The sequence below is a fragment of the Carcharhinus amblyrhynchos genome, chromosome 13 (genome assembly GCF_965287045.1).
Source record: "Carcharhinus amblyrhynchos chromosome 13, sCarAmb.v2.hapA, whole genome shotgun sequence".
Taxonomy (NCBI): Eukaryota; Metazoa; Chordata; class Chondrichthyes; order Carcharhiniformes; family Carcharhinidae; genus Carcharhinus; species Carcharhinus amblyrhynchos.
Window position 1 is genome coordinate 14958981 of NC_137336.1, and position 60948 is coordinate 15019928.

Below are 60948 nucleotides of genomic sequence, written 5' to 3' on the forward strand. Positions count from 1 at the left end.
TTAATGTCCAGTCTGGAAGTTAGTGAGTGGACGAGTAAATGGATGAATGGACTAATGACTGAGTGAGTGAATGAGTGGGATGGGTTCATGGGTAGGTACATGGGTAAGGTGGTTGATGGGTAGTGATATATATTAGCACTGTTATAAATGGTTACAGGTAGCTTTAAGAGCTGATCACATGATGTGATGGTGCTGTCATTAGGGTGTTGCAGAGGCTGCTGTTTTACTTCTTGTTTGTATTCTGTACGAATATCTCCCAGGATAGATCTGTTGTTTGTTTGAAACTTCATGTGCAAACCACATTCTTTTCTTTCTGTTAAATCCCAAAACCCCAACATAATTAGGGACATCAGAGGTAGACAGGTGAGTGGCGATGTGGGTAAGGTAGGTATGTGGGTAAATGTATAGATAGGTGAGGTAGTAGTTGGGTGAGTTGGTAGACAGATCGGAGGAGTCAGCAGGGGTGGTAGCCAGGTTGGGTCGGTGGGTAGTCTGACCTGGTCGGGACTGTAGATAGATCAGGGGTCAGACAGGTCTGCTCTGGGAGATGGTTGGGTTGAAGAGGGTATCCAGGTTGCCAGTGGTCAGGGGGTGGTTGGGGAGGGGTAACTGGATGTTCAGTGAGGGGATCCGGAGGCTGAATGGAGGTTAGTTGTGTCGTTAACTAGAAATTAGACCGAGCTTTAATTCATTTAACATTTCCTGGGTAATTACCCAGGTAAGTACCTTAGAACTGACTGAGTCAAAGATATTTATGGAGGGTGCCAGGGAGCAGAGAAACTTCCCAGGCAATTCCTACAAAGGCCCATATGTCTAGACTTCCATGGGGTCCTGGCACACATCTTCATTTCCTTTGACCTTATGTGTTGTAGTAACGTGTCATAAAGACTTCATATTCTCCAGTTATATTGCCTGAACTAGTGTGACAGTAAGGCAATTGTAATTGGCTTTCATGTTTTTGGATTAGGGATGTCCAAAGTACTTTTCAGTCAAGAACATACTTCTGAAGTATTGTGATGATTGAAATGAAGGAATTGTGGCAGTCAGTACAAACATTCACTCCCTCCACCACTGATGTACAATGGCAACCATGTATACCATTTATAAGATGCACTGCAGCAACTCTCCAAGGCTCCTTGAGGAGCACCTTCCAAACTCATGATTGCTACCATCTAGAAGGACAAGGGTAGCAAATGCAGGGAACATCACCACTTGCAGTTTAACATAAGAACATAAGAAATAGGAGCAGGAGTAGGCCATCTGGCCCTTCGAGCCTGCCCCACCATTCAATAAGATCATGGCTGATCTGTCGTGGCTCAGTTCCACGTTCCCGCCCTCTCCCCATAACCCTTAATCCCCTCTCTTATCAAAAACCCATCAACCCACGTCTTAAAAATATTTAGCGAGGCAGCCTCCGCCACTTCAACGGGCAGAGAATTTCAGAGATTCACCACCCTTTGAGTGAAGAAGTTCTTCCTCAACTCCGTTCTAAACCGCCCCCCCCTTTATCTTGAGGCTGTGCCCCCTAGTCACCAAGCCACTCACTCACTATCCTGATTACCTTTCCTTCGCTGTCGCTGGGTCAAAATCCTCAAGCTCCCTTCCTAACAGCACTGTGGGTGTACCTACAACTCATGGACTGCAGCAAGTTCAAGAAGGCAGCTCCCTGCCACCCTCTGAAGGAATGGACAGTAAATGGTGGCCTCGCCAGTGATGCCCACATCCCATCAATGAATTAAAAAGAAACTCCCACAATGTGACGGATGGCCAGATAATTGATTTCAGCAATGTTAGTTGAAGGGTGAATGTTGGGCAGGGTACCAAAGATAACTTTCCTGCTCTTCTTCGAAATGTTGCCAAGGGATCTTTTCTGCCACCTGAATGGCAGCATTTGGCAGAGTGTGTCATCTGAAATATGATAGTGCAACTCTCCTTCGGTACTGCGGTGGAACGTCAGCCTTGATTTTCATAGAATCATAGTATAGAAGAAGGCCATTCGGCCCATCGAGTCTGCACTGACAACAATCCCACCCCACCCCGACAATCCCACACATTTGCTCCACCAATCCCACTAACCCACACATTCCAGGACATTAGGGGCAATTTAGCAACCTAACCCGCAGATCTATGGACTGAGGGAGGAAACTGGAGCACCCGGAGGCAATCCAAGCAGACAATGTGCCAACTCCACACAGACGGTGACCCAAGCCGGGTCCCTGGAGCTGTGAGGCAGCAGTGCTAACCACAATGCCACCTTGCTGTCTACTTAGAAATCATCCAATTACCTAATAACGTCTAGCAAGAATCAAGATGCGAATCAACAGTAAAAGAAGCTGCATTCACATAGCACCTTTCATGACCTCAAAAATGCTTCACAGCCAATGAAGAAGTTTTGAAGTGTGGTCAGTAAGTGGTAAATGACAAGTAGATCAACTGGGGTATAGAAAGCAAATGGTGCTAAAAATAACTAACTTGTGGTTCACTTCTATGCTTGAAACTAGCCTGCTGCAAACACAAAGGACTGAAGTAAATGTCACTACTGGCCCATAGGAAGTGCTGAGGCAGTTAAACACAGAATTTCATATCAGTGGAGGCAGTTTGGTCCATTGGTGCTGTTCTAGCTCTTATATCCGCTTAATCCCATTCTCCTGCCCTTTCCCTTGTTATTTTTTCTCATGTCACTCTGTCCTGACCACCTCTTACCTGAAATGAACCTCCTCTAACTCTTAACTAGGCTGAGCTGCATATAGAGTCATAGAGATTTATAGCATGGAAACAGGCCCTTTGGCCCAACTTGTCCAGACCACCCCTTTTTTAAACCCCTAAGCTAATTCCAATTGCCCGCATTTGGCCCATATCACCCTATGCCCATCGTACCCATGTAACTATCTAAAATGCTTTTTAAAAGACAAAATTGTACCCGCCTCTACTACTTCCTCTGGCAGCTTGTTCCAGACACTCACCACCCTCTGCATGAAAGGATTGCCCCTCTAGGCACTTTTCGTTCTCTCCCCCTTACCTTAAGCCTATGTCCTCTAGTTTTAGACTCCTCTACCTTTGGAAAAAGAAGGTGGTTTGGAGGTGACATAGAATCAAGATCAGCTAGAGCAAAATTAGAGCTGCAAATATCACCCGCCAAAAATGAGAGAAATCTGAGTCAAGTTCATGGAGAAAAGTTCAGGCAAAGGTCCAATGGGTTCCTGATGCAGCACCGCGTCAGTGAGCCATATAGATCAGGAGGGCCAAATGTAAATGCATCAGCTGAATTCAGTTATAATACTACTATGTCTGAGCCCTCTGGCCTAGGGTGGGAATATGCCACAAGGCTCCTGTTCCTGATCACTATCTGAGCATCTGTGCTGGTAAAGTTGTGTTGATTGTGGGCGAGCACTCAGATCAGCTTTTCATCTGACCCTATGGGCTGGATTTACGAAATGAAATGGGGAACCCGGCACCCGGATGATTTCCAGATCCCAGCCCTGCGGCACCACGGTGTCGCTTGCACAACACTGTTTTGGAATGTAAATCTCTAATTTGGGGAATGCAAGCTCACCGCCCATTTAATGATGGTATCTCCAGGATGCAGGCGCTGCATGCCATGCACGAGTGTCAAAGGGAGGCGGCAGCCATGATGGGGCCTACTCTGCTGCTGGGCACATTGCATAAACACTTACGTAAATAAGGCTCACAATTTGGCATCGGATCCTCGAGGAGTCCGACAACGGGTTAGCAGTGCTGCCTCACAGCGCCAGGTTCGATACCAGCCTTGTGTCACTGTCTGTGTGGAGTTTGCACATTCTCCCCGTGTCTGCGCGGGTTTCCTCCGGGTGCTCTGGTTTCTTCTCGCAGTCCAAAGCGGTGCGGGTTAGGCTGATTGGCCGCGCTCAATTGACCCTTAGGGTCAGGGGGACCAGCTAGGGCAAATATGTGGAGTGGCAGGGATGGGGCCTAGGTAAGGTTGTGGTCGGTGCAGACTCGATGGGCTGAATGACTTCTTTCTGCGCCGAAGGATTCTATGATTACTAAAAACGGGAGTGCATTTCTCCCGTTAATTTGCACTGGACGGTTTGAATTCATCAAATTCACATTTGAAAATCGCTTTCTCAGCCTCCCTGGCACATTGTGGGTCAGTAACTGGGGTAGGTGAGAGGGTCTCCCGCCACCCCGTACCGCCACCTTCCCTTTGAAAATCAGAACCTGTCCCGGAGGAAGCCGGATCCAGAGGTGCCTGGGAAGACAATTTTTAAATCTCGCTGACACCCCATTCCAGGCCCCATTGTCAATTGAAAACACAGCCCCAGAAGCAGACCATCAGCTTTCCTCTAATTCAGCAACATCTCTCCACTCCCCTCTAGTGGCCACCCTGCAAAACACCATGCAGTATTTTAGCCCAGCCATTTGTCGGAAAAATGAAGTGGGATTGTGTGCAATACAAACAAATAAATAATCAATCCTATCCACGTGATTCGGGCCCTTTGTACTGCTTCCAAATGTCTTTGCGCCGTCGGTTAGTTAATACTTGAAAGGGGAGTCACAGACAGACAGAGTGGTGAAGAAGGCATTCGGCATGCTTGGTTTCATCTGTCAGGATGTGGACGTGCCGGCGTTAGACTGGGGTAAACACAGTAAGAAGTCTCACAACACCAGGTTAAAGTCCAACAGATTTATTTGGTAGCAAACGCCACTAACTTTCGGGGCCCTACTCCTTCAGGTGAGTGTCTTTCACTCACCTGACGAAGGGGCAGAGCCTCAAAAGCCAGTGGCTTTTGCTACCAAATAAACCTGTTGGACTTTAACCTGGTGTTGTGAGACTTCTTACTGTGTTCATTGGTCAGAACATTGAATACAGGAATTGGACTGTCTTCTTGAAGTTGTACAAGACATTGGCAAGGCCACACTTGGAATACTGTGTGCAGTTCTGGTCACCCTATTACAGAAAGGATATTATTAAACTAGAAAGAGTGCAGAAAAGATTTACTAGGATGCTACCGGGACTTGATGGTTTGGGTTATAAGGAAAGGTTGGATAGACTGGGGCTTTTTCCTCTGGAGCGTAGGAGGCTGAGGGGTGGTCTTATAAAGGTCTATAAAATAATGAGGGGCACAGATCAGCTAGACAGTCAATATCTTTTCTCAAAAGTAGGGGAGTCTAAAACTAGAGGGCAGAGGTTTAAGGTGAGAGGGGAGAGATAGAAAAGTGTCCAGAGGGGCAATTTTTTCACACGGAGGGTGGTGAGTGTTTGGAACAAGCTGCCAGACGTTATAATAGAGGCGGGTACAATGTTGTCTTTTAAAAAGCATTTAGATTGTTACATGGGTATGATGGATATAGAGGGATATGGGCCAAATGCAGGCAATTTGGATTAGCTTCGGGGTTTAAAAGAAGAGTGGCATGGACAAGTTGGGCCAAAGGGCCTGTTTCCATGCTGTAAACCTCTATGACTTTATGGCTTATTTATTATATTCCAACTCAGGTTGTCAGCAGGTAAACATACAAGAGGAGCGGATTTTGTATAAATTGCAGGGTCGACGACTGAAGAAGGATGGTTTGTAGAATAGCTCTGAAACACTTTGATTCCAAACAATGCCTTTGAACCTGGGGCTGCAAGTTGGAGGATTGGTCAAAATCAGCTGGAGTATCTGGAGAATGCACCAGCAGCTTAAAATCCACACTTTCAGAGAGATATACAGCTTATAGGGAGAAAGTGCAAAGACACGTTACCAGGAAAACAGAAAATATGAAGGGAATTCCTTATGAGGAGCACTTAAGAATTCTTGGATTACAATTTTTGGAGAAGTGAAGACTGTTTTTTATTATTTGGGGGAAGTTTATCAATTGATTCATGCACTTTCTTAAAGCTTGAACAGTTTGTTACTGCAGATTACAGTATTTCGTGTAGTCATCAATAGAAACTTGTCCATGCCACCCTTTTTTTTAAACTCCTAAGCCAATCCCAATTGCCTGCATTTGGCCCGTATCCCTCTATGCCCATCTTATCCATGTAACTACTTAAATGCTTTTTAAAAGACAACATTGTAACCCGCCTCTACCTCTGACAGCTTATTCCAAACACTCACCACCCTCTGTGTGAAAAAATTGCCCCTCTGGACACTTTTGTATCTCTCCCCTCTCGCCTTAAACCTCTGCCCTCAAGTTTTAGACTCCCCCACTCTTGGAAAAAGATATTGACCATCTAGTTGATCTGTGCCCCTCGTTATTTTATAGACCTCTCTAAGGTCACCCCTCAGTTTCCAATGCTCCAGAGAAAAAAGTCCCAGTCTATCCAGCCTCTCCTTATAACCCAAACCATCAAGTCCCGGTAGCATCCTCGCAAATCTTTTCTGCACTCTTTCTAGTTCATATCTGACATTCACAAATTTTTGTTTTCATATCGAATCAATGATACTTGTGATGCTTTGTCCAATTTTGTTGTGAATGCTGAAAATGTAGTAACTTTCAGAAGATTTGTCAGGGACGCCTGATTTCTATGTATTTACTGCCTGACATTGTTCATAGAATGAAAGTTCATAGGATCCCTACAGTGCAGAGAAGGCTGTTCGGCCCATCAAGTCTGTACCGACCGCAATCCCACCCAGGCCCCATTCCTGTAACCCCACACATTTACCCTGCTAATCTCCCCGACACTAGGATCAACTTAGCATGGCCAATGAACCTAATTCACACATCTTTGGACAGTTTTTGTTTTTAAATGTGCTTTGCATTGTATGGCTTTGCACTGAATGGCAATAAAGATAAGTAAATAATGTTCTGCCATTTTGTCAAATAAATGGATAAAAACATATGATGGAAAGGAAGTTGTGTCTGCCCCAACATGACCCGAGCAGTGGAATTACCGTCTGGTTTAAAGATAATGAGGCTATTTTTAACTCTCAGCGATTGTTTCTAACTTTGTAATGTTGAATCAGGATGCCCTTTATAAAACTCTGGCCACATTTTGTCTCCATTGAAGTCAACGAAACAGAACATCAGCAGAGAAAAGTGTTCAATCTGTTATCTCCTGTTTCACGCTATTGCCCAAAGTCAAAGTGAACTCAATGTGTATGGCGCATTGTGTAAAAGTTCAGTACCATCAGAAGACGCAGAGTTACTTTGGTTAGATGCTGAACGGTATGTTAGTTGGATGGATCTGCTGCCTAATAATTGGGAGTTTCCGCCCTGTTGTAGAAATTTCTTTCTTTGGTTGCTGGGGTCATTGAATGCCGTGAAACCCTCATCAGCAATTGAGCGAATGTTGACAAGGTGTATTTTCTGATTAACGATGACAGTGAGAAAATTACTCACATGTGGAAAGTAAGCCACTTTGGGCCCCATCCCCAACCTTTGCTGATCCTGTACAAATTTCTTCATGTTATGCAGTACGCATCCTGGCGACTCCTTTGAATACAAGAGGCCTGTGCAGCTCCGTGACATTGTCCACTTGGCCCACTTGTCCACTGAGCCATAAGGAGACTCCTAATGACATATTTCCAATGTTCTTTATTTTATTTCCGGAAGCAACCCAGACTCATCAAGCCTGGAGACGGAGGCTCACAGCTCATAGATTACTATTACATTAGGTGACATCTAAATGACAGTATTTGAAAGAAACGGAAGACCAAGATTTTCAAATTGTAAAGTATAGACCTTGACCAGACGTGTAAATATATGATTGTCAGTGTACAGCAGTTTGCTAAAACCACAGAGGCTTCTTTGCTGTCAGTGCTGACACATGCTTACCAAATTACTTTACTGTGGTAGTGACAGGGCTGAAATTCCTGTCCTCCTTAAACAGTAATCCAGAAGGAAGTAATACCATGTCAGTTTACAGCTAATGACTCCCTTCCTGCACTCACTGTACCCTGGGGCCAGCAGGCTTCCTGAAGCACTTTGCAACAGCTTAACCCTTTCATTAACCTGTAGGTGGATGGGAACAAAGCAGCTTCCAGGACAGTGGGAAAGTTACACTACTATCTGCGAAATACTCTGCCAGCAAAGCCATGAATTAGACGTGCTCCAGACAAGATGCTTGAATCTTGTGGGGACCCATAGTAACCAGTCCTAGAGATGTGGTGATTAGGTGCATTGGCCATGCTAAATTCACCCTCAGAATAGGCACCAAAGTGTGGCGACTAGCGATTTTCACAGTAACTTCACTTTGATTTGAGTTGATTTATTATTGCCATACGTATTAACGTACAGTGAAAAGTATTGTTTCTTGCACGCTATACAGACAAAACATATCGTTCATAGAGAAGGAAACAAGAGAATGCAGAACGTAGTGTAACAGTCATAGCTAGAGTGTAGAGAAAGATCAACTTAATGCAAGGTAAGTCCATTCAAAAGTCTGACAGCAGCAGGGAAGAAGCTGTTCTTGAGTCGGTTGGTAAGTGATCTCAGACTTTTGTATCTTTTTCCCGAAGGAAGAAGGTGGGAGAGAGAATGTCCGGGGTACATGGGCTCCTTAGTTATGCTGGCTGCTTTGCAGAGGGAGCAGGAAGTGTAAACAGAGTCAATGGATAGGAGGCTGGCTTGCGTGATGGATAGGGCTACATTCACAATCTTTTGTAGTTCCAATGTTAATATATTCAGAGATTCATAGAATCACTCCAGGACAAAAGGAGGCCATTCAGCCCATCAAGTCTGTATTGACCACAATCCCACCTTATTCCATTTACCCTGCTAACCCCTCAGACACTAGGGTCAATTTGGCATGGCTAATCCATGTAACCCACACATCTTTGGATACTGGGAGTAAACTGGAACACCCTGAGGGAACTCATGTAGATATGGGGAGAACGTGCAAACTCGACACAGACAGTGACCCGAGACTGGAGTTGAACCTGGGACCCTGATGCCGTGAGGCAGCAGTGCTAACCACTGTGCCACCATGTCGCCCACTTACTTGTGACACTAATAAATAAACATTAAAGATATTAGAACATCTTCTTCTGTAAAGTTAGAATACCTGATCTTTTAGAATAATTATAATCAATAACAATTTTATTTGGTACCACTAACACAGAAAAATATCACCTTAGGACAAATATCTCGATAAGGAGGGGTGACTAAAATCATAGTCAAAGGGCTAAGTTAGGCCGCAAAAAGTAGGTGGAGAGGCAGTGGGGTTTAGAAAGGGAACTTGCCGAGCTTAGTTAGGGCCCAGATGACTGAAAACACTCAGAAGAACATCAGGGTTGAAAAAGAGGCCAGTATTTCAGGAATGCAAAGTTGTCAGAGAGCTGTAGGCTTGGAGAAGGTTACAGGAAGAGGCCACGCACACACTTAAAGATGGAGCAGGAATTGGGCTGGCTGCTTGAAGTGAATCAAATGCGAAATTCTCTCTCTTATCACCGCCCCCCCCCCCCCACCCCCCACCACCACCACCACCACCATCCCCACTCCCCTTTCTCTCCTCTCTCTTCAAGCTAGTGGACTTCATCCCGTTCGCCATCTGATCTTGGCAGTGTGAAGATGCAATTTTAAAGTTTAAAGTGTATCTATTAGTGTAACTTCTGGGCTCCAACCAGATACCACACCATCAGGGTGCTCTGGCGGCAGGAAGCAAGAAGCAGCAGATGGATGCCAAATTTTTGGTGGGTAGGACACCAAAGGAATGATCACTGAAGGCAAGACAAGCTGCAGGGAGGAGGGGATCCAAGGAAAGGGGATTGACGCCAATCTTTCCCTTGTTGAGTTTGTTTTTTAGTGTCACATGTACACTTACATTAATACTGCAATTAAGTTACTGTGAAAATCCCTTAGTCGCCACATTCCAGCGCCTGTTCGGGTACACTGAGGGAGAATTTAGCACAGCCAATGCACCTAACCGGCTTGTCTTTTGGGCTGTGCAATGAAATTGGAGTACGTGGAGGAAACCCACGCAGACATGGGGAGAACTTGCAGACTCTGCACAGTGACCAAGCCTGGAATCGGCAGCAGTGCTAAGCACAGTGCCACCGTGCTGCCCTGGAGAGCCTCGCTGCTTATCCTGACTCCAGGCTCTGCCTCCATCTTTTGTTATCCAATCTGCTTCTGACAGCAAGGCCAAAAAAGATCAGACCAGAGTTAAAATTGTAGAAGAGAGGCCTGATGATGTCATCAGACATTGTGAGATCCCACCCGAGGTAAGTCATCCGGTCAATTTTAACACCAGTGGTTCTGCGGGGTGGTTAGGGTTAAAATTGGCCCTGAGGTTTCATCTATCAGTATATTGGTTTTCAAACTGGGGTCCATGTGGAAGACCAGAAAAGGTAAACACCGGTTTTCTTGAATTAAAACACTTTCTCTGTGCTGCCCTTTCATTTTGCAAATATTGTATAGTATTACAATTTAATTGTGGGGGTCCATGTCTAATCCATTTGAAAAGGGGGTCCCTCAATCAAAATGGTTTAAGAACTACTGCACTAATATCATGAAAAGGAATTTCTAGGCTTTAAAAAGAATTACAATTTAATCAAAAATTGTGACCATGAAGTGAGAATGGAGCTATGAGCCATTTAGCGGTCTAGGTGAAAGAGTTAGAAGGGTTCAAAAAGTGATTGTAAAATCTTTTGCCCTCAATGTGATGATGTAATCCATACTGAGTCGTGCCATTGTGTCATCGGAATACTCGAAAGTTTCTTGTGTGTGAGACTGATTGTTGTGACATGAATGGTACTTTGCTTTTCACCTTTTCTGTAACCCCAAGCTTAAAGAGAGCGTCTCCTTTGAAAAAAGTGACAGCACACAGGAGGAAGAGGTCAGGCTGCACAAAGGGCCTACAGATGCATGGAGTCCCCTCTGTGTACAGCCACTTCCACAGAGCATCATGTAGCCTGAAGCTACTTACAGTATTATCAGGTCAAACAAATATTAGCTCCCACCCTCCCATGGAGCAGATTTGACCTTTTGTTTGTCTAACCACAGCTTAGAGTTTCGAGCCCAGCCTGAGTCAAAGGGCCCAATGGAAAGGGATTTGTACGTTTGAAAAGACGCCATTGTCCTCACAAAGACCACAGACATGAGTGAGTTTGAAGGCCTTTCTTATACTCGATTTACTTTGATGGCACGCTGTCTACTACTAGCGTGCGTCTCTTCCATCATTAATGCCATTCTTCGACCTCTGAACAATAGGGAAAATGCAGGGCAGGCCTACGTAGGATGTGTTTTTTTTCTTCAGTCAAGGGGTGTGGGCCTCAGTGGCAAGGCAACCATTTATTGCTCATCCCTAATTGCCCTTGAGAAGCATGTGGTGATCTGCCTTCTTGAATCACCGCAGTCCGAGTGGTGTAGGCACATCCACAGCGCTCTTAAATAGTAGTGAATCACTTTGAGTTGACATCCAGAAGTAGGCCATTTCGCCCATGAGATCTGTGCTCATGTTTGGATCTACATAAATGTCTTCTCACACAACTCCACCGAACCCCGTCAACGTATCCTTCCATTCCTTTTCTCCTCAAGTACTTACCTAGTTTCGTCACAAAGGCATCAATATAATTTACCACAGCAACTCCCTGTAGTGATGACAGGCTGGCATGGTGACACAGTGGTTAGCACTGCTGCTTCACAGCATCGGGGACCCAGGTTCGATTCCTGCCTTGGGTGACTGTGTGGGTTTTCTCAGGGCGCTTCGGTTTCCTCCAAAGATGTGCAGGTTAGGTGGATTAGCCGTGCTCACTTGCCCCTTAGTGTCCAGAGATATGCAGGTTAGGTGGTTTGGCTATGCTAAATTGCCCCTTAGTGTCCCAGGATGTGTAGGTTAGGGGGATTAACGGTGTAAATACATTGGGTTACAGGGATAAGGCCTGGGTAATATGCTCTGTCAAAGGGTTGGTACAGATTCTACGGGCTGAATGGCCTCCTCTGCACTCTGGGGATCCTATAATTCTATGATACATCAGGAATAGCCTAGGTGGGGAAATAGCAATAACATTTACCAGAGTCCAACGACTGAACAACAAAGCCTTCTGCTAATGACACACACTAAGCACATCAACTACTTGTCTTTTTAAAAGGATATGCTACAGGGGGAAGGTCACTGTCTAAGACCTTTCAGCCATAGTGCACTGAGGGGAGGGGAATTGTATGGAAGCCCCTCAAGCTACATTTGGGCAGCACAGTGGTTAGCATTGCTGCCTCACAGTTCCAGTGACCTGAGTTCGATTCCTAGCTTGGGTCACAGTTTGCGTGGAATTTGCACATTCTCCCCGTGTCTGCGTGGGTTTCCCCCGGATGCTCCCGCTTCCTCCCACAGTCCAAAGAGATATAGGTTAGGTGCATTGGCCATGCTAAATTATCCTGGGGTACATTGGTTAGAGGGATTAGCAGGGTAAATTTGTGGGGTTATGGAGATAAGGCTTAGGTGGGATTGTTGTTGGTGCAGACTTAATGGGCTGAATGGCCTCCTTCTGCACGATAGGGATTCTATGATTCTATGATACATGACTCACATTGAACGTATGTGGTGATTATTACATGTGTCACAATTGTATGGAAGCACCTCAGAGTGCAACCTGATCTGGGTCCTCAATTTAAACATGTTTGCACTTCTTACAAAGACCGTTTTGAAATGTCTGTAACATTATTTTGATTGAATTGAAGGACCTCAAAGTGCAACATGATCTAGGTCAAAAACTTGAATACAACTGCACTTTCTGTGAGGGACATTTGGAAATGCCTGCAATGCTTTTTCAGATACTTTACGAATAACTATATTTTTGCAATAAAAGTCTCTAAAAAATGATGCACTGTTTGGATCAGGGATCAAATCTGGATGAACGACAGACTGGAATATGTCTTTGAGATACTGGGGCAGAGAGAAGCTTGTGAAATGTAACCAGAGATTTCATGTTTGGGTGGCATGGGATATCAGACTCAACTACAATGCACACATAGGTTGAACATCCTGCTGATGTTTGCTTGGGTTGGAGGGGTTAACATTTGAGGAATAATCATTTGACAGGGTAATGGTGGCTATTGATGCCATGGAAACATTCCTGAGCAAGGCTGGTACAGTGGCACAGTGGATAGCATTGCTGCCTCACAGAGCCAGGGAGCCAGGTTGATTGGCCATGCTAAATTCTTAGTGTGACAGGGATTAGTGGGTAAATATGTGATGCTGCGGGGATAGGATAGGGTCTGGGTGGGGTTGTTGTCGATGCAGACTTCTTCACTGTAGGGACTCTATGATTCTAAGACTAACTTCGTCTAGTTAGGGAAGGGAAAAAAAGAGAAACAAGAAAAATATAATTCCTCACAAGGTTAGCACTCACAGCGCCAGGGACCTGGGTTCGATTCTGGCCTCTCTGGGTCTTCACCTTTTGATTTCTGTTCACTCCACATTAACATTCTAGAGGTACCAACTGGGAAATCAAATTGAAGTGAGGGCAAAATAGGGCTTGACCCTGATGTACCATCCCATAGCATTGTGGCAGAGAGGTACATCCCTACCTCTGGGCCGGAAGCTACGAGTTTAAGTTTCATTTCGGGATTTGGTCACCATGGAAGGTGGACCATAACGTGGCCAAACATGTTCATTATCAGTTTGCAAAATTGTAGAATCCCTATGGTATCGAAGGAGACCATTCAGCCCATCAAGCCTGTCACAACTACAATCCCACCCGGGCCCAATTCCCATAACTGCACTCATTTACCCTGCTAATCTCCTTGACGCTAGGATCAAGTTAGCGTGGAATTGCACCCAACCCGCACATTTTTGGAGTGTGGGAGGAAACTGGAGCACTCGGAGGAAACCCACACACAGACATGGGGAGAATGTGCAAGCTCCATACAGACAGTGACCCGAGGCCAGAATTGAACCCAGGTTCCTGGAGGTGTGAGGCAGCAGTGCTAACCACTGTGCCACCCAATCCTTCCAATATCCCCGATGGTAGGTGGTAAGAGAGGGAGAGTTGACTGGTCAGCCATGCTGCAGATGGTAATGGTCACCCACTGCCCAAGTTGCCAAGTGTAATCATGGACGGATCCAATGGAAGGCCATAGAGACTAACTCCCTCCTGAAGGAAGTGGAACAGCAACTTCCTGCACGCACCCTGATATCGTCCCGTACAGTGGGTCAGTTGGTCGCACTTTTGCTTCTGATTCAGAAAACTGCTGTTCAAATCCCATTCCAAAACCTGAGCACAAAATCTCCTGACTGACCCTCCAGTGCAGTACCGAGGCAGTGCTACAGTGTCAGAGGTGCAGTGGTGAACTGAGGTCCCTCCTGTCCGACCAGGTGGAAGTAAAATAAATCTCTTGATACTATTTCAAAGAAGAGCAGCAGTGTTCTCCCTCAATCAAACTCACAAAACTCTGACTGTCCGGTCATCTATCACAGTGCTGTTTGTGGGACTGTGTAACATTGACAGAGGTACTGGGTGGCATTTACTGATTCTGTGCCTAAGTGTCAACTTGGGCAGGAAAAGTGAGGGCAGCCTGCCAACTCCTCTGCCAGCTTTTCCTGCCATATTCAGAGAATCTTAGAATCATTACAGTGCAGGAGGAGGCCAGTTGGCCCATGTAGTCTGCACCGACCACAATCCCACACAAGCTCTACGGCCATAGCCCCTCATTAACTCTGCTAATCCCCCTGACATTAGGGTCAATTTGGCATGGCCAACCAACCTAACCCACACATCTTTGCGCTGTGGGAGGAAACCGGGGCACCTGGAGGGAACCCATGCAGACATGGGGAGAATGTGCAAACTCCACAGCTGAGGCCAGAATTGAACCCAGCTCCCTGGCACTGTGAGGCAGCAGTGTTAACCAGTGTCACACTGTGTTGCCCACTCAAACACTTGGTTAAAAAAAAATACAAGGGGCGTGTACCACGACATCTCACTGGTGAAGATGTGGAGATGCCGGCGTTGGACTGGGATAAAGTAAGAGTTCTCACACCACCAGGTTAAAGGTCTATTTGGCAGCAAAACCCATTAGCTTTCGGAGTGCTGCCCCTTCGTCAGGTCAGTGGGAGTTCTGTTCACAAACAGGGCATATAAAGACACAAACTCAATTTACAAAATAATGGTTGGAATGCGAGTCTTTATAGGTAATCAAGTCTTAAAGGTACAGACAATGTGAGCGGAGAGAGAGTTAAGGACAGGTTAAAGAGATGTGTATTGTCTCCAGACAGGACAGTTAGTGAGATTTTGCAAGCCCAGGCAAGTCATGGGGGTTACAGATAGTGTGACATGGACCCAAGATCCCGGTTGAGGCCATCCTCATGTGTGCAGAACTTGGCTATCAGTCTCTGCTCAGTGACTCTGCGCTGTCGTGTGTTGTGAAGGCCGCCTTGGAGAACACTTACTAGAAGATCAGAGACCGAATGCCCGTGACCGCTGAAGTGTTCCCCAACAGGAAGAGAACACTCTTGCCTGGTGATTGTCGAGCGGTGTTCATTCATTCAACCCGCCCTGCCAGCAACTTCAGCTTTTAAAAGTCACCCCAATGTGAAAATAATAAAAATAGAATCACCCCACAAGAACTCACCTTTCCTCCTTGATAATGGAATTCCACTGCCCATCTCTCCCACCACAGACACCCGCTCCCCTCTCCTGCAAATCCTGCATGGGACTGCTGTCCCCCCGCCCCCTGCTCCCAGTACTGTCCCCTGGTTGTGCCAGACAGTCATGATGTGGAGATGCCGGTGTTGGACTGGGGTCGCCAGGCTTCTTACTGTGCCAGACAGTGCCACTGTGTTCAGTAAACTGCCCAGACTTGACCCTCTCACTCCTGGGGGCTGTACACGCCTGTGCCATCTGTGGTTCTGTCTGCCAGGCGCACGCTATGGGAGAACATAAGAACATAAGAACATAAGAAATAGGAGCAGGAGTAGGCCATCTAGCCCTTCGAGCCTGCCCCGCCATTCAATAAGATCATGGCTGATCTGTCGTGGCTCAGTTCCACTTTCCCGCCCTCTCCCCATAACCCTTAATCCCCTCTTTTATCAAGAACCCATCAACCCGCTTCTTAAAAATATTTAGCGAGGCAGCCTCCACCACTTCAACGGGCAGAGAATTCCAGAGATTCACCACCCTTTGAGTGAAGAAGTTCCTCCTCAACTCCGTTCTAAACCGCCTCCCCTTTATCTTGAGGCTGTGCCCCCTAGTCCTACTGTCTTTTTTGAGCGGGAAGAGTCTCTCCACCTCTATCCTATCCATCCCATTCATCATCTTATACGTCTCAATGAGATCTCCCCTCATTCTTCTAAACTCTAACGAGTACAAGCCTAGTTTATTCAGCCTCTCCTCATAGCTCAACCCCCTCAACTCCGGTATCAGCCTAGTAAACCTCCTCTGCACTCCCTCCAGGGCCAAAATATCCTTGCGCAGGTGCGGCGCCCAAAACTGCACACAGTACTCCAGCTGCGGCCTCACCAATGCCCTATACAGCTGCAGCAAGACCTCCCTACTTTTATATTCAATCCCCCTCGCTATGAAGGCCAGCATGCCATTCGCCTTCCTGACCACCTGCTGCACCTGCAAGCTGGGTTTTTGCGACTCATGCACAAGGACCCCGAGGTCCCTCTGCACCGTCGCCTCCTGCAGTTTTTCGCCACGTAAGTAATAGTCCTTCCTACCATTCTTCCTACCAAAGTGGACCACCTCACACTTGCCAACATTAAATTCCATTTGCCATTTCCTGGCCCATTCGCCCAGCCTATCTAGATCCTTCTGCAGACTCTCCACACCCTCCGCACAATTTGCCTTTCCCCCAATCTTGGTGTCATCAGCAAATTTCGACACCCTGCACTCGGTTCCCTCCTCCAGATCATCTATATAAATGGTAAATAGCTGAGGCCCCAGCACCGACCCCTGGGGCACCCCACTAGTCACCAACCGCCAATCCGAATAGCACCCATTGACCCCCACTCTCTGCCTCCTATTTGACAACCAATCCTCTATCCACGCTAACACCCTACCCCCAACTCCATGTCCCCTGACCTTCTGCAATAACCTCTTGTGAGGTACCTTGTCAAACGCCTTCTGAAAATCCAGAAAGACCACATCCACCGGCTCTCCTCTATCCACTGCCCTAGACACATCCTCATAGAACTCCAGTAAATTTGTCAGACACGACTTCCCTTTAATGAAACCGTGTTGCGTCTGCCCTATCAAGCAATTCCCTTCAAGATGCCTCGCAATTTCCTCCTTAATGACGGATTCCAACATTTTACCTACCACAGACGTTAAACTAACCGGCCTATAATTCCCCGCCTTTTGCCTGGCACCCTTCTTAAACAACGGCGTAACATTAGCCGTTTTCCAATCTTGCGGCACTTCCCCGGAATCCAGCGACGTCTGGAAAATAACCACCAAGGCATCCACTATAACCTCCGCCATTTCTTTCAGAACCCTCGGATGCATTCCATCCGGTCCTGGGGACTTGTCCACAATCAGCCCCTCCAGTCTGTCGAGCACCACCTCTCTAGTAACAGTAATATCATTAAGACCCTCCAGTCCTACCACCTTTCCATCGCTAACACCCGGCAAATTATTCACGTCCTCCTCCGTGAAGACAGAAACAAAAAAGTTATTCAATACCTTAGCCATATCCCCATCCCCTACCACTAGCTCCCCTTTCTCATCCTCTAAAGGACCAACGTTCACCCTAGCCAGCCTCTTCCTTTTTATATATTTATAAAAACTCTTGCTATCCTTTTTTATATTAAGCGCTAGCCCAGCTTCATAGCTTCTCCTACCCTCCTTTATCAACTTCTTTGTCAATCTTTGTTGACATTTAAACCTTTCCCAATCCTCTTCTCGCCCACTGCTCTTAGCTACTCTAAATTCCTCCGCTTTTAATTTAACACTTTCCTTCACCTCCTTCGTTATCCATGGCTTATTACCTCTCCTCCTACGGTCCTTTTTGACCATCGGAATAAATTTCTGCTGAGCACCAAGAAAGATCTCCTTAAAGATCCTCCACTGCTCCTCAGCAGACCTACCTTCCAACGCGCTCCCCCAGTCCACATTCGCCAATTCTTCTCTCATCCTACCATACTCCCCTCTATTCAAACAAAGGACGCGTGTCCGGGAACCCACTTTCTCCTCCTCCATCTGCAACAGAAACTCCACCATGCAATGATCACTCTCTCCAAGAGGATCCTTCACCGCAAGGTCCCTAATTCTACCCGCCTCATTACAGACCTGTTGTGATTCACTCTGGGTGTGGACCATCAGGCAGAATGTCCTGATATGCAGAGTTTAATAGATGCAAAATGGTGATCACCAAATTAGAGATTCTTGTTACGTCATTGGGGTGGGGGGTTGTGGGGGGGTGCGTGGTGGGGGGGGGTGCGGTGGGGGGGGGGGCGATAGATAATGGCACGAAAGCCATTTTGGACTTCCCTCTCGACTCTCTGCCCCCTCCACTGTTCCTGTTCTCCCGCCTGAAAACAGGAGCAGAAAATCCACCCCCCCCCACAACTGTTTTGTAATGAGACATCAACTGGGACTCTGTCTCCCTTCTCTGGTCAATGTTGAAGACCCCGTACACTATTTGAAAGGAGAGCAGTGAATTATTGCCAGTGCCTTGGTTAACACTTACCCCTGACTCAATCTCATTGAAATAAATAATTTGGTCGTTATCACATTACTGTCTGTGGGAGCTGGCTGTGTGCAAACTGGTTGCCACACTTCCTACATTACATAACAGTGGCTACACTTACAGTACCATGGCTGTGAAAAATTATGGGATGTCCAGGGGCACTGAAACGGGCTAGATCAATGCAAGTTCCTGCTTTTCGCTACCGTTGATTCTGCCAACAGCATTGTTCATTGATAATAAATTCTGGCCCAGCCAGCAATGCCCATGTCCCACGAATGAATAAGTAAAATTGTTCCTATAACCTCGAAAAACGCCCAACGCAATTCGCAAAGGCATTCTCAAACAATCTATTTTTAGTCATTCTTTAATTTCGGAAAACTGTTCACAGAATCCATACGGTGCAGAAGGAGGCCATTCCGTCCATCGAGTCTACACCGACAACAATCCCACTCCAGGCCCTATCCCCACAGCCCCACACATTAACCCGCTAATCCCTCCAACCTACACATTCTGGGAACACTAAGGGGCAATTTAGCACGGCCAATCAACCTCACCCACGCATCTTTGTAGTGTGGGAGGAAACTGGAGCACCCGGAGGAAACCCACGCAGACACGGGGAGAACGTGCAAACTCCACACAGACAGTGATCCAAGTTGGGAACCCAACCCCGTTCCCTGGAACTGTGAGGCAGCAATGCTGGCCACTGTGTCACCATGTTTTAGATAGAGGGTTGGTGTAATAATGGTAGGAAGGGCTATCACTTACGTGGCGAAAAACTGCAGCAGGCGACGGTGCAGAGGGACCTGGGGGTCCTTGTGCATGAGTCGCAAAAACCCAGCCTGCAGGCGCAGCAGGTGGTCAGGAAGGTGAATGGGATGCTGGCCTTCATAGCGAGGGGGATTGAATATAAAAGTAGGGAGGTCTTGCTGCAGCCGTACAGGGCACTGGTGAGGCCGCAGCTGGAATACTGTGTGCAGTTTTGGTCGTCGCACTTACGCAAGGATATTTTGGCCTTGGAGGGGAGTGCAGAGGAGGTTTACTAGGCTGATACCGGAGTTGAGGGGGTTGAACTATGAGGAGAGGCTGAATAAACTAGGCTTGTACTCGTTAGAGTTTAGAAGAATGAAGGGAGATCTCATTGAGACGTATAAGATGATGAATGGGATGGATAGGATAGAGGTGGAGAGACTCTTCCCGCTCAGAAAGGACAGTAGGACTAGGGGGCACAGCCTCAAGATAAAGGGGGGGCGGTTTAGAACGGAGTTGAGGAGGAGTTTCTTCACTCAAAGGGTGATGAATCTCTGGAATTCTCTGCCCGTTGAAGTGGTGGAGGCTGCCTCGCTAAATATATTTAAGACGCGGGTTGATGGGTTTTTGATAAGTGAGGGGATTAAGGGTTATGGGGAGAGGGCGGGAAGGTAGAACTGAGCCACGACAGATCAGCCACAATCTTATTGAATGGCGGGGCAGGCTTGAGGGGCTAGATGGCCTACTCCTGCTCCTATTTCTTATGTTCTTATGTGAAACTGTGAAGTGTTGTTGGAATGAAGACTTCCTCCAGTGTGCACTTGTCCTATTGATCTGTGTGTGAGCGGCAGAGCTCAGCAATGGTGGTGGGGGGGAAACACCTGTAGCTATAATGATCACAAGCTGCCTTGTAGGTAACAAGGAAGAAAGGCAATGTTAGGGGCAATTTCCAGTGATTACCAGTTGCAGCCAGATGGCCCCATTTTAAACAGCAGCTTTTTTTCGAGCTCTATAGCTGGGCTTTACAATTGCGTAATTAACCAGCGATCTCTCAGTAACCGGGGCAAATATTTTATTTGCTAATGGATCGTCAGTAAATGACGGCTTTGCAATTAATTTTAAAGGCCTCAGGATTGAAGAGGAGATGTGTGGAGGTGGGTTGGCTTATAAAAATAAACCATCGAACGTCATGGGACGCATAACTCAAGTGTGTTGAAGTCACGAGTACTTTATTTTCCATAAATCACTGGGTCCCAATGTGATTTCTGTTTATAATGACAGTCTGAGTAAAAAAATACATTTTCAAGACAATTTCCTTTTTTTTGGGGGTAAAGTAAATGCTGTTACCTGATTGTTTTCTCTTCTGTAGCAGACGAAGGATGTAGAATTAATATGTTGGTGTAGTCCCAGGTGGCTTGATTTAACTGTTTCCAATCAGGACGGTATATGACTGACCCCAGCATCCTGAACGAGGGAAAGGAACAATCAGCTGGCTCTCCACCCTCAACCGCTGTAACATCCTGAGGATGTTAAATTTGATGATCAGCCAAGACCAAAATGAATGGCAGGGCAAGTTCGATGGGCCGAATGGCCTACTCTTCCCTCTATTTTTCTATGATCATGCACAGGATTGGCCATTGAGTGACTACACTGTCACAGGCATATAAACTGAAAGTCTCCTTCGGTGTTGCGTATTTTCAGGACCCTACCAACTGATTTTGTTTGCGATTCATTATTAAGTAGCTTGCTGATCCCTAAACCTTAGAGAGACTTATAAAATTCTAACAGGACTAGACAGGGTAGATGCAGGAAGGATGTTCCCGAAGGTGGGCGTGTCCAGAATCGGGGGTCACAGTCTGAGGATTCGGGGTAGGCCATTTAGATCGGAAATGAGGAGACATTTCTTCACCCAAAGTGTGGTGAGTCTGTGGAATTCATTACCACAGGAAGTAGTTGATGCCAAAACATTGAATGTATTCAAGAGTGGTTAGGTGTAGATGGAGCGAATGGGAGCAAAGGTTATGGGGAGAATGCAGGATTAGGCTATTGAGTTGGACAATCAGCCATGATTGTGATGAATGGCCGAGCAGGCTCGAAGGGCCAAATGGCCTCCTCCTGTTCCTATCTCCTATGTTTGAAAGAGTTGCAGTACCTGAAGGGTAATCCAGTGGCTGTAGAAAAACGTCTACTACTTACAGGGCGAAAAGCTGCAGCATGCTACGGTACAGAGGGACCTGGGGGTCCTTGTGCATGAGTCGCAAAAACCCAGCCTACAGGTGCAGCAGGTGGTCAGGAAGGCAAATGGGATGTTGGCCTTCATAGCAAGGGGGATTGAATATAAAAGTAGGGAGGTCTTGCTGCAACTGTACAGGGCACTGGTGAGGCCGCAGCTGGAGTACTGTGTGCAGTTTTGGTCGCTGCACTTGCGCAAGGATATTTTGGCCTTGGAGGGAGTACAGAGGAGGTTCACCAGGCTGATACCAGAGTTGAGGGGGTTGAGCTATGAAGAGAGGCTGAAGAGACTGGGCTTGTACTCGTTAGAGTTTAGAAGGATGAGGGGGGGATCTTATTGAGACATATAAGATGATGAAGGGGATGGATAGAGTAGAGGTGGAGAGGTTCTTCCCGCTCAGAAAGGACAGCAGGACTAGAGGACACAGCCTCAAGATAAGGGGGGGGCAGTTTAGAACAGAGTTGAGGAGGAACTTCTTCACTCAAAGGATGGTGAATCTTTGGAATTCTCTGCCCGTTGAAGTGGTGGAGGCTACCTCGCTAAATATATTTAAGACGCGGGTAGATAGGTTTTTGGTAGGCAAGGGGATTAAGGGTTATGGGGAGAAAGCGGGAAAGTGGAACTGAGCCACTTCAGATCAGCCATGATCTTATTGAATGGTGGGGCAGGCTCGAAGGGCTAGATGGCCTACTCCTGCTCCTATTTCTTATGTTCTTATGTTCTTATGTCTGAGTAAATTCTCATGGAGGGTAATTTACGACAGGTGCTATTCCAATACAAACACTTAGCCTGTTTCTGGCAAGTGTCCACTTGGTTATTTTAACACTGACCCTATTCATGGAGATCAGTAGAGAGGATCTGGCTCATGATGGAGAATGAAAATTGAGTCGGTATAATAGGTGACGGAAGATAAGGAAAGGGAGGAGTGTGTGATATGAGAGAATGAGTGTGAGAATTCAACAAAGACAGAACTTGCAGTTAAAGATTACCTTGCTGCTGATGATTGCACAATGATCCTCGATTCCTTGCAGTGCCCATACGTAGCAAGACCTGAACAACATTCAGGCTTGGGCTGAGAAGTGGCAAGTAACATTCGTGGGAGACATGTGCCAGGCAATGACCATAAAAGAGAATCCAACGACTCCACTTATCATTCAATGACATTGCCATTGCTGAATTCCCCGTTATCACAATCCTGAGGGTTACCAGTGACCAGAATCTCAACTGGACTAGCCAGATAAATCCCGTGGCTACAGGAACAGGTCAAAGGCTGGGAATTCTGTGGAGGATAACTCACCTTCTGACTCCCCAAAATACGTCCACTATTTACAAGCACAAATCAGAGTGGAATGAAATACTCTCCAATTGCCTGGATGAACGCAGCTCCATCAACACTCAAGAAGCTCGACACCATCCAGGACAAAGCAACCTGCTCGATTGGCACCCCTTTCATCACATCCAAAATCCACTTCCTCCATTCCTGAAGCACAGAGGCAGCAGTGTGTACCATCTACCAAGATGCACTGCAGGAAATCACCAAGACTTCCCAGACAGAATATTCCAAATCCACAACTGTCACCAGCTAGAAAGACAAGGACTGCAAATGCCTGGGCACACCACCATCTAGATGTTCCCCTCCAAGTCAGGTAGCCTGGTGGCAAAGTCGTTAGCACTGCTGCCTCACAGTGCCGCGGACCCGGTTCGATTCCCGCGTGGGTCACTGTCCTGATCGCTGGCCTCCCTCCCTCTGTCACTCAAACCAAACTACAGAGTAACCTCCACCCTGACAGATCACATCCCAGAGGTCCTGCCAGCCCCACCAGGCCTCTGCCACTTGGCACTGCCAGATGGGTGGTGCCAAGTGGGACATTGGCACTTTGTCTCTTGGGCAGTGCCAGGGGACCTAGGTTGGCACTGCCAAAGAGTCTCTCAGTCCGCTGCGCTACAAAAGCAGTCATGATGTGGGTATGCCGGCGTTGGACTGGCGTAAACACAGTGAAAAGTCTAAAACCTGGTGTTGTCAGACTTTTCACTACAAAAGCAGCGCAGTGAGATGGGAGAATCACCCCCATAGTGTTCTAAGACATAAATATGCAGGCAGGTTTTCCTGAATCCTCAGTTAAAGGTACCTGGCTCACCATACTAATGGGCAGTCCACTTGACCAATTGCAGGCATTCATGTTGCCAAATCTCCAGGACTGTCCTGGAGACTCCAGGAATTAAAAATTAATCAATGGAGAAACCCAGGAGAAACAGAAAATCATCAGGACATACAAAACGTTTGCCATTTGATTTGAATGCTTTCATTTATTAGTTAAAAATCATCGGAATGAAGACAAAGATATGAAGCGGGATTCTCCGGCCTACTAGCCGCGTGTTTCCCCGCTGGCGGGAGGTGGTGCGTTGTTTGCCAGCGGTGGAATTCTCTGGTCCCGCTGCTGTCAGTGGAAATTCCCACTGACATCGCTCCATACCGGCGGGATACCCACATCCGGGAATGCACTGCCGGCGTGACTGGAGAATCTCACCAATGTGAACGGCTGGTGAATTCCAGCCATGGCTTTTAGACTGGACGGTGCATTTGGAACAGTGAGGCCATGTGCTGATATAATAATACACCCAACAAGAGTTGGCAACGCAAAACACCCCAACAACCTCACTGCAGATAAGGACTCAGAAAATCTACTCTCAAACATCAGTTGTAGAAAGTGTCAACGACTGGCCCAGTTACACAATACAGTTGTTCACAGTGTTCCACTAGTCCCATGGTTGAAAAGGTATATTCCTAATGTGTTAATGAGCTGAATGCTCCTGGCTCCTTCCCGGGTCTGCTTGGTTTAATCAGAAAGAAACAATTTTCCTCCCTCAGGGGCCCAGGCTAATGAGTACAAAAATGGTGCATAATCCACACTCCGAATTGCTAACCAGCCACTGCTGTTGCTACATGTCCCTTGTATAAGAGACAAGGAAGGACATAGTTGGCATGGACTGGTGCCCATGACCATCTTGGCTCCTGTGTGTCACATGAAGGACAGAAGGCGCATGATTCACTAGGAGCCACACAATCCACACAGTACAGATGAAGGCCATTCAGCCCATCAAGTCTGCACTGACCACAATCCCATCCAGGCTCTATTCCCATTATCTCACACATTTACCCTGCTAATCCCCCTAACGCGAGGGGCAATCTATCATGGCCAATCGACTCAACCCACACATCTTTGGAATGTGGGAGGAAACCGGACCACCTGGAGGAAACTCACGCAGACACGGGGAGAACATACAGACTCCACACAGACAGTGACCCGAGGCTGGAATTGAACCTGGGTCCCTGGCCCTGTGAGGCAGCAGTGCTAACCGCTCTGTGCCACCATGCCCTCCCGCCACTCCCTCATAGTGTGGTGGAGTCTGAACCATTAAATAGTTTCAAGAAGGAGAGATACATTTCTGATTTTAAAACACAGGTTAAAGGGAAATGGGAAGCAGGTAGGAAGGTGGATTTGAGACCAGGAAGCGATCAGCCAGGATCTGATTGAATGGCGGAGCAGGCTCCAAGGACTAAATTGCTTATTTCTGCTCCGAATTCCAAGTTCCTATGCTCCCTCAGGGAATGTCAATGCTTCTGGCAAAAGAGGTTAGAACAGGGGTGTAAACGAGGGGATTAAAACAATACAGGTCCTGCTTTCATTACCTGCCATTACCACCTGTCTCTGCAATCGCACTAACCAGCCACTGATTAATCAGTGTGGAGCGTTTTAATGTGTTCAGAGGCTGCTTCAGTTGGGTGGCTGTTTAATGCTGCGTTGATTTTTTAATTACTTGTAACTGGCATGGGCAGGAACAGGATAGCTTTCTGTCCGAAATGAGTTCTTGGCCCTGGTTTGGCATTTCCGTTCTTTCGAATGGCGACGTACCAGTTCTTTTCCATATACTTCTTCGACTTGTAGGTGTTATAATTGTTCTCTTCCATAGTTTCCACGAAGAAGCATTCTTCTGTTGGATCTGGCTGCGTAGAGAACAGAAGGAACAAGCAGCAGTTAACAATGAAAAGAGCTCCCCACAGTGGCCTAGCAGATAATGACACCCTTCCCAGTGTGACCCAAATCAGCAAGATCCCAGTTAGAACATAGGAAAAAAAATAAATGAAAGACTTTCTTTTATTCGGCATTAATAATAAAATGTGATAGTGAGAACCTCAGGGGTGATACCACAAAGAGCTGCTTATTTATTAGTCACATGTAAGGCTTACATTAACACTGCAATGCAGTTACTATGAAATTCCCCTAGTCGCCACAGCCTAGCACCTGTTTGGGTCAGTGCATCTAACCAGCATGTCTTTCAGAGTGTGGGAGGAAACCGGAACACCCGGAAGAAACCCACGCAGACATGGGGAGAACATGCAAACTCCACATGGACAGTGACCCAAGCCGGGAATCGAACCCGGGTCCCTGACGCTGTGAGGTAAGAGTGCTAACCACTGTTTTACCCTCTTGGATTTTCTGGCTGACAATGGTAGCAAACACTTTACTTTTTTGTCATTTTTTTAAAAGTTTATTTATTAGTATCACCAATAGGCTTACATTAACACTACAATGAAGTTATTGTGAAAATCCCCAAATTGCCACACTCTGGCTCCTGTTCAGGTACACTGAGGGAGAATTTAGCATGGCCAATACACCTAACCAGTGCATCTTTCAGACTGTGGGAAGAAATTGGGGCACCCAGGGGATACCCAGTGCAGACTCCACACAGACAGTGACCCAGATTGGAATCGAACCTGGGTCCCTGGTGCTGTGAGGCAGCAGTGCTAACCACTGTGCCATTGCTTGGTTCTGCTTTAATTAAGGATAGGGGTGTTTATGGAGCCTCCTGATCCTGCCACTGCCTCAGTTGTAATGCTCAGCCATGCCTTTGTTTGCCTGTAGACTTGGCTGTTACAATGCACTCCTGGCCAACATCCCACCTTCTTTGCTTAAGCATTGAACTCATTCAGAATGCTGCAGCTCTTTTCTTAACCTGCGTATCTTTGTCGCCATCACATCGTGCTCCCGATCCAGAAACACCTCAAACCTCAAACTCTCATCCATATTATCCATAGCCTCGACCCTCCCTCCCTATCTCTGTAACCTTCCCCAGTCTGACACCCACTCAGGTTTTGAGCTCATCGGATTCTGGCCTCTTGCACGTCTCTTATTTGAGTTGCTGCATCACTTGCAGCTGTACGCAAGTCTGAGGGTGGAATTTTCCTGCCCCGCCCACCACGGGAATCGTACGGGGCAGGACATGGACCATGCAAAGATCCATTGACTTTGGGTGGGATTTTCCAGTCTTGGGACAAACTTCACTTCCTCCCTCCCCTCCTTAGAAATGCTCCTACCAAATAAACTTTTTCGAACAAAAGTTTGTCATTATCCCTGCTGTGAACCATTGTTCAATTCTATTCGATAGATCCTGCGATGCACCTTGGGCATTTCACTGGCTAAAGGAATTAAATAAATACAAGTAGTTGAGATAAGCTCCTTTTGTTGCCTCTGTTTTCTTCTCTAAGTGGACATGATTTCTGCATGAACTTTGACACTGCAGCTTACTGCTAATAGCTGAGCAAAGCTCCTGAATAGCTAGGACAGACACATAGGGCCGGATTTTCCAGCTGCACTTTGGGGTGGCACAGTGACACAATGGTTAGCATTGCTGCCTCACAGCGCCAGGGACCTGGGTTCGATTGCTGGCTTGGGTCACTGTCTGCGTGGAATCTGTTCATTCTCCCCATGTCTGTGCAGGTTTCCTCTGGGTGCTCTGGTTTCCTTCCACAGTCTGAAAGATGGATTGGCAAAGCTAAATTCTCCCTCGGTGTACTCAAACAGGCGCCAGAGTGTGGCGACAAGGAGATTTTCATTTCAATGCAGTGTTAATGTGAGCCTACTATTGACACTAATAAATAAACTTTAGATTGACTGGACTCAGGTCACTGAGAAAATACATGGACGATTGGCCCAGCCATCATCTGGGCCTTCACACCCTCAGCCTCCCTTGGTGTCCCACCCACATCAGGGGTCATGCTGAAAAACAGGGCCTGAAGTTAGGTTTATCCACCCCATCCCTTGATGTGTTTTGTGGTAGTGGAGGCAGCCTGCCCATGGGCAGTCCCAGAGAAACATAGAAATCCTACAGTGCAAAAGGAAGCCATTCGGTCCATCAAGTCTGCACCAAAAACAATCCCACCCAGCCCTAACCCCGTAATACCACATATTAACCGAGCTATTCCCTCTAACCCATATACCCCCAGGACACTAAGGGTCAATTTAGCATGGTCAATGCACCTAAACTGTACATCTTTGGTTTGCGGGAGGAAACTGGAGCACCCAGAGGAAACCAATGCAGACACGGGGAAAATATGCAAACTCCACACAGACTTTGACCCAAGCCGGGAATCGAACCTGGGTCCCTGGAGCTGTGAGGCAGCAGTGCTAATTGCTGTGCCACCGTGCCGCTCTAACCATTGTGCCACTGTCCCGCTGCCATCAGCAGAGTTTCTTGCATCATCTGCCGCTAGGGAACCCATGCTGAGGAGGGGGTGTCGCTGTCAGCGGGATTGGGGAATTGCTGCTGGCAGGATTGACTGGAAAATCCCGCCTTGTGTTTTTATTGATGAGATATTAGAGGACCATAAGTGTCCATGGAGTTTGTGAGGAGGCAGTGCTATTGTGAAGGGAGGGAGTACATTGGTAAGGGTCCTTCTCTCCCATTGTTAAAAAGCACAGATTCAGACGTAGGGCGGAATTTTATCACACATCCACCCGAGTTCCGTACGATCCCACCAGAGGCCAACGGAGAATGAACGAATGCCCGATTTCAGGGGCGGGAGCGCCAATAAAATTCCGGCCATAGACTCTGGCCAGTCTCACTGCAAACGATGACAATCATTTCTCTTTGTGTAGAAGCGACGCAGAACTGCACCATTACAGGGAGTCCAGGAAGCCGATTTTCTGGCAAAGTAGGTAATCCAATACCTTAATTCCTGCAGTTTGAATGTTACTTTCTCTTAGTTGCCCTTCCAGTATGTTTTGCTGCAGGGGAGTGCTGCTTTCCTGAGCTCAGAGAGGACAGGTGAGTCGTGTTTCCTTTGTCTTATAACAGTAATTTACAAAGACGTTACCTCCCCTGTATTTATCTCGTAAAGGGGGAGTCAAGCTGTGGGACATGATAAATGGGATGACAGGAAGGAACAAGAGAAAGAATAGCAAGGAAGGGAAGCAGGACAGGGCGGGATGAGGGAAGGAAACTGTTATGAACAAATGTGCCATTGTGGAGAGCCCACCGTGATCAAAGATATCTTTTCTAGCACTGCACGTGTTTGAATGTGGTGAAAAAGAACATCTGTTTTCGTGATGTTGGATGAGAGATAAATATTGGCCAAGACAATTGGGAGAACATCCCTGCTCTTCATTGACAATTGGGATTGTTCCATCCTGAGCGAGAAGTTGGGGCCCCAGATTTGTGTCTCTCTGAAAGATGCTTCCTTCAACATAGTGTTGCCAACCGTGATTAAATGCACTCCTGGAGGTTTCATCAAATGTGACCAGACTGATTCCCAGAATGGCAGGATTGATATATGAAGAAAGACTGGATCAACACTCGCACTCAGTGGAATTTACAAGAATGAGAGGGTGTCTGGTAGAAATACATATGGTGGAATTTTATATCCTCGCTCATCCCAAAACCGTAAAACCTCACCCGAGGTCAATGGATCTTTCCGTGTTCCATGCCCCTCGCTCGCTCCGATTCCCCTGGTGAGCACAGCAGTAAAATTCCAGCGATAAAATCTTGATGGGGCTGGATAGGCTAGATATGGAAAAACTGTTAATGTCCTGACGATTTCTCTCCAAGGTTGTACCTGGAGTGTCTGGGAGATTAATCTTCAATTCCTGGAGGCTCCTAGCCAACTCTGGCAACCCTACTCCAACAGTGTAGCACTCCCTCAGTAATGCACTGTGAGTGTCGGCCTAGATTTAATGCTCACATAATATCATATTCTGCCAGCCACAGCTAGCTAATGGCCATAGACTGAAGTGGGACTTTTATTCTGTTCCCTTTACTTGATGCTAATAGTTGCACAGTCCCAAGAAGTGTTCTTGAATTTTGCTAGCCGGCCATTCTTCATTCTTCACCATAAATAATGAAGCAGGTTTAGACTTACAAGGATGTTGCCTGGATTGGGTGGCATGCCTTATCAGGATAGCTTGAGGGAGCCTGGTCTTTTCTCCTTAGGGAGACGAAGGATGAGAGGTGACCTGATAGAAGTGTACAAGATGTTGAGAGGTATAGATCGGGTGGATTCTCAGAGGCTTTTTCCAAAGGTTGGAATGGTTGTCATAAGAGGACACAGGTCTAAGGTGCTGGGGAGAAGGTACAGAGGAGATATCAGGGGTAAGTTTTTCACTCAGAGGGTGGTGGGTGAGTGGAATCAAATGTCGTTGGTGGTGATGGAGGAAAATTCCATAGGATCTTTCAAGAGACTTCTGGATGAGTACATTGAACATAATAGAATTGAGGGTTATAGGTAAGCCTAGCAGGCATGGATATCATCGGTGCAACTTGTGGGCCGAAGGGCCTGTTTGTGCTGTAGTTTTTCTGTGTTCTATGTTCTAGGTAAAATTGAGAGCGAGTTGCCTATAGTGTAAAATTCTCTGGTGGATATTGGATGATGTCTTTTTCTTGGCCTACAGAAGCTGCACAAATGGATGAATTGCACCTTGGCTCATGTAGAGAGCTGGCTCCTATGCCTATACACACACTGGGATTATGCATTGACCTCAAACAAATCTACAGAGCAGTTGAAGAGCTGCACAGAGAGATTGTCATACATCTGTCCTTGGTGACTGTAGCCTGAGCTGCCAAGGCCCTAAACTCTAGAACTCCCTCCCTAACAGCACTGTGCTGTACCGAGGCTGGAATTGAACCTGGATCTCTGGTGTGCTGAATGCTAACCACCGTGTCACCATGCCACTCTTAAAGGGCAAGGCTGTCCTTCTCAAGGGCAAATAGGGATGGGCAATAAATGCTGGCCTAGCTAGCGATGCCTACATCTGATGAAAGAATATACAAAAAGAATGGGATATTAATGGCTGTACATGATACACTATAAATCAGTAATGTGTCCTGTGAAACTTGCAGCCATTTTAGCAGCTCAATGCTATCAATTATTTCTTACCAACCCATACAAATTGAAACATCCCTGTTTCTGAACTTGACCTTACTCTGTCCCGGTGAACCTGTTCCATTTTCACCACTCTCAAAGTCACACATGTCCTCAGAAGGAGCTCCAATGATCATGGGGTTTCAGGTGATGTCAGGCAGGGTAGAGGCAGAGGATAGCAGTCAGCATCCAGGATCCCAAAGTTAGGGTGTGGTCCCGGTAGCCAGAACGTTACTGTTAATCATGATTCAGATGATTCAGACAGTCCATCACAACCCCACTGGAAATGATGCCTTTAGATGTCGAGTTGGATCCAGAGTATTGTGTTTTGAAGAGAGGCTCAGATTGAGAACAATAACTTGCCTGTTCTCTTCTGGGGTGTGCCAGACCAGCTGAGAGTTATCAGCATTCTCTGCTTCTGTTTCAGATTTAAAGGATATCTCTGCAACCATAGAATCTTAAAACACAGAAAGAAACCATGTGGCCCAGTGAGGGTATGCGTGCTGTTTGAAAGAGCTGTCCAATTTAGTCCCACAACCCAGTCTTTTACCCATATCCCTGTGGGCTTACCTTCTTCAAACATTGACACTTGAAATTTCCTGTACTGCAAATCTCAACAACAGCCTGTGTGGAGAAATTTCTCCTTATTTCCTTCAGGCTCTTTTACCAAATATCTTAAATCTATTTGACATCTGGTAATCATTCCAAAGAGAATAATTTCTCCTTACATACTCTGCTGCCAGGGTGTCAACGCCAGGGTGTCAGTCAGGGTATCAGAGCCACAGTGACATAGCCAGGGTGTCAGTGCCAGGTGTCAGTGCAGGGTGCCAAAGGGCAGTGCAAGGTTGGCACTGAGGAGGCCCCTTATCGGAGTGTCTCTCTTGTGCGCGGGTGAGGGGAGGGAATGAGATGAGTGAGGCTTCTAGCTTGTGGGGAGGAGGGGGTGTGGCGGTTGGGTCACCCTTGTGCTTGTGTATTCTGGTAGGGGTGACTCAGTGACTTGTTCTTGTAATGGGATGGGAGGTAAGGATACCCCTCTGCGCTGAGGGAGTTGGGTGTGCTCCCTCTGTTGAAGGCACGGGGCAGGACAGGGCAGGTGGGGTCACCATGTCTGCAGTGGGGCCACGTCTCTGAAAGCTGAGGTGCCCTTTATAAAGGGAATCCTGATCTCCGGAATGGATGGCGATTTTATGTTTTGAACACATTTGCATTATAAATGAGGCTGAGTTCTACCTGACAATTGCTGTCAGGATGTGGCTATGCTGGTGTTGGACTGGGGTAACCACAGTAAGAAGTCTCACAACACCAGGTTAAAGTCCAACAGGTTTATTTGATAGTAAACGCCACTAGCTTTCGGAGCGCTGCCCCTTCATCAGGTGAGTGGGGAGTTCCCCACTCTGAAAGCTCTTTGCTACCAGTACCAAGGGATCTCTCTTAAAATGGAAATGAGGAAGAATTTGTTTTCTCAGTGGGTTGTGGAGGCTGGGCCATTGATCACAGATAAAAGGCTGAGTCAGATTGATTTTTAATCTATAATGGGTGAGGCAGGAAATTGGAGGCAAAGGCACAATTAGATCAACCATGATCTTACTGGAGAGTTTGGATGGGCTGAATGGCTTCTCCTGCTCCTATTTCCTATTATGAACATCTGTGGATTTTTACGCCAGCGTTGACCCTCAGGAGGGAAAAAAACAAAAAAATCTAATTGGAAATCTGCGGAGAAAGGTTTTGATCATGATTATCTGGTTGAGTAATGTTCCATCTTAACTCTAGGTACATCAGGCAATATACACTCATATATGAAAAGTCAGTAAGATTCGAGGCTCTCAGCTTACCGAGGCATAAAGCTGACCCATTTCGTTCATTGCTAGGTAGCGTCTAGCTTCAATCCCTTGAATGGTCACCACTCCTCTACTTACAGCCTGGAGCTGGAGCTGAACTGGAGAAGGATGAATTATATGCGTGACAAGCAGTCAGAGATGCAAAACACCTAAAATTTTGAACTGGATCTCTCTGGCAAGAAAAGATTCATTTGGGAAACCTTGCTTGGGCACTCTGCTTTGTAACCCAGCATGTTGAAAGGGTCAAGCGCTAAGCCAACTCAGGGTGATTCACACTGTGGAGTCTGATGGTGTTTTTGAGTTCAATACTGAAACAAGATTGAACAATGAGGATTTGTTCTACAGCTTAAGGAGATCAGTGTGCTTGATGCAGACGCTTTGATCATTTCTGGCTGTTTCCTTTCAGTAGTTTCAGATTGGTGTTGAGACTAATGCACTGTTTCCTCCCAGTTCTGTTTTGTTTCCTTCTCATTTAACCAACATGAAAAGAAGCAAAGAATTTTGGCAAAACTATGGCGGTGTAAAGTAGGACAACAGAAGTTCCGACTTGGAGCAGCTAAGACCCAAGACCGGCAAAACAATTTCCCACTTAGTTAATAATTAAAATGATATTAACCTAATCTCAGATTTAAAGAGATAGTGCCTTAATGCACTTACACTATTAAATCTATATATATGAGAGAGAGAGAGAGAGATGCAAGAGAAGAGAAAGAGTGGAGACAGAAAGAGAGGAAAGAGAGAGAATGCCACTCAGCCTGGTTTGTACAAGATCTTGGGGGTAACTTTAAAATATTCCAGAATGGAACATTAACTACTCCCTCAAGGCTGGATTCCCTCATCTTGTGTTCATCTAATCACAAATTGCCCCTGTTAAAATAACATGGCAAAACCCTCCCCATTAATTTGGTGACACTACAGTCTCTCATCTGAGATCAGTCTAAAGATGTTCAGGTTAGATGGATTGGCCATACTAAGTTGTCCCTTAGTGTACAAAGGTGTGTAGGTCAGATGCATTAGCTGTGGTAATTGTGTGTGGCATGGGGACTGGTTGGGGGAAAGGGCTTGGGTAAGGTACTCTGTCAGGGAGAATTGGTGCAAACTCCATCGGCCAGTTGGCCGTCTTCTACATTGTAGGGATTTTGTGATTGTATGATCTACCCCTGTTTGCTTACAGGAAAATGTCCCATCTGATAACAAATTACATAAAAAACCCAGGCTCTTGCTGTGTGGCACATTAGATAGCGTCTGTGTGGGTGGTAAGGGCATGGAGTCAGCCTCCGTATCGTAAGACTAGGAAGGGAAAGGAAATAATCACCAGTTCCAATTGACATCTGGGCCACTAAGCCTTTATGATGGGTAGTGGGGCATTGTTTGGGAGGAGGGCTGAATTTAAAGGAACTATGTGAAATGCACTCACAACCTTCCTTGCAGAGGTGCAGTATTTTATTAGTAGATTTCAATCAGGCTTCCACATTACAACTTGACGCCTGATTTGATATTTATTGCTGCAATTGGCACTGAAAGTCAAATGGGAGCTGCTGGTTTTCTTAGGTAAGTGGCTGTTTTAAAAGAGGAACAGAGGTACTGACCCTCAGGCCCATCAAGGAAGCCTTTGACCTCATCTCCAGTCATTGCACCAACCTCCAGCCCACCCCTGATCGCTGATTTCACCTCCACTCCACCCTAATCCACTAAACCCTCCAACACCTCACTGTCTCCCCATGGATCTGATCGCCCTGCACTCCAGCTTTCCATCCCCAACTGCACCCTCGAACCCCCACTCACCCAAGCCCTGACTGCTCCCTCAGCACCTTCATGTCGCAGCCTCAGTCTCAGCCTCACACTCTCCACCAGCCCAGGGGATCTCCCCAAGACTCCATAGATATGGCTCTTGTTGTCCGAGTTGTCTCCTGCCTGACAGTCAGTCTGCCCATGAAGCCCACCATTATCTGGGAGACAAAGCTGGAAGACAATAACCACAGAATCACAGAAGAGTCCCTTCGGCCCATTGAGTCTGGACTGACGCGTGAAAGGCCATGAATTGCCCACCTAATCCCACTTTCCAGCACTTAGCCTTGAATATTATGGCATGCCAAATGTTCATCCAGTTACTTTTTAAAGGGTGTGAGGCATCCTGCCTCCACCATCCTCCCAGGCAATACATTCCAGACCGTCACCACTCTCTGGGTAAAAAAGCTTCTCCTCAAATCCCCCCCTAAACTTCCCATCCCTCACTTTTAACTTGTGTCTCCTCGTAACTAAGGGGAAACATCTGCTCCCTATCCACCCTCTCCATGCCCCTCATAATCTTGAATCAGATCACCCCTCAGTCTTCTCTGCTCCAATGAAAACAACACAAACCTGTCCAACCTCACATCATAACTTAAATATTCCATCCCAGGCAGCACCCTGATAAATCTCTGCGCTCCAGTGTGTTCACGTCCTTCCTATAATGTGGTGCCTGGAACTGCACTCAGTAAACTTCAGCTGTGGCCTCACCAAAGTTCTATACAACTCCAAATGACATCCCTGCTTTTGTAATCTATGCCTCGATTGATAAAGGTGAGAAAGCCATATGCCTTTCTCACCACCCTATTAATCTGCCTTCGGAGAGAATGAGGCCTTGTTGCTAAGACTGATGGAACGTCAATGATCCTAGCTTTCCTCAAGCTATTTTTGGCTCCATGTCCACTCACCCTCCTCCCTCCTCCCCCTCTCCCCCCAACCTCCCCACCTCCCCACTGTCCCCAACATAAATAGCAAAGCTCCAATATTTGATTAGACACCAGCAGACTCAGATGAACTCAAGACTTGGATGGGATGGTACAGATGCTCAGATCGTTCACTCAGACTCTCATATAAAGAATTGTTATTTGGAAGCTGGACTGGGAAGGTGTGGCGGCTTGGGAAAGGAAAAAAAAACAAAAGATATAAAATTGTTTAAACTTAAAGCTTTCTTCCTTGTGGACTTAGCACATAAGAAAAGCGCACTGACAGCATCAATCTGTGACACTGATAAAATTCTCCTTCATCCTGTCACAGCAGGATGTTTAAATGTTTTTTAAAACATTCTTTGTGCACCACCCTTTGGAGTTTTAGTTCCCCTGAAATTTCGGTGGTAACCCTATTCTCCTCACTGCTGCGTGTCCTTAGTGAATCGAATTTGGAAAGTTTCAAAGCAGTTGCCAAGCAACGCAAGCCCAAACATACACGCATAAACACACACACACACACACACACACACACACACATGCTCTCACACGCACACACAATTAAACAATACAGTGTAGGCAATGGCTAAAAAGAATTCTCACTGTATGCATCATTGCGGTCTCTCGTCCCTTCCACTTGTCCGTCTGGGAGAATTCGTATAAAATGTCCTCCATTTGCACAGTACAAGAGCTTTGGGTCCTTGTAGCTCCCCAGAAAATGATTGAAGGAATTGGACAAGTTTGATAAACTTGTCACATTTCCAGCATCCATGTTGTTTCCAGCCTGTGTTCATATGGCTCTTTCTCCTGCAATAAATCAACAGGCACAAATAAACTTTAAACAAAAAGGAATGTCAGTTTAGGAAACAAAAATATTAGGAATTAGAAGTCTAAGTTACAAATATAATGACATATTTTCTACTCTTTTTCACCCCAAGACTTGTTCCCCTCCTTTCTCAGAGGCTCTGCTATCTTCTCCCTATGAACTTCAGACTACAGGTATTGACAAACTACTCAGCAGCAAAAGGAATCACAGTCAAGTCTGATCCTGTTGTCATCTGACACACATGTACAAAATGCATAGACATGCACGAGCAAACGTACACACACACACACACACACACACACACACACACACACACACACACACACACACACACACACACACACACACACACACACACACACTTTCTAACAAACGTCAGAGATCAGGGTTGGGAAATGTGGCGATTTTTCCACTGGCTTGTACATTCACTCCCTCCAGCACCAGTGCACTGCAACTGCAGTGTGCCCTCTCCACAGAACGCACTGCAACAACTTGACATGGTTCCATCAACAGGACCTCCCAAACCCACGATCTTCAGCACATGCAGCAAGTGCATGAGGAAACTATTACTTTCGAGTTCGCTAGTGTGCCACACACCATTCTGATTTGAACATTTATCATTGCTGCTCCTTCATTCATCAGCTGCCCAAAATACTGCACCTCCCAACTTAGCAACACTGCAAGCATAACTTCACCAAATGGACTGCAGCAACTCAAGGAGGCAGCTCCCTACCATCTTCCCAACGGCAATTAAGGGAGGGCAAAAAATGCCTGGTTGCCTGCGTACATCCAGAAAACAAGTAATAACTAACATCCTGTTTGACGCAGAATGAAAGTGAAATGAATCAGTTTTATAGGCAAGTATGAGTTGTCTACGCAAGTAGATAACAGCTTCAGTATTTTACCATCATTTCATTTAAAACAGAAAGTTACTGATCAGGAGAACTGCCAGAAATGAAATGATCCAGGCTCGAGATTGAAACCACATCGAGAGGCACTTGTTTTAGCACAATGGGAAACAAGGCTCCCTTACAAGAGCAGAGGAGTTCTCCCCGCGGTCCTGGCCAACATTTATCCCTCAGCCAGCAGCACTCAGACAGATTACCTGGACATTAACCACATTGTTGCTTGTGGGAGATTGCTGCGCATAAATTGACTGTCTTGTTTGCTAAATTACAGCAGTGATTACACTCGCAAAGTACTTCATTGGCTGTAAGGTGTTTCGGAACTTCCAACGAGCTGTGGATCTTTTGATAGAATAATAAGCAAACTCGGTTTATATTAATCATTTCTTAAACATAAAAAAGCAAGAAACGCGCAAAAATCGCTTACCTCAAGTTTACTGGTGCAGAGTTGTTATATAACTTGCTGATCTGTTCAGGATCTCAGGTGGATGAGTATTATATCGGTTGGGCTGCCCCTGATCCAGCAGTATGTATTCCACAGTATATTCTAATCATTTTCCCAGAAACTTATAGCATGCATCTGCCATTGAAGAATCAGGGAGCTCAACAGTCTAACTTACGGTGCTCTCTGCGAATGTCGCCATTGCTGTGAATACCTGGCTCCTCATGAATCCCACGGTTAAAGGTGGGGCATTTTTCTAATAGGTGAAATAGGTCAGCCTCTTTATATAACTTGTTAAGTGCTATGGATCCTGATTGTTATTGGTGCAATCAATCCACAAGTTGCCCTGACCAAGAATTGAGCTTGGAGCAATGTGACCCCAGCTATCAAGTTGCAATCTAGTTCTGTGGTAGAATTTACAAACAATTCTCATGGTGGTGGCAGGAAGCAGCAGAGAACACATAGATAAATGGCTGAGACAACAGTTCTCCACTGGGTGCGCTTAATGTGGCTTGGAACGTATGAAGGTCACGTACATATTAGGATATGTCTGGAGTGTTTTATAAGCAATGCGTTGCACTTGGGCTGGGAGACTGAAACAGGGCTCACCCGTGTTCAAATGTGATTCGCTTAAACTTATTACGGGCACAGCATCCCATCAATTATAAAGATTTTGAGAAACAGTAATACAATAACACTAAAGTCTAACAACCAGTTAGTCTAAACACACAAATTTGGGAATGTTTTCTGGGCCTCCATCCAATATTTCGCCAAAATTAAACAACTTCAAATGATGACATTTTTAGTTTGATTTTCTAGATACCAGTCTGATCTGCTGCCTGCTCTGCATGAACTGATCCCAACTGGAGTGGTGTAGAGTTTCTGTGATTGACCTGAACATCACTGGATTAGGGAAGGGCCAATCAGCCAATGAATCATCTCTCCTGATTGAAGTATAGGGATCTTGGCTGAAAGTACACATGTGCATGTGTGCGTTGTACGTACTTGCTTGTGTGTGTGTTGTGTGTGTGCGTGTGTGTGCCCATGCACATGTATATGTGTGCAAGTGTGTGTGAGTGTGTGCATGGTGTGTGTGTGTGGGTGTGTGTTGTGTGTGTGTGAGTGTGTGTGTGTGTGAGCGTGTGTGTGTTTGTGAGTTCTATGTGTGTGTTGTGCGTGTGTGTGTGTGGGTGGGTGTGTGTGTATTTTGTATGTGTGTGTGTGCATGTGTATGAGTCTGTTGTGTGTGTGCTGTGTGTGTTTTGCGTGTTGTGTATGTGTGCTGTGTGTGTGTATGTTGTGTGTGTGTTGTGTGTGTGTGGGTGTGTGTGTTTTGTATGTGTGCATGTGTGTGTGTGCTGTATGTGTGCTGTGTGTGTGTATGTGTGGGTGGGCGAGCATGTGTGTGTTTGTGTGCTGTGTGTGTGTTGTGTGTGCGTGTGTGTTTTGTGTGTTGTGTGTGTGTGCTGTGTGTATGTTGTGTGTGTGTGTGAGTGCAGGTGTGTGTATGCTGTGTGTGTGTATGTGTGTGTGTGTTGTGTGTTTTGTGTGTGGGTGTTTTGTGTGTGTGTGAGTGTGCATGTGCTGTGTGTGTGTTGTGTGTGTGGGTGTGTGTATGTTTTGTGTGTGTGTGTGTTTTGTGCGTGCTGTGTGGGTGTGTGCTGTGTGTGCGTATGTGTGTGTGAGTGTGTGGGTGTGTGTGTGTGTGTCTGTGGGTGGGTGGGTGGAGATTGGGTTGGGACAAGGTTGGCCATTGTTTTGCACACAACTTGGTGGTTGAATTACCATCAGACATGCGTTGCCATGGTTGCACGATGGCACAGTGGAAATATATTACCATTCTTTCGGAGTTGCTGGGTCAAAATCCTGGAATTCCCTCCCTAATGACATTGTGGGTCAACCCAAAGAACATGGACTGCAGTGCTTCAAGGAGGCAGCTCACCACCACTTTCTCAAGGGCAACTAGAGATGGGCAATAAATGTTGGCCAGCCAGCAATACCCGTATCCAATGAATGAATAATAAAAAAAATCCTTCCCAAGTGTTTATTCTGCTAGTCCTCAGGACACTAAGGGGCAATTTAGCATGGCCAATCATCCTAACCCGCACATCTTTGGACTGTGGGAGGAAACTGGAGCACCTAAAGGAAACCTTCTGTTGATTCAGGCCGAAGTGTGACTTGATTCCTGGATTCCAACTCTCATTTCCACTTCTAGCAACATGGGGGCATGGAGGGCAGGTGGAAGATTGAGAGGGTGGGGTTTGAGGGTGTGACTGTCATAACTATAATTGGGCCAATATCCCAATAAATGGAGGCAGGCTTTTTAGCCTGGCAAACCCAGCATCCACCCTGCCTCAGAGCTGCCTCTGGGATGGTGCATCTGTTTCCACTTTCCCTCGCCTCCTCAGAATGAAAATATGGCAGCCAAGTCCTCCTTAATAGAGAGGGTGGTCATGGAATAAGAAACTTTCCTGACCAATAACTCCCATCGGATCCGCAAAAAATTGACGCAATAAATTTCTAGAATTCTGTGACAATCCCTTTTGATCTGACAGGCAACATTGTCAAGGTTCATCATCAACAACCATTACTAAGGGGAGGTACTCAGATGGAAGGACTGTCTGTTATTCTGAAAAGCAATCCATTCTATCAGGGCAGGAAGCAATATCCCTCGTGGGAGAGTTTTTTTGTGTGGGTGTGTTTGCATTTCTGGGAGAGGCAGATGCTTCTCGTAGTGTAGTAGTGAGTGTAGATAATCCTGGTATCTAATTAACTGCAGCATAAACAGACTCAGAAACTATAGTCGCCCTGTAGTCAACGCAAACTAAAGAAAATTTTAATATATCATCCCCTTATCAGCTTGTACCATCACTGCCTCAAAGAACTTTATGCTATGAATTACGTTTGGAGCATTGAGGTTGCTGCCTCTAGGGAACTGCAAATTGGCCCCCTCTAGAGATAAATCCGTGATTAATTTCTCTGATTACGTCAGAGTTTTAAGTTTATTTGTTAGTGTCACAAGCAGACATAGGGTGAACATGCAGACTCTGCGCAGACAGTGACCCAAGCCAGGAATCGAACCCTGGTCCTTGTTCCACTGTGCTGCCCAGTAACCTAACTGCCAGTGGCGGATCGACCATTAAGCTGAGTAGACTTAAGCCTAGCGGCCCAGAAGGGAGGGGGGCCCGAGAGCAAAAAAAAAATTGGTTTAACCCTTTTAGGAGTGAATAAATTTTCATAACTATACCCCATGGGTGAATTAATATAACAAATACTTATAAGTAGAGGAGCTTCACCTCCATCAAGGGTTCGACTGCACGAGGTGTATCCAAATACATACATTTGCTTTAGAATTTATCTGTCCTTAATTATCACTAACTGCTCAGGTGAGCATTCATTTTCGGCACTGAAGAGAATCAAACTCTATACGCGCTCAACAATGAGAAACTTAGGCCCGATTTTACCAGTCGGAGGCTAAGGGCCGGATCCGGATGTAAAACGGATCCGAGTCCGGGATCCTCGTTCCAGCGTGCCCCAGTCCGGTCCGCACTGTGGGCGGGGCTTAGCAATGCCGGAACGATCGGAACTCTGAACTGCGCTTGCACAGCTCGGAAAAAAATCTGAACTAGTGCGCCCGGCTGCAAAAGACAAAAACAGAGAGAGCTGGGTGGGGGGGCGGGGTGCGGGGATGAGCCGCGATCGGACCCCCCCCCCCCCCCCCACCGGGAGGCAGGCCCCCCCCTCCCCCCCCACCCCCGATCAGACCCCCCGGGAGGCAGTCTCCCCCCCTCGGCAGAGCGCACACCCCCAACCTACCTGGGTTGCTGCTCTCCCTCCACCATCCTTCTGACCTGCACTCGTTGATGTGGAGTTGCCGCCGTTGGACTGGGGTAAACACAGTACGGAGTTTCACAACACCAGGTTAAACTTTAACCTGGTGTGGTGGGACTTTTTACTGCACTCGTTGGACAGCCTGCAGCACCTTCCTGGCCTTCTGCTGGCGTCTGCCGGGGGAGGGGGGGGCGGGGCGGGCTCGGATGGATCTCTGGTTGGGGGTGGGGGGTTGGTGGAGATTCTCCCAGGTCCATGTGTCTGTGTGGATTTCCTCTGGGTGCTCCGGTTTCCTCCCACAATCAAAAAGAAGTGCTGGTTAGGTGCATTGGCCACATTAAAAAAACATTCTCCCTCAGTGTGCACTCGAACAGGCACCGCAGTGTGGCAACTAGGGGATTTTCATTGCAGTGTTAATGTAAGCCTACTTGTGACACGAATAAATATAAATAAATATTAGAAGTTCCCACCTGCTTTCTTACGTAGTGAACCTTAGAAACCTGCTGTCTCTAGCTCTCTGCTCCCCAACACCACCACCCCCCCCAACAAACTGACCACTTCCCCACCCCCCCCCATTCCCTGCTCTCTTTCTTGGATTCTTACAGACTGACCCTGTCCATGAGTTTCAGTGATATTTTGAAAATTCTCCATCCCAATCAGATATTGGCTTCCAATGAACTTTTCCTCCACTCAAAGCCCATCTGTTTGGCAATATGAATTACTGGGTCTTATATCCATTCAGGAACCCCCCCTCCTCACCCAGCCCTCCACCAAATCCCTTTATTTTTACCAACCAAACCATACAGGCTTTTTCTGTATGTCAGAATTCAGAACAGATCACATGATCCTCCTTCAGTTCTCCATTTCGCCCCAACTTAAAGGGCTGGTCTCAAAATATGAAAAGACAAACTTTCCAGCCTTCTGTGGCAAGCTTCCCTGCAGTGGAGACAGCTCACCGTCGGTAGAATCTTCTGGTCCTGCCAAAGTCAATGGTGATTTACGTACTTTGAGGAACCCATAGTGGGGGTCGGCTAAACAAACCTTTGAGTGAAAAATATTGTCATTTATGTAAGTTCTAAGTGGCTGATCCTTTATTCCTAGACTGTGAGCTCTCTGGGGTATGTGGTGGCACAGTGGTTAGCACTACAGTCTCACAGTGCCAGGGACCCGAGTTCAATTACAGCCTTGGGTGACTGACCGTGTGGAGTTTGCACATTCTCCCCATTTCTGCATGGGTTTTGCTCCAGGTGATCCACTTTCCTCCCACACTCTAAAGATGTTCAGGTTAGGTGGATTGGCCATACTAAATTGCCTTTTAGTGCCGGAGGATGAGCTAGGGTAAATACATGGGATTAAGAGGTTGGGGGATGGTGGGATTGTGGTAGGTGCAGACTCGAAGGGATGAATGGCCTCCTTCTACCCTGTAGGATTCTATCATTCTATGATCCTAGGCCTTGGCTCTCCAAATGGGGAAAACATCCACTCAGCACCTATTCTGCCAAACTCCTTAGGAATTCTATACGTTTCAATGTGATCACTTTTCATTCTTCTGACCTCCAGAAATATATAGTCCTGGTCTACCCAATCCCTCTTCATACAGCAACCCCCACTTCTCTGGATATAAAGCTAAAAATAAAATCTGAAAGAAGATAGAATTTGAGTTGGATGGCTTCATATATCAGGCACTTAAGAAAATTAAATGTATCATTTTAAACTCACAGGGTCCAGCAGAATATATTTTGTCTAGGAGGTGTTCATATTAGTGAGGCTTGAACTGCTCTCTACATTTTACAGAACAAGAGAAATCAAATAAGTACCCTGACAGCAAAGTGTTCATACGGTAATATTTGTTGCGAAACATAAAGATCTTTCTCAAGTTGGTTTTGTGTGCGACTATCTCCAAATGAAACGAACGATTGGTCTATGGTAAACATATTGAAACCCAATAGTTAAACAAACTGAATGGTCTCAGCTTTAGAAAAATCTGACTTACCGATTGTTGTGTGACTAACTTGGCCCCGTGCTGAGCGATGATCAGCTTGTCACTTCGAAAATTATGTAATTAGTCAACAGGCCCCTTTGAAAACACAAGCCAGGGCTTTCCAACATCAAGGAACTCATTTTCCACACAGCATACTGTGCATTCCTCATTCCATTTTACCGTGAGGTCCTTGTCATTGTTGAATTAACTCCCTCCATACAAATTTCCCTCAGCGATCTCATTCCAGTTAAAATAACGTTGGATAAAAATATTAATCCTTTTGTGGTAAATTACCCCTCAGGTTCTAATCATGTAGTTGTCATAATAATACTGTACACATTATTAAAGATGAAATTCAATTGGATTTCTTAAAGACAGTGCTCAGGCAATCAGAAATAACTATCTGTAAACAAAAGGCTACAGTCTCGCCAGCCTGGCACACTTTGTCCCAGCAGAAAGAAGAAATGCAATAGCAAATGGATTCTGGAGCAAATGGAGCCGGAGAGGAGGTCCCTTTGTGAAGTTTTTTTTTATTTTTAGCAGGTCTGGCTGCAAAGTGTTAAAATGGCAGACTCAAAATAAATAAATGACTTAATGAGATGGAAGTTACATCCGCTTGTCCAACGATAAGGAGACTGATCTCAAGTTCAGAAACATGAGCAGGCTTTATCATTCACAAGCAGAAGCTCAGGGAGAAGGAAACATTTGGCTGCCTGTATTGGAGTTTGCACATTCTCCCTGTATCTGCAGGGGTTTTCTCCCACACTCCAAAAATGTGCTGGATTGGCCATGTTAAATTGTCCCTTCGTGTCCAAAGATGTGTGAGTTGGGGGGATTAGCGGGATAGATGCATGGGGTTGTGGGGATAGGGCAAGAGTAGGACTGATTGGGATGCTCTGTGAGAAAGCTGGTGTAGACTTGAAGGGCTGAAATGTCTCCTTCTGCATTGTGGAGAATTCAATGATTCTTTGATCAGATTGCGTCCTGACCTACAAATGCTCGGATATCAAATAACTGTACAAAAAATACCTTCAAAAAGTACATGTTTTGAAATTGTTAATGTGGTTCATGTAAGGTATCACTTTGATCTCTCAACCAGAAGATTGCAGGGTCAAGTTCCCTTTTGTAGAGCTGGAACTATACAACTTAAACTGGAGTGAAGTTGTAGCATTGAGTGGGTGCTACATTGTTGGAGGTGCCTCTCTTTGGCTGAGATTTCTAACTGAGGATCTGTTTGGGTGGACCTAAAATACTACAAGGTATGATCTGAAGAAGCTTTTCCTCGCTCTGCTGTAACAAGAATTGCTCTCCCAATTAATAACCTGCAAAATGAGTTATTCATCCCATTTTGCAGGGTATTTCTGCGCACATAATGGCTGCCATGTTGCTTGCAAATACAGCACTTGTTAGATTTAATAGTAGTTATTCATGTGAGCAGGTTAGGTGAATTAGCCATGCCAAATTTTCCCTCAGTGTACCCGAACAGACACTGGAGTGTGGCAACTATAGTAACTGGACATACAGTTCACAGTAACTTCATTGCAATGTGAATGTAAGTCTACCAGTGACTAATAAATAAATTTTAACTTTTAGCAAGGGGAGAATATGCAAACTCCACACGGACAGTCACCCAAGCCAGGAATCGAACTTGGGTGCTGTGAGGTAGTAATGCCACTTTGCCATCATGCCGCCCATTTGCAACCCTTTGGTATGCTACACATTAGCCGTTATATGAGCCTTTACAGCTTAGAATGGGTGTTTGATATGGAAGGCATCCCAGTTGAGTTTGATTGTATCCACGTTTGACACCCATGTACATGCACGCACAGACATAGAGGGCGGTGTGTGTATGGGGAGAGGGTGGTCTGTTTCCATGGGGGAGGGATCCTTTGTCACCTTTGTGACATCTTTTTTCAGAGCGGGCACCCCAATCTTTCAGGCCCTGAAGTTGCTAGCAGGGCAAGTTTAACGGCATGGGCCCCACCCCTTCTATTTTTCTCAGTATTGAAAAGCTAGTGGGAAAAGGCAGCCGGTGGACTGACTTCCTCTCTTTCTCCTTGGGACCACACATCGAAAAAATAATCCTAAAATTCCGTCCAGTTTAGGAAAAGGGAGTTTTCAAGTTTTATTTATTAGTCACAGGTAGGGTTACATTAATGCTGCAATGAAGTTACTGTGAAACTCCTCTAGTCACCACAGACCGACACCTGTTTGAATCAATACACCTAACCAGCACATCTTTCAGAATGTGAGAGGAAACTGGGGCACCTGGAGAAAACCCACGCAGACACGGGGAGAATGTGCAAACTCCACACAGACAGTGACCCCTAGCTGGGTATCAAACCCAGGTCCCTGGCGCTGTGAAGCAGCAGTGCTAACCATTGTGCTACCATACTGCTCTAATCACTATGCTACCGTAACGCACTTGCTGAATTTTTCCTCCCTTCGTTCCTTGGGATGGATTAACCGACTTTCACAGCTCGTAGCTGAGGGCTACACTGCTACAGTCCACTGGATAAACTCACTGAGGCTCTAGAGCTGCTCAGGAGACAGTTTAAAAATAAGGTGGAGATGCTGGTGTTGGACTGGGATGGGCACAGTAAGAGGTTTCACAACACCAGGTTAAAGTCCAACAGGTTTATTTGGAATCACGAGTTTTTGGAATGCTGCTCCTTCATCGGAGCAGCTCTCCAAAAGCCCGTGATTTCAAATAAACATGTTGGATTTTAACCTAGTTTTGAAATAAATATTAAAGTTCACTTTATCCTGTTTCCCATCTGTTGAAGAGAACACATGGTCCTGAAAATCCAAATCAATGGTAAGTATTTGGCTAGAACGGGGAAAGGTTTTATATACCGCTATGAGCCGTTTTCCTTCCATATTTTTGGACCAAAGTCACAAACCACTTTTATCTCCAAATTCCCGAGCAAGTTAATTAAAAAGGATGTGGTCAGCAGATTAAGGAGTTTATTTTGGAGGAAGTGCATTGCAATGCTCACACTGAGACTAGAATGGTGCACAGTAACAGAACCACGTTCTGCATTTTTATTTCAACCAATCCTTCACCTAAACCGAATTTTAAAATGAAAAACTTGTTGAAAGAATCAAGCCTGGTGCTAGGATCACAGGATCACACCAATCATATTGCTTTGTCTTATCCACATCACAACACTGGAACGACCTTTCAAATGAAAGTTAACATCCCTGCTCAAGTCAAAATAATTCAAATTCATTCCACAGAAGCAACCCTGACTTCTGTTCTTCTCTCTCTGCAATTCCATCGAAGGCCCGCTTAACCATGCTTTTATCTGCAGCTGTTAATAATTCAGTTTAACAACCCCGTGTACGACAGCAGAGAACAGAAGCATTTTACAAAGGAAATGGTTCGAGTTTTGCCATTTGCCTTTTTACCCTTTCAGAGGAGAGAGTCAAATTCACACCTGTTCTAAGCTGACTGCCGATTCAGGGATTGGCTTCATAATCACACAGGGGACACGGGCAATTATTCCCCGCCCAGAGCGTTTCAACCACTTAACAAGCGTTATCAGTTCTTTTTGGAATTTTGTCGAGCGCCTGACAATTATAGAACAACATTGAACTGCGTACTTGCCTTGTTTGCCCATGTCCTGGAAACATCCAAAAGTAGGAAGTAATCTGAAACGATTATAAGGGAGGGACAAAAGAGTCAAGCATGTTGGGAGTTAATTTAGCTGCAAGCAGCCTATTGTGAAAAGAATGACTTCAATATGTCTTTTCTTTTGTCATAATCATTGAACCTGACAGCACAGAAGCAAAATATTTGGCCTATCGTGATGAATTTTGCCTCTGAAGTGATGCCAGTAGCATCTTGCCAGTAGCTCGGCCTGTGCCGAGGGGTTTGCCATGGCCAGGTCGGGGCGCATTGAAGCCTGGGCCGTTGCAGTGTCCACCAGGCACAGTGCGCCTGCCTGGCACTCAGCAATGGTGAAGAGCACTGTGGACCTGCCTCTCACCAAGACTCACCTTGCCCTTCTTTTGAGAGAAAAGGGAACAGGTTGCCAATGCCCATTCCTACATCTCTCATGCCTTCGCTAACCGTTTTAGCCTTTCCTTTTTTCAAGCTGGTGGCAGACACTTTTCACAGCAAATTTGCATCTTGTTTGCGTGATATTCATGTACAGCATTGCCCAGCGATCAACTGAGAAAACTCAATTTTTATTTCCTTTGGTCCCTCTCAGAGCAACTTCTGAGATATATAAAACTGATTAGGATTTGTCCAATCTTTAATAGTTTCATTCCCAGTTCTCTTGGCATCTTCTTCATCTTCCCCCCAAATTCATCTCCTGCTCTCTTGACCCTACTTCCACTAAACCGTTGCCCAACTTGTCTTTATGAATTCTACCATTTTTTGCACTTTTCCCATTATTTCCAAATGCCAGCATTAGCTCCTTCCCAGAAAGGATGTATATTTTAAGAAGAAATTAGATATAGCTTTTGGAGCTAACGGGATCAAGGGATTTGGAGGGTGAAGGTAGGATCAGAATATAGATTTTGATGATTAGCCATGATCAAAATGAATGGTGGAGCAAACTCGAAGGGCCAAATGGCCTACTCCTCCTTCTATATTCCATGTCTCTATGTAAACTCATCTTTTACCACACTGTCCTGACTAATTAGCATTCATCTCTTTCCTGCCTTCAGTTCATCTGCAGCTGAAACTTTCATCCAGTCCTTTGTCCTCTGGATTTTATCAGTCCAGTTCTGACTTTGTTAGCTTCTCAAACTTGCATTAACTTGACCTGACCCAAATGCCTGCATGATGGCCAAAGCCTAGGAAAACAATATTTAGTACACATCACCATTTAGAGGCAGCAGGATAATGAGTCATAGAATCATAGAATCCCTACAGTGTAGAAGGAGGCCATTCAGCCTATTGAATCTGCACTGACAACAATCCCATCCAGGCCCTATCCTTGTAATCCCATATATTTACCCTGTTAATCCCCTGACACTAAGGGGCAATTTACCATGGCCAATCCACCTAACCCACACATCTTTGGACTGTGGGAGGAAATCCATGCAGACACCCCGGAGGAAGTCCATGCAGACATGGGGGGAAAGTGCAAACTCCACACAGCCAGTCACCAAAGCCGGAATTGAATCTGGGTCTCTGGCGCTGTGAGGCTAATCACTGGGCCACCACCAACTCCTGAATATAAAAACGCTTACTTTAAAATATTGTTCAGGAATATAACTTGCGCAATAAGTGACTTTGTGGGGATGTGTGGCAGAGAGAATTCCATTCTCGAAACGTCAGCTCTTTTCTCTCCTTACAGATGCTGCCAGACCTGCTGAGGTTTTCCAGCACTTTCTCTTTTGGTTTCAGATTCTGGCATCCGCAGTAATTTGCTTTTATTCCATTCTCTCTATTTTTCTTATTCCATTCTCTGATTAGCTGATGGGTGGCTATTTTTTACTCAAGATTTTTGTTAGTACAGAGCACTGACCACTAGGTGACAGTGTTTCTCACTAAAACTCCTCTTAAAACCATTTCCAGGAAATAGTAACTGGTTACTTTGCAGCAAGTTATTTCACTTTCCTTATTTTCTCTCATTCTTCAATGCCCACGGGCATTGGTCCTTACCTAGTTTCATGAGCTGCTGCCCATTCACCATGAAGATCCTTGGGCAGCAGGTAGGATCATATTGTTTGATCCTGAACTCACGACCACATGAGCCTACAGTGTGTAATAATTACTGCGACTCACTAGGTATTGATAGGTGAGAGAGGGTGAGGAGTGAATTTTAGTATCTCTGGTGTATGCAGTGTGCACCCTTCATGACGTACCAATGGATATCTTTAAAGCATTGATTTCTCCAGCCACTTGCTGCTCTGTGGCGAGTGTTTGTATTGTCATTGATGCAGATGGATTCTCTTATGTATTCGTGGTATGTGGGTGTCACTGGCTAGCTCAGCATTTTTTTGCTCCATCTCTAATTGCCCTTGAGAAGATGGTGAGCCCCCTGTGGTGCGTGCACACCCAGACTGCTGTTAGGAAGAGAACTCTAGGATTTTGACCAGCCAGAGTGATGGAACGACAATAAGGTTCCAAGTCAGGATGCTGTGTGCCTTGAAAGGGAACTTGCAGGTGGTCCATCGCCTGTGAGGTGATACAGCTCGCACATTTGGTAGGTGAGTTGCTGCAATGCATCTTGTAGTTTAAAGTTTATTTATTAGTCACAAGTAGACTTACATTAACACTGCAATGAAGTTACTGCGAAAATCCCCTTGTTGCCACACTCTGGTGTCTGTTCAGGCAACTGAGGAAGAATTTACCGTAGCCAATATATCTAACCAGCTCATCTTTGGACTGTGTGAAACTGGAGCACCTGGAGGAAACCCACACAGACACGGGGAGAACATGCAGACTCCACGCAGACAGTGACCCATGCCGGAAATCGAACTTGGGTCCCTGGTGCTATGAGGCAGCAGTGCTAACCACTGTGCCACCGGATCACCAGATGGTACACAATGCTCTCACGATGCTTCGAGTGTATGTTTAAGGTGGTGGATGGGGCGCCAATCAAACAGATTGTGGTATGTCCAGTTTCTTGAATGTTGGAGCTGCATTTATTAAGGTAAATGGAGAATATGACAATCATATAGCAATTTCTAATACTTTTGTTATCTGTTTATCCACATCTAGGATGGAATATTCCAAAACTTTACAAACCAACAAATGCTGAATTTTTTTCGTATCTTCATCAGTCCTAAATGACCTCTTATTCTGAGAGTGTGCCCCTCTATTTTAAACCATTACCACCAACCCCTTCCCCTTGTCCCTCCCCAGCCAGGGGAAACAATCTCTCACAGTTATGTGCTTGTTAAGTCCCTTTGAAATCTTTTACCTTTCAATGAAGCTGCCTCCCATTCCTTTATTATTTGTGTAACTGAGAGATTTCTTTTGGTTGGTGTGTTCAAGATTCTTTAAAATTTGTTCTTGGGTTGGGAGAATCGCTGGCAAGGGAAGTATTTATTTCCCATCCTCACAGCCACCTTCTTAATCCACTGTAGTCCATGTGGGATAGTTATGCTCACAATGCTATGGAACATAGAACATAGAACATTACAGCGCAGTACAGACCCTTTGGCCCTCGATGTTGCGCTGACCAGTGGAACCAATCTAATGACCCTCTAACCTAAACTATTCCAATATTATCCATATGCCTATCCACTGACCATTTGAATGCCCTTAAAGTTGGCGAGTCCACAACTGCTGCAGGCAGGGCATTCCACAACCTTACTACCCTCTGAGTAAAGAACCTACCTCTGACATCCGTCCTATAATTACCACCCCTTAATTTAAAGCTATATCCCCTTGTGTTAGCCATCACCATCCGAGGTAAAAGGCTCTCATTGTCCACCCTATCCAATCCTTTGATCATCTTGTATGCCTCAATTAAGTCACCTCGTAGCCTTCTTCCCTCTAATGAAAATAACCTCAAGTCCCTCAGCCTTTCCTCATAAGACCTTCCCACCATACCAGGCAACATCCTGGTAAATCTCGTCTGCACCCTTTCCAAAGCCTCCACATCTTTCTTATAATGCGGCGACCAGAACTGTACTCAATACTCCAAGTGCGGTCGCACCAGAGTTTTGTACAGTTGTAACATGACCTCACGGCTCCGAAATTCAATCCCTCTACCAATAAAAGCTAACACACCGTACGCCTTCTTAACAACCTTATCAACCTGGGTGCCAACTTTCAAGAAACTATGCACATGTACCCTGAGATCTCTCTGCTCATCAACACTACTAAGAGTCCTTCCATTAGCCCTATATTCTGTACTCCTGTTACTCTTACCAAAGTGAATCACCTCACACTTTTCCGTATGAAACTCCATCTGCCACCTGTCGGCCCAGCTCAGCAGCTTATCTATGTCCCTCTGCAAACTGTAACATCCATCCTCACTGTCTACAACTCCTCCAACTTTGGTGTCGTCAGCAAATTTACAAATCCAGCCTTCTACACCGTCATCTAGGTCATTTATAAAAATGACAAACAGCAGTGGCCCCAAAACAGATCCTTGAGGTACACCACTTGTAACTGAACTCCAGGTTGAATATTTCCCATCAACCACCACCCTCTGTCTTCTATCAGCAGGCCAATTCCTGATCCAAACTGCTTTGGGAATAAGGCTCTGGGGTGGAGCTCCAGAAATTCAGTGACAGTGTAGGACTGACAATATAGTTGCAAGTTCAAATGTGTGTGGCTTTGTTGGGAATTTGCAGGAGGTGATTTTCTCATGCATCTGCTGCTATTATTCTAAGAAGTGCAGAAGCAGGCCAAATGGCCCATTGAGTATGTACCGATTCTTCAACAGAGCATCTCGCCCAGGCCCTATCTCCGTAACCCCATGTTTTCACCCCGCTGATCTAGTAATTGGGATACATTTGGGATACTAAGCGACAATTTAGTGCGGCCAGTCCACCTAACATCATTAACACTCTATACAATTGCAGCAAAGCATCCTTATCTCTATACTCAAACCCTCTTGCTATGAAGACTAATGTACCATTTGCCTTTTTTACTGCCTGCTGTACCTGAGTGCTTACTTTTGGCAACTGATGCACGAGAATTCCAAGATCTTGTTGAGTATCCGCCTCCCTCAATTTACACCCATTCAAGTAATAAGCTGTCTTCCTATTATTGCTGCCAAAATGGATAACCTCACATTTATCCACACTATACTGCATCTGTCCTACAGATGCCCATACACTCAACCTGTCCAAATCATGCTGAAGCATCTCCTCACAGCTCACCCTCCCACCCAACTTTGTATCATCTGCAAATTTGGAGATAATACATTCAGTTCCCTCTTCCAGATCATTAACAGATAATGTGAACAACTGGGTTCCCAGCACAAATCCCTGCGGAACCTCACTAGTCACTGACTGCCAATCAGAAAAACTTGCATTTATGCCAACTCTTTGCTTCCTATCTGCTAACCAGCTTTCTATCCATCTCAGGACATTACATGCAATCCCATGTGCTTTAACTTTACATAGTACTCTGTTATGTGAGATGTTGCTGAAAGCCTTCTGAAAATCTAAATGAATCACATCCACTGGTTCTCCTCGCTCAACTCTACATCCTCAAAAAATTTCAATAGAGTCATCAAGCATGATTTCCCTTTTGTACATCCATGCTGACTTTGTCTGATTATACCACTGCCTTCCAAATGCCGAATTATGAAATCCTTGATAATAGTAACTTCCCCAGTAACAGTGTTAGGTTCACTGGTCTATAGTTCCCTGTTTTCTCTCCACCTCCCTTTTTGAATAGCAGGCTTACATTAGCTACCCTGTGGGAACTATTCGAGAGTCCAAAGAATTTTGGAAAATAACCACCAATCGATCTACTATTTCCAGAGCCACTTCCTTAAGTATTCTGGGATGAAGATTAGCAGGACCTGGGGATTTATCCATCTTCAATCTCATCAATTTCCCCAAAACAATTTCTCTACTAATGCTGATTTCCTTCTGCTCCTCACTAAATTATGTTTCTCTCAGCGCTTCTCGTACATTATCATATCTTCTTTTCCTCCATTAACTTGGCAAATGGAATGTAGATATGTAAATCATAAAATCATAGAACGCTACAGTGCAGATAGAGGCCCTTTGGCCCATCGAGACTGCACTGACCACAATCCCACCTAGGCCCCTACCCCCATATCCCTACGTATTTTACCAACTAATCCCTCTAACCTACACATCTCAGGACACTAAGGGGCAATTTTATCATGGCCAATCGACCTAACTCGCACATCTTTGGATTGTGGGAGGAAACCGGAGCACCCAGAGGAAACCCATGCAGACACAAGGAGAATGTGCAAACTCCACACAGACAGTGACTTGAGCCAGGAATCGAACCCAGGTCGCTGGAGCTGTGAAGCAGCAGTGCTAACCACTGTGCTACCGTGCCACACTTTGGTAAGAAGAATGAAGCAGCCAAATATTATTTAACTGGAGAAAGACTGCAGAAAGCTGCAGCACAAAGTGATTTGAGGGTCCTCGTGCTTAAATCACAAAAAGCTAGCATGCAAGTGCAGCAGGTAATAATGGGGAAGGCAAATAATATGTTGGCATTTATTTCAAAGGGAATGGAATATAAAAATACAGAAGTCTTGCTGGAGCTATACAAGGCACTAGTTAGATTGCACCTGGAGGATTGCGCACAGTTTTGGTCCCCTTATCTAATGCAAAGATAGATTAGCATTGGAGACAGTTCAGAGAACGTTCACTAGGTTGATTCGGGCTGTGGAGGGATTTTCTTATGAGGAGAGGTTGAGTGTATTGAGCCTGTACGCAATGGAGTTTAGAAGAATAGGAGATGACCTTATCGAGGCATATATGATTCTCAGCAGGCTTGACAGGATAGATGCTTAATAGTTGCTTCCCCTCGAAGGACAGTCTAGAGGACATAATCTCAGACTAAAGATTCACTCATTTAAGACAGAGATGAGGAGGAATTTCTTCTCTCGGGGGCAGTGAATCGGTAGAATTCTTCATGACAGAAGCTGTAGAGGTTGGGTCGTTAAGTACGTTCAAGGCTGAGATGGACAGATTTTTAATCAGTAACGGAATCAATTGGAGTTCAGGATTATCATATCAGATCAGTCATGATCCCACTAAATGGCGGAGGAGATTTGATGGGCCGAATGGCCTATTTCTGCTCCTACATCTTATGATCTTATAATTAAAATAATTATCAGTACTGAAAATGAGGTAGCTTCATTAAAAAGAGGAGTTTATATAAAGTAGCAATACCCACAGCTGCCAAAGATGATATAATTCAGTTCAGTGGACTGTAAGATAGAAGGGGTTGAACCTTTAGGTCAATGCTTCTCAGTTTGCTGAAGCTCTGGAATGTCCATCAGATAGCTAAAACACTCAGAGATTCAAGGTCATGCTTCACTTTAGACTTTTGATGAATATTCTAAGATATTTTAATCTGTTACACAGCGAGTCCTTTTTAATACTGGACTCTATATTAGAACTGTGATTATGTTTTCCATCTTTCTAGAATCTTTAATGTGCTAATCTACTTGAAGTGTATGGCAAGTTAACGTTCTTTAATAAATTTGTAAATATGTCAGTAAAATATAACATCTCACATAGCTGCAGCTTTAAGAACTCCCTATCTTGTACACTCTAAATTGAGGAAGTACATTTTTTTGAAGCGGGGCTCACCTGGACCCTTATAATATTCAGTAATGATAACCTCCCTGATAATTGGTAAAACTGCTTCCAAGGAGGAAGTAATAGCTCTTGAGTATTATCTTCCGTGGGTGTGGGGTCATTGCTCGGAACCAAAAGAACTGTGTGCAGGAAGTGGTTATTTTCAACTCAAATGAAGGTAATTGTTAAGGGGTGGCTCCTGATCTGGGATGACTCCAAAAAGGAGTTAAGGTTATAAACCACTTCACACGCACCTGTGGGTGTGAATGTTACTTAGTGCTTCTGAGCACAAGCCTGGAACTTGTGAGGATCCTGGTGCACATGGCCATGGAAAGCCTTTGGTTTCTGAGGTGTTGGAACCTGCTGAACAAGGTGCAATCATCAGCAAACATCCTCACTTTTGACCTTATGGCGGAGATAGTCATTCATGAAGCCACTGAAGATGTTTGGAACTAGGACAATGTCATGAGGAATTCATGAAGTGATGTCCAGGGGTTGAGTTGATTGATGTCCAATAACAACCATCTTCTCTTGCACTGAGTATGACCGCAGCCAATGGAGAGCTTCTTCGATGCATCTCACTGACTCCAGTTTGGACTCCTTGATGCCACACTCATTCAAATGCTACTTCGACGGCAAGGACAGTCACTCTCACCTCATCTCTGAATTCTGTTCGTTTATCCATGTTTGCACTCAGGCTTTAATGAAGTCTGGAGCTGTGTGGCCCTGGTGGAACCCAACCTGGCCTTTTGCAAGCAGATTATTGCTCAGTGATGTCTTGGTAGCTCTGTCATCTATACATTACTGGTGATTGAGTGTAGAATGATGGGTCAGTAATTAGCCTGACTGGATCTGTCCTGCATTTTCTGGACAGGATATATCCTGGCGAGTTTCCACATTATTGGGTGGATGCATTAGTAGCTGTACTGGAACAATTTATCTCAGAGCACATCTAGTTCTGGAGCACAAAGCCTTCAGTTCCACAGGCAGGGTGCCGTTAGAGTCCATTACCTTTGCTGTATGCAGGCCCTCGAGCTGTTTCTTGATATCATGCGGAACGGATCGACTTGGCTGAAAACTGACATCTATGATGCTGTGACCTTCAGGTGGAGGCTGACGTGGATCATTCCCTTGGCACTCCCAATTACAAATACTTGTAGCCTAGCATTTTGCGGTGACATTCTGGGACTCTGTGAATTTATAACCCTTATGAACTTATGACTCCCTGATCATTGAGCGTGGCAACTGTTGGAGCTTGCTCTTCTGGTTAGTTGTTTAAACGTCCACCACCATTCACAACTCAATGAGTCAGATCTGCAGAGCTTAGATCTGATCCCTTGGTTGTGGGGATCACTTAGTTCTGTCTACATTACACTGCTTCTATTATTTAACATACAGGTAGTCCTGTATTCTAGCTTCACCAGGTTGACAGTTCATTCATAGCACTACCTGTTACTTCTGGCACGCTTACCTATGCTCCTCGCTGAATTAGTGTCGGTCTTTTAGTTTGATAGTAATGGTTGAAACAAGAACGTGCCAAGTCATGAGGTTACAAATTGTGGTTGAGTACAATTTGCTGCTACTGATGGTCTACAGTGCCTCGTGGACGGACAATTTACAACTGTCCGAACTGTTCTGAATCTATCCCATTTAGCAGAGTGGATACGATATTGGGTGTACTCTGTGAAGATCATAATTCATCTGCATGAGGATTTTGTGGTGGTCACTCCTACATATGTTATCATGGACAGATATATCTGTGATAGGTAGATTAGAGAGGAGGTGGTCAAGTATGTTTTTCTTTATGTTGGTCCTCTCACCAGCTAGTGCAGGAACAGGTTGGCACTCATATCTTTCAGAACTTGGCTCTGTGAGGAATGGTGTTTCCGAGCCATTCTTCATGATAGATATTGAAGTCTCTCACATCCTGTGCCCTCGCTGCCTTCAGTGCTTCTTCCAGTTGGTGTTTGATATGGAGGATTACTGACTCATTAGCTGAGGTAGTGCGGTGGATGGCAATCAGCAGGAGGTTCCCTTGCCTGTGTTTGACCTGATGCCATGAGACTTTGTGGAGTCCAGAGTAAATGTTGAGGACACCCAGCACCATTCCTTCTTCACTGTCCTCAACAAATATGTGCTGCCATGCCTGGTGGGTCTGTTCTGCTGGCGAGACAGGACATATCCAGGGATGGTGATGGAGGAATCTGGGACACTGTAAGATATGATTCGGTGACTATGACTGTCAGGCTATTTGCTTGGCTTGACAATGAGAAACTCTCCCAACTTAGGCATCCCAGATGCCAGTGAGGAGCCTATCTACAAGATACAACCTCCAGGGGGTGCCCCTTTAGCGTTTCTGGTGCTTAGGCTGATGTCAATTGGTCAGCCCAGTCCTTTCTCTTTCCGGATTTTTCCCTACAGCTGTTTGATATAACTGAGAGGCTCCTTGGCATTTGAGGACAGCTAAAAGTCAGTTACATTATATATCTTATTGCTGCTCTTTTACCATGAGAATTGTAGTGTACTAATTGGCTTAACAAAAATGTTACTAGCTCTCCCATGCCTCAGCAGATAAAGGCGGCAGTACCATGTCATATTCTGAATAACACAGTCAAGAAGGTTGCCAAATTAGGCTTCTGGCCTTTGTCAGGGTGACATTAAAGATGTTGCATTTAGGATAAAATAAAGCAAGTTTCTTTATTCTGATAACTGTCCAATGAGCATGACTGGAAAGTATGGTGTATTCATTCCAATGTGAGGCCTGTAACTCTGCATAATCATGAAGCCTGACAACATTCCCAAACTAGCCTCATGTACAAAGACAGGCCACCCTTGTGAAGCGCAGAGTATCAGCTGACAGTTGTTGAGTGCTCTCCAGTGTGAAACACTGGGAGCGATTTTGACTTTGGTTCTAGGTCCTACTTGGCACTAACAGTAGCTGTCATATAGAAATACTGTTGCCACGAGAGCAGGCCAGAGACTAGGAATTCTGTGGCAAGTTACTCACCTCCTGACTCCCCAGATTCTGCCCACCATTTATAAGCCATAAGTCAGGAATGTGATGGAATACACTCAATTTGCCTGGATGAGTAGAGCTCTCCCCATAATGCCCAAGAAGTTTGACACCATCCAAGACAAAGCAGCCCACTTGTTTGACACCCCATTCACCACCACAAACAGCCACTCCTTCCACTGATGCACAGTGACAGAATTGTGTACAATCTATAAGATGCACTACAGCAATTTGTCAAGGCTCCATCGACACTACCTTTCAAAACTGCAAACTCTATCACTCAGTAAAACAGGGGGATCAGGGCATTGGAAAACCTCACCTACGAATTTTCTTCCAAGTTACTTACCATCTGACTTGGAACAATAATGCTGTTCATTATGTTGTTCAGTTTCAGGTTGGTGAATTCTGACACCATTCTGAAGTAAGATTATTTATTATTGCCTCTCTCTTCTGAAACCTTTGGAGTGCCCTGGTCACTTTGGCATCTATGCACCTTTGACACCTCGAAGCCGTCAAAATTATTGCAGCACTCTATTCCACAATTGGGATGTTAAAATCCACTTTTAACATATTCTTATAGAAATGACTTACCAGGATTTCTTAGGAAAACCCCTTGCTTTCCCTCATACTCCACAGCCTCTATGAAACCCCTTGAAGTGCTTTGATAGTCAGTTTCACTGGGGAGTAAGTACCTTTTAACATTGGAAGATTCACATTTGGCCTCTGTACCATTTGAAATGGTTTGATTGACAGGAATGGATGACTTACTTGCCCATGAGCAAAGAGCCTTGTTTGTTTCTCTTTCCCTTCATGTCTGAATGAATCTCGGGTGTTTTGTAAATATTGTGGTTGGAAAAGAGGAAGCTAAACCTCATAGAATAGCCAACCCAACCACAATGTTTATAAACATTCAGTCTTTGATTGACAGATTATGAGGAGAAAGCTGGGAAGGGGGGGGGTGCCTTGAGGGGTCCTGGGGGGCGGGGGGCTGTGGAGGGGCCTGAGGGGGACCCTTCCTTTGCAACCTGGCAGCAGCAGAGGAACACACGGACATATCAGTTACTTTCTGGCCAGCCCCTCCTCTCCCATCACGTTTGTCAGGACATGCACTAAAGCCTAGGCTTTCTGCTGGGGAGGCGGGTGCATCACAGGAGGCTGCTGAATTGGGTTTTTAATTGCATGTTTATGAGGGTTTTTAAATATTTATGATTGGGGCTGGCGGGGCGGGCCGGGAGCATTGTGAAGGGTTTACCGCCTGCCGGTTATCCTGTTTTAGGCCCGACGCCTGATTCAACAGGCCTTCGGGATTCCCACCAGGGCCTAGCAGGCCCGGTGAATCCCGGCCAACATTACCTCCACCATCTTCAAGAAAAGCAGGAGAAAGCTGAAGTAAAAATAAACTGAATTTTAAAACAGGAAATTAAACTTTTCATAAATAAACTACAGAAGGAAAGCATCTTTGCACCTTTATATTCAAGCAAAGCCTCTTCAATTTTGGATAGCAAGGAGAATTTTGACACTGCCCAGTTACAACCTTCAAAAAAATGGCACATTTTTTTCTCACGCAGACCAAAATATTTAGGTGATTTGCGGTCAGTCCGACTATAACCCTTCTGTTCAAAATGGACTTTAGCTCTGAATTTTGTGGTCTATCACCTCAAACCTGCACTGTTCTGTAACGGGGATTGTTCTAACACTGAAAATGTAAGATTGTCTGGAAAAATATCGGCTGTAAAATTAGCGAAGGAATCCTTTCGACATTCAGGTTCCCAGGGATTTTGAACAGGCCCCGAATGGTTAACTTATAGATCACTGGTGTGAACAGCAAATGCACATATTGGAATGGAGTGATAGCTCATACAGGGAAAAAAAAATCGACTGCGGCAATGTGGCTTTTATCTCACATAAATAAAAAATTCAAAGTGTCATGCAAAGAGTCGGTTTAATCTGCTGATTGCTGAAATTTAATCTATGTTGGCCTGCAAAAGAAATTGTTATTCTGGCACCCCTCGGGGCTCCTATGGTCCTGGTGCCGCCCAAGACTTGTTTATTAAAGTGCTTTTCTTACCTTTCTAGGAAGCCGGGGATAATGGGAATGTGCTGGGAAGCGCTTTTAGCAGAGTCAGAGGCCCCACGAAGCTCTGCGTACAAGAGCCGTCTGTGTGAATGTGGGTTGAGGCTTCCCTGCCAGTGCTGATACCCAGTCAGTGTTCTAATCCTTCAGCTGACTGTCCCTGTGAGACTGTGAGGTTAGGGCTGGATGACCCAATGTTGCAAACAACAGACACGTGAACAGCCAGCAAATCCTTTTTAACCTCTCTGCTCCCATTGCGTCTTGATCAGTCACTCTTTGGTACGACAGGAAATGTTGGTGGTTACAGCAACGAGACCCCCTCCCCCTGTGGTGGCACGTTTAGGAAAAGGGAGTCTGGGTTTTTGAAAGCAGCTTGAATTTTGTTATCATTCTCAGTCAATCCGCTCTTTTGTTCCCAGGAAACATGTTGAATCCCAAAGCTCTAATTTCCTTCCTATTTGCACCTAAACATGTGGACTAAAAGATCGCAGAATTTGAGCGAGAATTAAAATACTCCCAAATAAACGGCACGGTGGCACAGTGGTTAGCACTGCTGCCCCACAGTTCGATTCCCAACTTGGGTCACCGTCCGTGTGGAGTTTGCACATTCTCCCCGTGTCTGTGCGGGTTCCTCCCACAGTCCAAAGATAGGCAGGTTAAGTGGATTGGCCATGCTAAATTGCCCCTTAGTATCCCAAGATATGTAGGTTAGAGGGATTAGTGAGGTAAGTATGTGGGGTTATGTGGATAGGGCCTGGGTGGGATTGTTGTCAATGCAGACTTGATGGGCTGAATGGCCTCCTCCTGCACTGTAGGATTTCTATTGACCTCTTCAGCTGAGTTCCCTTCCACTTCGGCCTGCCAATGATTCCCAGGAAGCCTTGTATGCTACTTCCGTGAAATTGTGCTTGTTTAGATATTCTCTTCAAATTACAAGCTGATTTTCCTGCGTGGCAGACAACAAATCATTTTCCACATGCTTCCTTGCAATTTTATTTAACTTCCCAGCAAAAATGTATCCTCACTGAGACCAGTTCAGTATTTCTTTTTCTGCATTTTAATGACACAGCATAAATCACATCAGTAAAAAACTTACTGATTTCAGGCTCTGATCCTTTTAGATAAAAGGAGAAAAAAAAGACTTGCATTTATACAGCGCTTTCTGTGACCACTCCACTCATCCAATGAAATGCAGCAGCCAATTTACTTCCACTTACAAACGACAGCACAATAATAACCAGATCTGTTTCTGTGACGTTGATTGAGAGATAAATATCGACCAGGACGCTGGGGAGAACTTCCCTGCTCTTCTTTGGAATAATGCCTGTGGGATCTTTTACACCCATGTGAGTAGACAAAAGTGTCTCAGGTTAACATTTCCTCCAAAAGATGATACTTCC

At 45.6% G+C, this 60948-nt stretch overlaps 1 protein-coding gene across 4 annotated transcripts; it reads right to left on the reverse strand.

The window, feature by feature from the left end:
- Positions 1-23815: 23815 nt before the first annotated feature.
- LOC145351461 (fibroblast growth factor 1-like) lies at positions 23816-59675 on the reverse strand. 4 transcript variants are annotated; one of them, XM_080201053.1, is made up of 4 exons: positions 59543-59675; positions 35860-36063; positions 32540-32643; positions 23816-25514 (listed from the first exon to the last, which is right to left on the reverse strand). In XM_080201053.1, the coding sequence occupies exons 2-4, from the start codon at positions 36026-36028 to the stop codon at positions 25320-25322; spliced, it is 468 nt and encodes a 155-aa protein (XP_080057179.1). In that variant the 5' UTR covers positions 36029-36063; positions 59543-59675; the 3' UTR covers positions 23816-25319. The 4 variants fall into 4 exon arrangements, with proteins under 4 accessions (XP_080057179.1, XP_080057178.1, XP_080057177.1 ...); XM_080201052.1 differs by lacking the exon at positions 59543-59675 and adding an exon at positions 43254-43334 and having other exon boundaries at positions 23816-25510; XM_080201051.1 differs by lacking the exon at positions 59543-59675 and adding an exon at positions 36816-36900 and having other exon boundaries at positions 23816-25510.
- Between the last annotated feature and the right edge of the window lie 1273 nt (positions 59676-60948).

Bases quoted from the DNA above. Each gene is read 5' to 3' on its own strand.
- LOC145351461 (XM_080201052.1), bottom strand. From the start codon at position 36,028: ATGGATGCTGGAAATGTGACAAGTTTATCAAACTTGTCCAATTCCTTC. The intron at 32,644-35,859 runs GTGAGAATTCTT...ATCCTTCTCCAG, and splicing joins AGACCGCAATGATGCATACA to TTCAGCTCCAGCTCCAGGCT. The intron at 25,511-32,539 runs GTAAGCTGAGAG...CTACGCAGCCAG, and splicing joins TGGGTCAGCTTTATGCCTCG to ATCCAACAGAAGAATGCTTC.